We start from the raw sequence: 60948 nt of genomic DNA on the forward strand, positions 1-60948 counted from the left end.
CCACAGGCTTGTCTGCTGCTGTATTTGTTTGGGTTTGGTTATGGTCCTTCTATGCAGTCTGCTTCTGCTGCTCTGTTTTGTTCAGATTTTTTTTGCTGCTATGAATGTGGCGGGGGGAATGTGCGTGGGGCGGGGTAATGGGGGGGGGGGGACACAGGAATTCCCACACACTTGGCTCATCTTGCATTTGCTCTACTCCTTCGCTGAGTCTCCCCCTGCCACACATGGAAAAGGGGATGTTTTGTTTGTGAAACTCAGCGCTCTCAGGGCCGTGCACGCCATCCTTGTTTTTCAGGCATCTGGGACCCGGAGACGCTGCTTGGTGTGGCGGCTCGGTTAGCGGGAGGAGCACCGCTGAGTTCATTCATCTGCCTGTCAAGGGCCCCTTTTTGCTTTTATTTTTAGCCAAAATCCATCAGGTCTGACAAGTGGAGCAATTTGAGCCAAGTCGAGGGCAGCGCTCGAAGTCCCTTCCACAAAGTCAATCTTCTCCTCTCCTCTTGGGAAAAAGAGGCAGCCGTGCTTCAGGCCCAGGGTTTTGTTGAGTCATGTGAGATCATGTACACAGAAACACAGGAGAGGAGAGGTGGGGGCTGCGGGGTAAATGAGGCGGGTGGAGTTAAGGCCAGGGGGGCAGCAGGGGAGCTAAAGTCTGCTCAGAGGCCAGCAGACAACGAAACACGCTGGTGCTCGCCTTGTATAAGGTAACGTCTAGTGAGCATGTTAGGGTGGGACATGCACACTGCTTTATTTAAGTACACTGCAGGTCTTGTCAGTGGGGGCAGGGATGACGAGCCTGTCAGCTCGTCCCGGGACCACTGGCTTTTTAGTAGACAAACCCACCACAGGCAAATAAAAAAACACTGAGATGAGGCAGGTTTCAGTCCAAATTTGACCTTTTAATCTGCATGAGCAGGCTGGATTGTTTTTCCACTCCCTGAATGCTGTTTGAACTCGTTCTCCTTGTGCTGTCTTCATACGGCTGGACTAGCTCCTCTGACAGATGCATGTTGGAGGTAATTGCCCTGCAGGGAGGTCTGGATTTGGCATGTCAGTCTTGTATTTAGCATTGCAGTGATACAGTATGAGTTGCCTTAAGGTAGCTACGCGGCACAGAGGTGGGGGTCTGCAGAGTATAACGCAGCAAACCTTCATATTCGTGAAGCTGGAACCTGCAAATGTTTTGCATTTTTGCTTAATAAATGATAACTAGTGGATTATCAAAATAGTTATTGATTGAGTGTAAAAGCACTTTCTTACAGTTGACAGCGAAGAAAAAAGCTAATAAGTGGACGTCAAGACAAAAGAAATTGTTTTTATTTTTTTATTGACTAATCGATGAATCAACTAATTGTTCCAGCACTAAATACTATAGATAGTTGCCTTACCAACAAAATCAATTAAAAGGATGAAGGTTTTTTTTATTGGAATGAAAGATAATTCTCCAGTATACCTGTAGTATTCAAATAGTTTGAAGTGTTGGCGCAGTCTTCATGAGTAATTTATAATATTAGATTGTATGGTTAGGGATGGTTTTGTGGTGTCAGCGTCCTGACTTTTGCATGAGGTAAACATTTTAGATTTTTAGTTAAATGTTTCAACACATATTGAATTGCCATGAAATTTGGTACAGACATTCGTGAGTGAACTACTGACTTTTCATCAGTACTTTGGTTAATAACCAAATACCTGCAAATCTAGTGACTTGCTTACCTAATTCGTAAATGTTAGTATGCCAACATGCAAAACCTAAGATGAAAACTACCCACTAAACATCAGTTTGTTAGCGTTGTCATTGTGAGCATGTAAGCATGCAGACATTAGCATTTACAGTAACTCAAAGCACAACTGTGTCTAAGTACAGCGAGCTGCTAGGTGCTAGCGTGGCTGTAGACAGAGAGAGAAAGCTTGCCAAATAGCATCAATAATTGAATCTGAGCTAATTTTGGAGTTGGCCGGCATGGGATGCTACTATCAGGTTCATTGTTGACTTAATGGCTGGTAGCCAGTGGCTATGATGCCCAATGAGTTCTGCTTGGATGTAAAATCCACCCCAAGAAGAGTAAATTTCAATTTTGCATTAACTTTCTTTGTGTTAGCTCTACAGGAACAGGCAGTGGCTTTTTTTACACGGCAGATATTTTCTATTGTGGAATGAAGCTGTTTAGAGGACATTCAGTGGGTTAATCATTTTTATAGCCTATAAAAAGCAGCGACACTCACAGGACATAAATCAGCACAGTCTGTCTTTGCAGGGTGTTGTGAAGCGTGTTGGAAACTAGGCTGTACACTGCAGCGGCAATCCCTTCCACCCCACCTTGAGCGATGAAGGTCACACAAGAGGATAGTTAATGACCAAGCACACAGGGCAACTTTAATGAGCCCTGCACAAGTGTTATTTAGCTTCCATTATAGCCTGTCTTCTCACTCCCGTTAGAGCTGTCAAGAGGCTGTCCTCCGTCTGTGCATGTGTGACTTTTGTCTCTGGGAATATACGCTTCTATGCTGCTATGTATGTTAACGGGGGGATGGGAGGTGATGCTCCATATGAAGATTTATCCAAAGAAAAAACCCCCCATCAAAATCATAACTCTGATGTCATTATTCATGTCTCATTACTGTACAGTAGAGCTCTTGTGTGGACTATAGAAGTGCCCATTGTGTCAGCTGAGTTACCTGGTGATCTTTAAAGGGTTACGGTTAGGATTAGTGTTCAAAACAGACACACAAAAAAAGACATGTTCAATTAGCAACCAAGCTACCTAACTTGCTAACAGTTAGCAAGCTACTGTGACAGTTTTTATTGTGAACAGAACATAGCATTACAGCCCAGCATCGCCGACTCAACTACAGAAACTCCAAAGGCGCCCAGCGACACCACAGAGGTGTCCTCCTCTGACGCAATGCGATTGACAACCAAGCGAGAGCCAATCGTGCCCCTTTTTAACTTTCCACGGAAACAGGAAGGGGGTCGCTTCTAGCGCAGACACAGGACCACAATGCCGATCTTGGGTAAGACTGATTGGCTGTTTAGACTGTATTAAAACAGTTTCAACAACAAGCTCGTATTTTGCAAGGACAAGCTGATGAACTTTGTCACTTATTGGTGCTGTCCTTTAGACCCTCCCTGTCTGGTAAAGGTCCACTTTATTCGGACATAACGCAGACTCCCTGTTATACATTTGAAGTCTTGAGCCAAGCTCAGATAACCCTGACGACATTGCGATTAAGTCATCAGGGGTCAGACTTGACAAAGGTCCTCTAGAGCCAAAGAAGTCATTACACAACTGTTTTCACAAGCTGAGGAATGGCATTTTCATGACATTTCTTCCAGAGAAGAAACCTTTTGCTAATGATTGATGTCTCATTTTAGAGCCAAACTACTGAGTCTTGACTAGATGCATTTTCCTCTCAGTATTTGACGTTGTGCTGCATCTGTCCTTAGTTGCGGTCCATAAGTGAGCTGTCACCCGTAGCTGTCAGCACTGTTCCCAGAGCCTTCAACCAAGTAAGGCATGATGGGTGAATGGGTGCCAAAGCTATGCCTGTGGCCAGTATGGCTCCGAGCTCAGACCTTACCCATGTTTCCCTCTTTCAGTGTGACATCATGCACTTGTGAGGCAGCCATTAGCCTCCAGCTATGTAGCTTTTCTCAAAAGACTGGGATTCTTTTCCTTCCCTTTGTCCTCTTTCTGTTATACAACGTTGTGGATCGTTGAGTTTAACATTAATTATCTTGATTTAAAATTGAAAGGATTATTGATGAAAAGGCTTCACAAACAGCTCATAAGAGGCTATAGAGTATGTAGTGCCCTGTTTCAAATCAATAATGTAACATTTCCAATTATTTTATTTTAAATCGAAATGACTCTTCCAAAGGGATGTGGTTCTCCAGACTTGTGGATTCTGTTAAGGATGTTGTTTTCTTCCAAACTATTGATGCATGCAAATCCCTACTGTGTTGTCAAGACTGTAGGCTGAAAGGATGTCTCTGGAAAAAAAAAAAAAAGCTTTAGGAAGTTTGGGGCTGTAGCCATGGACCATGGGAACAGCAGAGATGGAAACGGAACACGGACAAAAGCGGATTTTCTTTTCTGTAAATCGGAATTTACTTACCTTCTGACACAGAACGGAAAAAGGAGACCGCTGAAAAATGTTCCGTAACACAGTGGAAGTTGGGGTCATTGTTCTGCCGGTTAATTTCTGTACCGCGGCCCTGGATTCGAGGACCCATCACCATGGAAACCATTATGTGGGGCAATTGGCATCAGAGCACTTTAGAAATCTCCTTGGAATATATTAGTAGCGGCAAAGGCCCCACTCTCCTCACCTTCAACCTCTCGCCATTGTCTCGGAGCTAGTTTACTTCAGGCGCTTGTTCTCAGGATTTCAGGCCTCGGCTCAGGAATGTTCCACCTATAGCCTGTCTCCACACAGGGATGTAAAGACAACCCAGCTGCTGCCGGCTGAGGTTTGAAATCTCAAATGAACAGGCTGAAACCTGCAAAACCTGCCACCAGTGATGCTCCGATGCCTCAGAATTCTCATCCTGTCTGTTTTTATACAGAAGAAATCTAATTAAAAAGATTAATTTCATTGACTCACACGGGCCGTCGCAGTGCAGAGCCTCAATTTCAACCTCCATCAGAGAAGTGAAGTGATTTGCGCTGCAGAGCTAAATAACAACATGCTGTTTTTTCCTGATGTGGCAAAAAAACCTAAATAAGATGAAGACTTCAGATGGAGCAGATGTGCTGAGACACAAATTTCACTGAGAAAGTGCTGCAGATTCAGAATGCTCATTGAATTGTCAAGCTGTGTGTGTGTGTATGTGGTCATTAATACAGCCCTACCTACTGAACAGACTGTGAGCCACTCGAGCCACGAATATGAATTTTCTTTCCTCTTTCACAGCAACTACCTCAATTACCTTTTCGCCCTTCACAGACATTTCCCCCTGGTATTTTGTCGGCAGTATAGGTTCTCAAAAGCTCAGCAATCTTGTAGACCTTGGATCGTTCAAAGTCAGTGAATGTAATACCACTTTTCCATTTTTAGATAAAAAAATAAAACAGTGGTGATTTCTATGTTACTGCCTGTTATGGTAAATTTAATTGAGTAGGAAAACAAGCTTCCTGAAGATCTGCTCGTCCATCTGGCTGAGGTGATTATAAAAAGTCTAGCCAGATGGTGCCACGGCCAGATTCTAGATTGCTTCACGAGTGTATTCATCTGCATGTACAACTGACAGCCATGTTTGGCTGTGAGAAGTATTTTTGTGTGTTACATGACTGAATGGGAATGTGAAAGTCAGTCTTTTCCAGCAGCGTGTGAGGTTTCTGATGGAACTGGCTTATTTACCGCGGCGAGCCGATTGACTGGGACCCTCAGGATGTTTTTGTTAGGGGATGGGGGGGTGGGTGGGGGGGGGGCATGTGGACCTTCCCCTCTTCATCTGCAGCAAACACGCTAAAAGTGAATGAGCCACGCAGCAGCCGCCGTGCACCCCCTCCCTTCCCTGCTGGCAGCGGGGTCTGGAAATGTTGACACACAGAGCAGAGAGCAGCCCCAGAAACCCCAGGAATCCCCCCGAGAAGACGCTGGGCGGGAGGGTGAGGTGGAGCCTTGGAATGCACTCAGAGGAGTCAGTCACTTATTTACTAGCTGAACTCAGTGAACCCTGCCTGAGTCAGCCACTTCCACCACAGCCAGTCTGTCCCACCTCTCCTCCTCTGTTTTGTTCTCTAACCTACCCTAATGCTCCTCGTTTGCTCGCCCCTCCCCTTCCATCTCCTTATTGACATACGCTCGGCTTCACGGCTTCTCATTGGTCAGCATCTTTCGCCCATGCCCCAAGGGACCTAATCCAACCCCCACCTGACCCCTGTCACCCTGTTGCTCACCCTCTAGCGGCAAACGTTGAGGTCATAAGCTCATGATGAGTGCAAAACAAATGTCAGTAGGAATGTCAGTCAGGCTGGGCAGTGTCTGGAGTGCAGGAAGTACCATATTAATTAATGATAAATATTCATTCATTTGTGGAGTGAATCTGACCTAACCCATCCTCCAAGCCCAGGTGAATGTGCCGGTTGACTATTTCAGCAGCACATCTCTATTCTAAACTGAGCTTTGAGCTAAATAGCTATTGTGAAACCAGACATACTACACAACGTATAATGAAAACATCTTCATCATACAGTGTATTCTTGCTCTCACCCCGGAAAGCCCGTGTGTGAATGATGAAATGTCACTTTCAGCCATTATTACATAAACGTGCTGTTAATGTTACATGTAAGGCTCATATTTTAATTATTAGAGAGATTTAAGAGTAACCTCATTCAACATCACATCGACATTTGTAATGACGTGATGGTAACCCTACAACATAACCTTACTCAGCACTATGTTTGCACAGTTCACTCCATTTGTTTTTTCAAATTTCCCCCCGGGGATCAATGAAGTATTTCTGATTCTGATTCTGATTCTGACTTTAACTGTGTCTCAAAGGGTTCCAGTTCTAACAGTAGGTCCTGTACTAGATACTCATTTATCTCAGAGTATGGATTTTAAACCTCAGTAACATGTTCCACTCGATGAAATAAATGCTCAATGAAAGCTTTCATTGAGTCACAGAAGCTGGTGGAGCAGCAGCTAGCTCGGCTATGACGTCAGAACTTCGGCTCTTTGTAAGCACACTGCTCACTTTTCCCTCAAAGTTGCCACAGTGTTTTTACTAGGTCGTGGATATTTTCCATAAAGAATCTTAACGAAATGCACACAGTGAATGAGCCAGAATACAGAATTCATCTTTCATTATTTTTTTTGTCCCTTGCAGTGCAGCCAAATAGAGTTTTTTCAAAAACCACATTAACCGAAGGACCATCAGTATCATTCAATAAATGTTGTATTTTCATTCATGCTAATTGCTTACATTATGAATATGCAGTAAAATGCTTTACTTGCAACCTATAATGTCTTGTTATTTTTAACTATGCTTGGGTGCTGTCAGTCTGTATAAAATAGCTAAAAGTCTTTATTCTACCTAAGTTGATCACATTTTTTATTTTGGCATGCATTAGTAGTAAATAGAGGACAGTGTCCGCTGTGGTCTTTAGTTAAGGCTTACAGACTTACAGCCATGTCTTATCACTTAAAATCCATCCACTCACTGCAAGCAGTTCCACCACTGCCTCTCACCTACTATTGGTGAATATTGTGGCTCTTTCCGTAATCGTTCTGTCATGTTTAAATAAGGCTATTACAGAACATTTATGTAACGGACACCTAGCGTGTTTAAAGGGCTGGATTCCACTGTTCCACATGGAGAAGCCAGCGATATATATATATACATATATACAGCTTCCATGTCTGAACATGTTAACGGAGACGGGATCTGGTGAGAGTCAGTCGTTCCTCAGCATGAGAGGAGGTGTCTCAGTCTTTCTCTTTGACTGCGGCTCTGATGAGAGAACAATAATCCATGACTCTGTGGGGAATCCAGCGCTGTCTTGTCAGTGATACACTCTGCAGGTCAATTACTCTCGCATATGAGAGGGAAATGTCAATGGGCTTCATCTGAATGCAGCACAGCAAACAATGTCGCTTTGCACGGAAAATGACAGCTAAACAAGTCATGTACTCCAGTATTGAAAGATTAAATCGACAATGTGAAAGATAAATAGAAATAAATAAAAATAGCATAGTTTTTTTAGGTGGGCTAGTGTGGATGTGTTCAGCATGGTGCCATTTCTGCTCACTTTATCACCTTCATCTGGCTGCTGGACTGATCCAGATCCTGACACACTACTTAGCTGCAATTATTCAAGTTTGGTTTTGGTTTAGTGCTGGGGTGTTTTTGCACCTCAGAGATTAACTGTACTGTGTGTCTCTTTCCTTGCAGTTTCTGTTTGTGCAGGTGAAACCATTTCTCTGTCTGTTTATTCATGGTGGCTTGTAGTAACTGCCCTATTCTTTTTCTGTATTGAAAAGTTACTACTGTTGCCTGTGGTCGTGTAAAAAGTATTGTAAGAGTATTGAAACCTTTGCCGAACTGTATGCACAGTAGTTACATCTTTACATCAGTTGGTAGTAGAAGGCAGAAAACAATTACTGGAAGTTGTTGTAATTGCAGTTGCGAGTAGGTGTGTGTGTGTGTGTGTGTGTGTGTGTGTGTCTCAGCCAGGTGAATCCAGATGTTTAACGCCACAGAGAAACTGGCTTTAGGCCTGGCAGGCTGTGACACTAAACCTGCCTTCGGTGCAGGCTAGGTAGCAGTCAGAACAAGCTGACAGATTCGGCCTCAGCGCCAGGGGCCGATGAGGAAAAATGTATGCAATGTAATTAACGGCTGTAGTGAAACTTTATGGCAGGGAAGTTCGGGCCTTTTTCAGCCCGGTTCAACTTCATTTGACACGTCCGTTACAGCGATTTAGGATTATGTGGATTCCGGCAAAACAAGTATATCAGGACAAGCAGCATCAGCCTCCTGAAGCTTTCTGAATAATTTTAATCTTTACATAATAATAATTTCAAACACCTGTCTCTCGAAAGTAAACACAGAAATTCGCCCCTGGATTAGCTTCTGTAGCTAACTGTACAGGGATCTACCAGTAGTACAATTTGCAGGCTAACAAAACTAGCTTATAATAGTTATGCACACCTCGAGTATTTGGAGCACAAAGCCTTTGAAAAATGAGGTGTAAAAGTAAGTAGGTTACACATTTTATTTCAGTGTGTCAAATGCATGTAATCAACATTTGACATCATCTGGTGCTCAGCTCATATTTATGTTGTATCTTCAAGTTATCGTCAATTAGGCTGCCACGAAAGCTAAACTTGAACCTTTGAGCTGTAGTTATTTGTGACTTTCGTAATGTAATGAAAGTTAAACCTATTTAGATTTGAAAGGGGATTTGAACCTGGATTCAGATTGGATCAATCGCTATCAACCTTAACCCTTGTCTTTATTATCTGTCTAGCTTCATAATTCTTAGTTCTGCTCTGAATCTGCAGAAAAGCCGGTTCCCACTTTTTCATTGTCATTATTGACAACTAAAAGCACTCCAAACGTTTGCCTTATGTTCCTTATGTACTGACAATCTGTCCTACTCTTTAACTAGCACGCTTCTGTTCTGACATAATGCTACTTCTGGTGGCTGCTCAATATCTTTCACAGTGCTTTCACCCTATTTCCTTTGAATGCTTATTTTAGGTTTTCAAAATCTTAATTTACAAAGTAACTGGTAACTATGACAATCAAATAAATGTAGTGGATTAGACGTATAAAGTTGCAAAAAGTGGAAATACTCTAAAGTAGTCCAAGTACCTCAGAATGAAATATAAGTACGGTACTTGAGTGTAATTAATTACATTTCACTGATAATATAACGCTAATTTTTATGGCTGCTCAGGATCTTTCACAGTACTTTCACCATATTGACTTTGAATGACACAGGAAGTCGGTCTGTGTTTTCGCCAGTGCGTAAGGAGCAGCTAGAAAAGAAAGAAGCTCTTCCAACACTCCCCCAAGACATTCTACAAAGCCTTCTTTCCAAATCAACCAGCGTATGAGTGCGCCTTTTTGTTTTTTTTGTACTTTTTGTTTTGACTCTCCACGTCCCAGCAGAAAGTAGGTCACAGGCTGACCGAGGTAAAGTATGAGGCAGCAGTTTGCCGGCTGGCCCCCATCAAGGCGGATCGCGTCTCCAGGAAGCTTGTTGCAAAGGAGACGTTAAACACACAAGTTCCTGTTTGACATCTGTTTCCAGCGAGCCTCGCAGACTGGCCTTTAGCCCGCCGCTCACACCCAGAGGCCTCGTTCACCTAGCTGCTCTGTCAGCCAGGTTTGTCGGTTTAACTGCTCTGTGACCCCTTTCCTCCCCTCCCTTCCTAGAAACCAAAGAAATTCGGATGACGTGCGTATCGTTGACTCTGTGCCCAGAATAACGAAATCTTGAGAGATAAAATCAGGAAAGACGGGTCCTTACGCAGGCAGCTACGCTTCCAGACTACAGACCCTCAGGGCTGTGAATAATTAACCAGGTGTATATTTAAGGAGACAAGGCAACACTGTGTGTGTGTGTGTATGGAGTACATCTGCCTGCATGTGAATGATCACATCCTGCCATTTTACACTTCAAAATCCTCAAATTGCAGCTGGAATAAAGGCAGGATCTGAGAGAGAAATTGCTCAAGGAATTCTCCAAGTGAGCCACAATCGTGACAGCTACACTGTTACACTTTGGGGTTTGTTGTTTCCCCCGGTCTGCTCAGAGATGGCTCTAATTTGTTTTTCCGTCATCAATAAACCGGTTGTAATCCTCCACCGGCCCTCCACGGGTTTCCCTCCACACACGTATGAAGGCAGACACACGAAAGGTGTATTTTTAGCTCTGGGAGATACTGTGACCCGCCAGACAGCAGAGGACAAATTATCCTCCTACTACACCTTGCTTCACGTGAAACCCTAGAAAGGCTGAGCCGGAGTTAGACAGTGACCTGGCCCCCCCCCCCGGTCGAGCACCGCTGATGTCAGAGGCGAGGCTGGAAAGCAACACGAGTGAGTGACAGCGTCCAGGCAGAGGGCCAGCAGGGCACAGAGGGAGCCAGGGCACAGTGTTCCTGTGTCACACAGTGAAATGTGTCACTGCTGTTCCCACCTGGACTGCTGGCGCTCCACAGTCATGTGGACACAGTACTACAGCTCTGAGATGTCTTCATCAGCAACCCAGAGCTTCATTTTACACAGCAAAAACATAATTCTCATAACAATTCACTTTCTATTATTAAGTCCAAAAATCAAATTTTAAAAAGATCTGTTCTGTTTCCAATACAAATCATCAATGTTCTCGATTCCAGCAGTGTTGGAAGGAGCATTTAGAGTATAAAGAGATCAACCTCTTTCACAGTCACTCATTTTATATTGCAATATCCACGTATATATATAGTAATATAGCACATCTTCTAGTTACTCAGTTGAGAAACAATCATAGATCCAATATACTCATTGCCTGACAGATTAACATATTTCATCACAATGGTGCAATTAAATTCAATTAAATTTTATTTATATAGCGCCAAATCACAACAAAAGTTATCTCATGACACTTTACATATAGAGCAGGTCTAGACCGTACTCTTTATAATATTATAATATTGCAACAATTCTTTAAATCAAATACTGCCATAAAACAGTCCTGCATATTAACTTGCCCTCAATGGCATAATACAAACAGACAGTAAAGGGACTATTACCTTCTTCTCACCCATCTCTATGTGTTAACATTTTTCACTTGTTTTGAGGGTGATGAAATCTGAGGATAGAATAATTCAGGATTATTACAAACTGGGTCTTATTTTTTGTAGTTTTGGCCATACTTACAATAATATTGTAGTCACTCATTTCTGGAAACAAGGCAATGAGGTTGAAATCATCTGGATAAACTGTTGGCTTGCTCACAAACTGCCCCATCGGACTTGGTTGTAACACTGTCACATAGATCTCAGCAATTACATCAGTGTTTTCAGTGTTTCGTGTTATTAAAACTGATAGAAACAATGGTCAAAACTAAGAAAACAAGACAAAAGTTGTAATAAACAAGAAATATACTTCATGACTAAATCATTAACATCATAACAACAGCATTAACATTGATCTGTGTTTCCACAAAGTCTTGTAATGTATCAATAGATGTTTTTACTAAATGCCACACAGTTACTCATCATGCATTAGATCAAAAGAGCGTTCTGCCCACTTCAATCCTCAGTGGAGGCAGATATGCTGCAGTCAGTGATGTGATACAGTCTGATTTTATGAATATGTTAAAACCCCTGTACATTTTCCTTTGTGGAAACAATGAGGGGTCGTGGGTGCAGCCTACATTTCCACTGATTTTTTTGGGGGTTGAAGCGTTACAGTGGGTGATTCACATTTTCCACTTACTGTAAAGCTCCTGGCAGCTGAGGCCTCTCTGTGGATGATTTTGTTAGCTGTTAGCATGATGTTACATTTATACATATACATATCTGTAACAACTCATCATCACATCTGACACAAATTGAGTCAATGCAGATGCTGTCATAAGAATTTAGATATGGAGCGGTTTTACTGCGCTTTCAGTAAATGAATCTCAGTGCAGAGTGAAAGCACCTTGCTTTATGAACACCAAACCGTCTCTTCTTAATGATCGCTTTGCTGCGAAACCAATTTAGCCGCAAGGGATGAAAAGCTTCTACTCATTCTGTGTGATTGTGCACTTCAGGACTTTAGAATCTCAGCAGTATTGATGTGGCTCTGATCGATAAACCATGAACGGAGGGTGCAGGGGATTCAGGAAGCTGAAAAGAAAAGAAGATTTGGCTCGGTTTCTCTCAGAGTACGTGGGAGGCAGTAGGATGAGATGGGAAAGGAAAGAAGAGAAAAAGAGCTCTGTTTGTTGTTGCTCCCCAGCACTCCAGGCTGAGATCAGACTAATCAATAGCAGGGATAATGTGGAGATGAGTAGTATGACATCAATATTAGGCGCAGAGGCCCAGCAACACCATTGTGCTGCTTTCCAGCCCGCCCTGCGCTGAGTAAACAGTGGCTCCCCAGGGAGAAAGTAACTCATTGATAGGTCCCTTCAGCCTCCCGCCTCTGTGCATTGTTGCCTCCCGTACACAGACACCTCATCGACAGGGGGGACTCTATGTGCTGGCCAACAGCAGACAGCGGTTTAATAGGACGGCATCTTAGCGGTCTCCGTCACGCCCAGCGTTTTTTATTGTATCATGAAATAAATCTCTGAGGTTCTGTTGGGACGATTCATGTGGATGATTGAGTGGTCTTCCTTGTGGAAGGTTAGGGTTTCACTAACGCCTGATGATTTTACAACAGCTTTCATTTTCCCACTGTGCAAGAGTTTGGTTACAAAATGAAATGTGCACGATTTAATGAAAAAAACATGAGACTCCTATTCTCATAAATTGAACCAACTCATTAACTAGAAAAAGGGAAATATTCTGTTCCTTTTCTACAATTCACAAGTAATTTATTACACATTTCCGCCTTAGATACTGTAAAATTGTTTGTGCTCAAGCAGTACGTAAGCAGAGGACATCAATTGAGTAGGTGGTCCATCGATGTGGCCTCAGATCAGTGGTGTACTGGGAAGAAAATTTAGCCCTGGACTTTTTCACAGGGTCGGATCTCAATTTGTCCTCAATGCATCTTGGGTCCATTCACACCTGGTATTAGAGCTGTCCACTTTAATGCCAGGTGTAAACAGGGCCTGTGTGAAGATGGGGGGCCAGCTGGTCAGCACAGGCTTTCAGACCGGAGGGTGACACGCCATCTGGGCCTGGTGCCTTCCTGATCGTCTGTCTCTGAAAGGGTTGGCACATATACTCTTCACAGATACTGAGTGCAGGTATGATGTGTGTGTCTGAGTCGGAGCGGGTGTAAGGTGTGAATGTCGGCTTATCAAACTTACAGTAAAACACGTTCAGGTTCAGAGTTGATGCTTCTCCACAGTGTCGGGAGATGGCTTCCTGTAGCTGGTGTTGTCCTGCAGGCCTCTCCCCGCTGATGCAGGGTTAAAACCTGTTTTTTAACTCTTCAGTGTAGCTTCTCTTTGTTACTTTGATCTCCTTTGTCAGTTTGTTTCTGGCCTTGTTGCACAGAATTCTGTCCCCACTTAGTCGGCACACACATGTCCTCACAAAAGCTGACATAAGATGTCACAGTGTCAGCGAGTTCATCTGGGTCTATAGCTGCAGCCTCAAAAACACTCCAATCAGTGCAGTCAAAGCAGGCCTGTAATTCCAGCTTTGCCTTGTTGGTCCAGTCTTGACCACAGGCTTAGATTTTAGTTTCTGCCTGTACGTTTTTCTCCTAAATGCGTTTATACTTTTGAGCCATGCTTACGTGGGTTCTAGGAATGGCAAAGACGGTGGTCCAATCAGTGTACGTCAGTGTGTTTAGTGGCCACTTTGGTGTTCGGACAAATATTGGATGGATTCAGAGGAAATGATGTAGAGACATCCATGGTCCCTGAAAGCAAGAATCCTACTGACTACCGACTTTTCCATTAGCACCCCCATGAGATTGACATTTTTTTTATTCTAAGTGGCATGTATTGACTAATATCTAATGGTGTGCCATGACATTTGGTTCAGATATTCGTGGTCTGCAGAGAATGAATCCTAACAACTTTGGTGCTCCCCAGCAGGTCAAGGTTTTCACCTATTCAGCGAAATATCTCAACATCTACATCATGGATTGGCACAAAATTTGCATTCCAATGATTTTTTTTGATCCTCTATTTGTCTCGCGCTGCCATGATGTTGAGTGATTTTGAGTGAAATATCTAAACAGCTGTTTGATGGGTTGTGATGAAACTTTGTACAGACACTGATGTTCCCTTCAAGACAAATTGAAACGACGTTGGTGATGCTCTGACTTTTCCTCTAGCACCATCATGAGGTCAAAATTTCAGTTCATCCAATACTTTGGTTCTTTACTATATACCTGCAAAACTAATGATATTCTCATGGAAATATTTCTGCCAAATACTGTGAATGGAGAAACCAGATGAGACATCCTGCAGCAGACCTCTCCAACATCTGGCTTTAAGGGAAGGGAGATAGAGTTTAAGCCATGCATTTGTTGTTTAGTTTAGATTACGTAAAGAATATCTGCTGTCATTACAAATAGCTGTCATAAAATTTAAATTCATGCAAAGTCCTTCCTCTAGTTTTTCATTTTCTTCTTTTTCCCTGCACTCACTGCGCACTCAGTGATGAGTAACTAGCCTGACCAAGTTGGCTCTGCTTCAAACAGTGGGACTCTTCCTGGAGCTGCCTTGCAGTTTGATGAATAGCGGCAATTCCCCTGTGGTTCATGCAGCCGCAGAATAGGTAGAAATGATAGGAATCCTCATCCTTCTCTCAACAAGGAATGAGACAGGAGGCATCAGTGAGTGAGGCCACTGCAAATCTTGTGCTGGTCATCTCTTTAGACAGTTCGGATTACACTGTGGCTCTGGGAGAGCCCTATTTTTCTGGAGTGGGGGGATGAGAGTGTACTGTACACATGCACGTGCATACATGAAAATATATACGCAAAACTATGCCAGCAATAAATTTAAATTCATACAGAGAATATTTAGCGTGGGACAACAAAGACACAGAAAAAGACACCTTTGTTAAACAGACCAGACTTAGGTTACATCCATAGACTGTATAAAAGAAGTGGGCGTGGCCACTATGACATCACCACAAGTCAGCTTGTAAATGTACTTACTGGAAAAAATGAACAGCCGACTCCTAGAGTGTAGTAGTAGTATAACTGAGCGCCTCTATCCTGATTGACAGGTCGCTGTGGTAGCAACTTGTCAAGCCTATTATTTATTTAAATATATAGGAAAATATACATTTATACAGACAAAATCTAGTGGCACAAAAATGTATGATATTTTAGAGCGCCCCCTAAATTTCTCAAATGAAGCTTTCTGGGGCCGGGCTCCCCGTAGCTCCCCCGTCTTTAGATGAACCGTTGCACCGATGCCCTCTGGGTGATGCTTCAAACTGCTTAACCTCAGGAAATCCAGCAGTTTAAGTATCCCCACTGCAATTAAAGCACATAATTCAGCTGATCTGCTGATGAAGCCTCTTGTGTGTCTGTAAGAACTTCAGTATTGCACTGATAAGCAAATTTACTGCATTGTATTGAGTTAGAGGACTTTCTCTTGAGTCCTGTCATCAGACACTCTTTGTTTGTTTGGAGTGTGTGTCATCTGCTAGTGGGCCAGTGTTTTGACAGTACACAGAATACCTGTCACTTTGAATTTACATCCAGCTCTGATGTTCGGTGCCAGTGCAGGAAGTAGTGTGCCCTTTATCTAGAGAAGGGGAATACAATAGACGTGTAGTCCTGCAGTTCAGTTGAAATTATTAGCGAGGGTGTAAATGACTCATAAATCCAGCCTGTTTTCGGACAGACTTGAGTCAAAGCTTGAATTAATAACTACCCAGGATCCTCCACTCTCCGCCTTCCATCCCCCCTCATGACCAGCCTCGCTCCTCTCAATGGAGTGGGGATACCCAATGTAATTGGCGGAGCTTTGATGTGACAATGCACGTCTCTTTCATCTGCAAAGCCAATTAATTTGTGGCACGGAGTAGAATTTCAAAGAGAGGGACGTATGTATTTTTCTGATTTCTCAGTGGAGAACGGTGTTGCATTACCACAGACAATGCATGTGATTTGTATTTGAAGTTTTGTTGCACAAATAAATTATGTTGTCATCAGAGGTGGTCACACAGGCGGGGAAACCAGTTCACCCTAAAGAAACCTCAGTTAGTTTTTCTCACTGCAGTGTTTGCCGTAAGATCAGTGTTTATCCATAGCAGTTTTTATTGGAGAGAGACATGTCGCCAGACAAGCCCAGTCTCATCATTGGAGTTATTTATTGTGTCAAGAGACAAACAGTCCCTGAGAGTCATTCATGCAGCACTGAGATGTACTATTAGGCTTGTGGAATATTTTCTGACTCATTCCTGGCTTCCTCCTTCATATTATGACTCAGAGGCACAGGGCGAAAAAAAGTTTCAGACTTCAGAGCATTCTTCTATGTGTGTGTGTGTGTGTGTGTGTGTGTGTGTGTGTGTGTGCAGGAGTCATAGACATAGAGCTAATGAGAGCGCGTTTTCATGAAATTATGTAATCAGATTACAAATGCAAAAGTAGTTTAAAGCTCCCCAAGATACCCTTTTTATAAGTAGGTGATCCCATTACTGTGGCTGTTCCAAGAAATCACTGTACATCTGGTTTAACTTACTTAAAAATTTGGAAGTTAAATTCATGAAATGCAGATTTGTTTATGGATTCATGTCATGCTTTTATGAAAGTGTTAATCCCGCTCTGATTCTGGTCCTGTCACCACCCAGGACCCATTTGGCATAGAAGCCTTTTGGGGTTTTACTGGAGGTCTTTAAATACATATCAGTGTAAAAAAAAAACTCAACCTAACTGACCTTATAGCGGCTTTTCACTGTTACCTGAAAATCCTGAAAGTCTCTGGAAATGGAAAAATCTGTCAGTATGGTGAGCTAATTTTTGTTTGTAGTTTGATTTGAAATTTAAAATACATTAAACAGGTCTGACAGGCCTCTTTAATGGCAGGTAGTCCTCCCAACACAGTATGGACATTTCACATCGGCGCATAAATGTGTGTGGCCCTGTGCTGCTCTACATCTGTGGGAATGGGGAAGTGAAATAGAGGCCAAATGGCCCCATCGCCTCCACCTTCGTCAGTGCAGTTTGTGTGTTTGTGTCTGTGGAAGAATGGGAGGGGATGCATGTCCTGCGGGGACCCCGGTGCTTTGTGAGCTGTTTACGAGTCTCCTCTTAGCCCTTTCCACCGCCACCAGCCCCCCCCCCCCCCCCCCACCACCACCACCACCACCTTGCCATAGAGAGTTTGTTGTGACAAGCGTGAGCAACTGTTAGAAACAAGATTAGGATAGTCACACAGGATGTGAAAGAGTTCAGAATAAGTCAGCTGGTTGCATAAACCATCAAATGATAGCTTGCTGGCCATATTTACATTACCCAGTGTGACTGTGACGAAGAGAAAAAAACAGCAGCAGTCAGTTTAGTCGGAGGGTCGATGAATGGAGCATGACTCACTTGGAGCTGTTGCCCTTTTACAAGTTCTGCTAGTTGCAGAGGTGAGGAAAGTTCACCAAATGAGACAAGTGAGGACCAGAGGCACTGCTGAGCCATGCTGTTAAACTGTGCTCATGCTGGAGCTTGTGTGCAGGGACTAAGATACCTGACAGACCGTCCTAGAACACACTTAAGGAATGAAGAGTAGTCACACTTTCAGTATCACTTCATAATCAATGCATAATAAATCAGAAGCACTAATGACGCACAGTTTTTAAGACATTTGCACGACAGCTACAGTCAAGTATTGCAATTAAATTAATAAAAGCTAATCCATATTGTAGGCATTATTGTGGTTGCTTTTAACTGCTTAGCTACAGCTTTTGCAAAGAAATACATCCAGGATATCCTGCAGAACATGCTAGATGTTGAAATATACAAGGGGGAAAATGGGACTGGAGCACACTGATTGATTTGTAGCCTGGTGAAATATATTAATCAAAATGCAGTTGAAACAAAGGTTTAACAAACAATTTATAATTTATAAGTTTTTAGCATTTTAGTTTGCACTCTGCAGAGTTAACAAAACTTCACTTTTACAATTTCATATGTTTCAGATTTCCTCTAACTGATGCATGTTATCTGGTTATAGTGCAAGAAATTGTACGTTTTCTTTTATTTATAATCATGCAATTTCTGAAAAGTAATGGCAGCTAAAACCTAATTTCTACAGAGCACTTAAACGCCCATCTTGTGGAGGTCAGACAAAACTTGTACACAGAGCTGTATTAAGACTTCTGGAAGTTCAAGTCAAGTCTCAAGTCAAAGACAAGTCAAAAAGCAAGTTTTTCTCGTCAGTCTTGAATGCAAGTCAAGTTGCAAGTCGTCATTTTCGCAGTCTCGAGTCCAAGTCCGCTCCTGCACCTCTGTATTAATGTTGTTTTTTATCCCAAAGCCTATGTCATAACCAGAGTAAGGCTAAAGTTTTGAGAGTGAATAAAACATTCACGTGTGTGTGACTAACTTCATCCCTCAGAGGGGGGCCAAACCAAACCTCCGCGCTTTCAGTGATCTGTGAGTTTGACTAAGACACTCAACTCAGCAAAAACAGAAAATATGGAAACGTGTAAAACAGTCCACCTTGTCCTGAATATAATTCAGTTCCACCTTTAACCAGTTTGCCAACATGCTGCCAGGAGTGAAATGTGGAAATATTTGGTTCACCATGCTGAGCAGTCTCAGCAGACCAAACCAAAACCCCCAAGACCAATACAAGACGGTCCATGTCAACTGCGGTCACGCATGATTGATGAATTTTCCCTGCTTGCCTTAGTAAGCAGCACAACTCATACTCTAGGTGTTAAACATAGAAAAAGATTCATATTCAGCATTCTGGTGGGGTGAAACCTTAACACTACTACAACAGCGTACAACTAGATGACATTCACAGTCTATAGTTATTGAGCTCATGTAGGCTGCGAGTCGATGGCTGGCTTTACATTAGGACATATTGAGCAGCGAGCTAGGCAGTGCACATGAAAGTGGGACATGAGTAGGACTTCACCGTGGACTGAGAGAGCAGCTGGTTAGGGTTGAACACCTTCCTCTGACATGTGGAACAGCACCCATTCATCAACTCCTGGAAAAATAAATCACCTGCTATCACATCATCGCAGAGTGCACGCTCTCATCTCATTGTAGTGTGGAGAGTTCACGATGGCTCTGCATCACTTAAAGATTCCATTTCTTTGTGCTTCCTCTTCCGCTGTACAGTACATGTTGGCTCATTTATCTGCTAGGACTTGGCCATTACCGTCAGAGTTGCACACCCACGGTTTCTCTTTACGGGAGAGTGCTTGTGTGAAACCATGCTGTCTTTCTTGTAAGATTAAACAGAATCTTTGTAAGCAAAAACTGCATTTCAGCCACAGCTGACGTCAAAGCATGATTCAATACATTTTTGACCTCAGTCTTGATTTGTAATCTCTGACTGTACTGGTCGATTTTGCACGGTCGCATTACTTCAACGTCACCACCACTAAGCTTAGCTTTTGAGAGAATATATATAGACATATAGATAGATAGACAGATAGATAGATAGATATAGAGTATAAACACAACAAGGCTGTAAAGGCGGACTAGTGAGTAGATGACGTGTTCGGCATGAAGACGTCCAATACACAATCAGGGTAATCAGGGGTTCTGTGTTTTGATTCCTCTCTTCCAACTCACCAAATCAGAAGGTGGAACCCTGTGTAGGAGCCGATGTGATTTGCCAGTTATGTGCCAGCTAACCGTGATTGGTTGTTTGATTTTTTTTAAAGACTAAATACAAAGGGGCGGGTTCTCACAGACACACATTTTTTAAAGGAGCCCTAAAAAAACTTGGAAACACAAACTTTTTCAGCACATTGATGGCTCACTATGTAATGAGGCATGTCCGAAAAACAATAGTAATATCATTATAGTATTTAGGCCAGGCATGATTTAGCACTTTATTCTTTACTCTTTGCTGGCACCTTGTGACTGCCTGTCTACAGGTGGAACTATGTAGGTCACAAGTCATAGGTAGATTTACAAGTGAGAATATGTACCTTTCATGTGTAAATATGTTGAAAACAACATGCATCATGTGTTTTTGTTGTGCCCACAGCAGTGCACCCAGCCAAGCAAGATGTAATGATGGATAATGATGGGAAAACAGGGCCCAGGTCCTGGTGTGACGCTTTAAACCTATTGAAGGGCACGGAGGGTGAGGCCCAGCCCAGCCTCTTTATGTTAATGTCAGCAGGATTCTAGACAGTTAGAAGACGTTTTGTTCCTGATAAAAGCCTGAGAGGGGAGTCCATGTGGTCTGTGTGTGGTCGTGTTTGTCCCCACCCACCTCAGCAGATTATCTGCACAGTTAATGCGTGTCCGAGCAGAATGTCCAGAGTCTGTTGCGAGACACGTCCAGCATTTGTAAAAGAAGCTAATCAGACGCTCTCCATGAAGAACCTGTTGATTTTAACACTTGATGCTGAAATCCCTCCTCCTAGTAGCTCTGACTCATCATACATAATCATCATGTTCCATAATAAGGCTGTTGTATATATATCACTTTTCATAACCATGACTACATGATGCAGAGGTTTTTTTTTTTCATAATGGAAATTCAAAAGGCAAAAATAATGACAGATCAGACATAAACCCAGTATACTCTTTAACATGAAGCTTTTTATGTTTATTTTTGTCCTCTGGCCAGTCTGGGCCATTATGAATCCATTGAAGGATTAGACGGCTAAAAATAGCCTCTTACGATAGGGGACTTAGTGCACAGTCTGAACCATAAACAAACAAATGGCAATTTCACCGCGGCCCTGTCTGCCAGTGTTTCAGGGAGTAATTTGTGGTGTGCAGAGAGGTTGAGCTTGGTCAGGAAACAGCGGCAGGATAAAGAAGGGCCATTTTGCCCTGTTTGGAGCTTAAGAGGGGCCTTCTCACAGGCCATGTCCACTGTGTGGCAGCTGCACAACCACAGACAAGCTAAAACGCTTAGGACGCTCGAGCAGAGCTGTGCATCAATCATGCCTTCCAAGAACTGTGTGCCACTAGAAAAGCCAATGTCCTCCCGCAGACCATCGTCTAACGTGTCATTTCAGCCAACGCTGTCTCTCATCCGCAAATAGCAGCAGCTTGCATCTGCGCTTTTTTTTCCCCAGAGGTTTCCACAAGGCTGATCTGAGAGGAAGGCCGGCCTCCCCTTCAGTCAGTGTAATGTTTGCTCTGCACTTGACTTTAGGCTGAGTGAGAGCAGCAGAGGAGGATGACCTTTGAGACACAGTGCAGGGCAGCAGGACTCTGGGTATTTCTGCTACCTGTTCAACTGAACAGATGGAAAAGAAAAAAGATTTTACAGGAGTGTCTTGAACAACATAGCAGCAGCATAGAGAACGTACAAAATTTCAAGTTTCAAGACATACGGACTTATAATAAAACAAATAAAATATAATAAAATAATCATGGATCATCAAAACTGATGGAATAAAACAAACTACGAGGAATGGTTTTAAAAGAATGCAATTTCCTGTCAGAGGGAGCAGCTAACAAGCTGATGCTATGTGAAGAAGACAGGAATGTCCCAGAGTCCAAGGTAACATCTTAAAATTGCGTTATTTTTCCAATCAACTGTTGAAAAACCCCCAAAGATATCCCCAAAACAAATAATAAAAAACAGCAAATCCTCACTTCTGAGAAGCTGGAACCACACAATATCTGATATGATTTGTTTGTTAAATGCCTTAAAAGACCAACTGACATTGATCTGTCGTTGAAAGTGATTTTTCTGTCACTCACAACTTCACATCAAATTCAACTCCAGATTGAGTTGAAGAGGGAATAAGTAGCATTGGCACCTCTGCTAACCACTGAAGACTACACCTACAGAAACTTCACTTTGAAATAACCTCTTTAAAGCTGTACAGGAAGGGGGGGGGGTAGAACTTGCTTGGCATATTATGAAGTTGTTTCAGTTAAAATGTTAGCAGAATAGTTGCAGCTTTAAAAGAACAAGAGACTCCTCTCTGACCCTGATTTTCACAGCGGCTGACAGGAAATTGGCTCCAAATCTGAACCACTTACACTCAACATAAATCATTTGCATATGAGTAACATTGATTCCCCTTTGATTGACTGGTGACTAAAACAGAGCATAAGAATTTCCCCTCCGTCATGTTTGCTCTGAAAGGGAAAGTTGCGTACAGGAAAGGACTTACAGCAGGTGAATATTAAATGGCTCCTGTTATATCACGATACTCTTCTTTTCATGTAGGTTTGTGCTTTCATCTTTATAAGGAGGTGGATAGATGAGATATGAACATCTAGTTTGACAGCATATTTATTGCTGCTCTCAGCCATAGTGACACTAACAAATGGCTTTTCTGCACTCACAAGCTGCAGAGTCATTGAAAAGGCCGGACTACTCATGGATAATGAATGACTGTGTTTTGGTTTTAAATCAGATATTTAATAAAAAGTATGTTTAGTGTTTGCCCTGAAAAAAATCTCTTGATTCGAGGCTCCCTATTAAAGTGTGAGGAAAAAATAGATCACATCAGAAGAGGATCAATACATGAAAACGAATAGTCCAGCTCTGACTTGCTGTGTGTTGCCTATAGATATGGTGCTTTCAACTGATTATTGGATTTGTCATTTCCAGCCATGATTGGAAAAATCAATCACACATCGCTCAAAAAAAATGTTGTCTACAGTATATACCATCAGCTGAGCTCAGGCTTTCAGTGGGAGTGACTCATCCAAAAACACCCACCTGCTTTTGTCCTCAGTTCTCCTTGAAGCTTGTTACAATTCAGTGTTTTAATCAAGAAGAAATCAATAGCCCAAGAGATAAATATTGATCTCTCAAGATCCAGGACTGGAACCTTTAGAGCCACACATAACAGCTGTGTGGAAGTATACAGCAGAGATAGAAGACTTTGTGTGAGGTGCTCATGTTGTCAGGGTGTAAACGTCTTTTTCCCGGTAACAATTTACAATACTGTACTCACGATTTTGAGTATTTAAAATAAGATGAGATAGAACTTTATTTATCCCAAGGGTAATTGTTGTGCAGCAGTTGCAGTGCAAAGTGGAAATTAGTGCAAATAGAAAATACCAATAAAGGAATAAGGAACAAGAACTGAAATGTCAGAAGTCAGAGTTTGACCAATGGCAGCCATGTGTGTTAAGATAGGATAGGCTAACCACATCCTGACTCCAGCTCTGTATTTGAACACACAGACATGATTCATATCAATCTTCTCATCTCACTCAGAAAGAAAGCAAATAAGCCTGTTTCCCGAAAATCCTGAAGCATTTGTTTAAAAAAGGGCAAAATATGTAGATTCACAGATACCTAGTACTGAGCGGCACATACTGTTTCATTAACAGTCTGTTCTCAGTAACTTTTCATCATAATACACACAAAACATATTTTAAAGATGACTGTGATACTGATTGTGTGCAGCAGTCAGGTTTTTTATGACGTTAGTCTCAAAACCCGACCACATAAAAACCAGGCGCGCTCACGTGAACAGTATTGAGATGATTTGTCAAGTTGACTCCTTTGAATCACTTTGAATCCTGGTTTAGAGACTTTTAAACGCTCACAGCTTGTCTGTGAGCAATCATAATGTGTAAACATTAATAGTCAGATTGCAACACTGTGTTTGACAGATTGCTCTAATGGTTGCATGACACAGTTGGCCCACCCATGTGTAAATAAATCCTAGTTACACAGGGAGGGCTTCATGATCGAGGGCTTTGCTTTGTTTTCCCTGCCAGCCTATGACAGAAAAAAATGTTAAAGTCGCATGTTGTGGAATTAAAACGACTTAAATATTACCAGAAGGACAACATCACGGACATCACTGCAGACTGACGCAGACTGACTCAGCGTTTTGAAGGAATTTCATGGAACATTTCTATTTGTAATACATTTAGAAATGTATTTATTACCCAATCTATCTAACAGTGTTCACTGGTGATACAGTTCCTCCTCCCTGCGAATATTTCCGCTATGACTTGCGATGCTTGGTCGTGCGAAGGGGTCCAATCAATGAGCACTGCTTTCTCTTCTCGGGATGAGTCATTAAGTGTGCTGCCCAAAAGCCACCAAACCGCACTGTGTCACATCTGCGCACACTTGAAACCGTAACCTTTCATTCTGTGCCCTTGCACTTTATTTGAGGCAGTCAGAGCTGATGTCGATGTGCATTGATAGCTCTGCCTGATCTGATGATACATGCGCTGCGCTGGTGCTTTACAGTCAATAATATATGTATATTATGAATTATGTTTGTCTGGAGAGTTTACAGTCTGCAGGGTTTTACATGACAGGCACATGGTTAAATGACACAATGCTGGATTTGTGACTGATTTTGTGATGTTATTTTGTGGTCATGTCAGACCAACAAGTTCATCTCACATCACTGACGTCAGCTGACTAATAATTGCTTTGTATGAAACCTGCAAACCGGTGCGTGGGGTTCAGATGGCTGGGTTTCACCAAATGCTGTGAAATGAGAACAGTGGTTACAGAAAGCACTGAGATTAGAGAGATTACAGAGAGACGAAGCAGTTTGTGTGCACTCGGGTCATTGATACTGCAATATATCACAATACAGTGCCAGTCAATACAGATCCCAAGAGTCCACACTCTACATATGGCTTCATCTCATTTGTCACTAAAACTCTTAAGTAATACTGTAATTAATTACTGGTTTCTCTTGAAAGTTCATTCTTGACCTTTTGAAATACGAGTTTGAGTTTGAAGAGCTGAATACTCAATTCTGCGGACATATTTCAGTCAGTGTACAACAAGTATTGATGTTCAATACCCAGCCCTTATTATTGTTATTATTGTTATTATGTAAATTAAGTTCTTCTAGTACTAAATGTCTTTGCCAAAGGTGTTTTGGAGGAAACCTGGATCACATTCACTGGCGATGGTTTTTCCAATCCAAAGACGTGTGACATTCCTATGCTATTCCTACTCATAGGAGGAAGGGATGAGTAGTCAGATATGTGCTATATGTGTCATATTTCACCTTTCTTCATTTCCCTAACCCACACTTGTGCCGCTAGACTAAACGAACCATTTCACATGATGATCACATGATGAATTGTGTCTACTTTGCGGTCACAAGATTCTTTTGTGTTTCAGCAACATGTTATTAGCTGCACGTCAGAACTCCTGTTATTTAAAGACACGATGCTGTAACATGTATGTGTAGGTGCACTTATCTCTGTAGTACAACAATTGGTCACACACTAGTCAGCTTCAGTGTGTGTGTGTGTGAGTGTGTACATATATTTTCACCCTCACATCACTTCCCAAATTAGCTCCCTCACACTGTGTGGCTGCTGCTGCCAGTGGGTCATCTAACCCGGTATGGCCACTCTCTGCCTGTGTAATGTGAGTGAGCCTCTAGCTCAGCTTCAAGTGTTGGGACATGTGAATGTGTCGCAGTCTCTCCTCCTCCCCTCACGCCCCTCACACTGGCATCGCCACAGTCGGAGTGAACTGACAGCGACGGCTGTTCAGCAGATCACAGACATGCACTGCCTGAATGACATGTAGGTTTTTTTATGTGACCTGTCTGATTACCTGTATTAGGCAAGACGGCAAGATAGTGACACTCTAGGAAGGATCAGTCACAGTGAGTCATAACATACAAAAACATAAGCACAGATTTATTTGGAGTTTTCATGCTTAGGAGGTGTTAAGTCCTCTGAAAACGTATTTTGAAATATCATCTTTATGTGTTTTTCTCAGTCTCCGTTCTGCCACAGCCTTACTGAAGCAGTAAGAGGATGGGCCGTCAGGTACAGGTCTTTACGTGTCCACAGGTCCATTTAGTGCAATATTTTGTCCATCTAAGCCCGGACAGAGCTTAAGTACAAAAACAATTAATTATCAAATGTAAATTTGAATAACGAATAACGAAAAATAAGATTATATGAATAACTTGAATAAAGGGGTTAGGGTTAGGGTTAGGGTAACCCTAACCCGGGGGTACGGGGGAAGTCGGGGGATGGACCGAGCACCTCCCGTCCCACTTCGTGGACGGGCTCAGTTCCCCTTCCCTAACCCTTTTCAAGCCACTTCATAACCCTAGCCTCATCCATTGAGTGCCTGTTCCACAGTCCTCATATTAGATTTCCAAATGATCAGGCTTTTTTAGTCAGAAGAGGAAGTGCTGGTGTCATTGTCAAACATCCAGTATGAATGACAGATGTATGCGCAGTCACCTTTTTTTCTACTTTGCAAAGGAAGAAAACAAGAACTGCAAAGTGTTGAACAAGGTTGTTTGTGAATGGTTGGAGGACAGTTTGGAGGGAACCACTCACATGGCCCTCCGGTCTTGTGTGTGGTCTTTGACAACAGCTAGAACTGCAGAACAAGACGCGACAACAGCACGCAAACAAACAAATGAGGAAGAATTTGACGTGAAAAAGGCGCCCTGAATTTTTTAGACATGTTGGACATCTCTTTGTGCTAGTCAACGGTGTATTACAATCAGTCACATCAGTCGATGTTGTCTTTCATCTTCCTCACAGCCTGGCTTGGCAGCCCTTTGATCTCAGCTGGATATTTTTACCGTTGCTCTGGTTTTGCACAGTTATGCATGTTGCCACAACAACAAGAGCGCTTGTATGTATTCTTAAAACTTGAGATGTCGCAAACGCTAGAGCAACATGTGAAAAACTGCTTTCCTTCTGCAATATACACAACAGACCTGTACCCTCCAGCCCACTCACACAAACACACATGATCACACGCGCACACACACCCACGTACACACATGCATGCATGCAGACGTGGCTTTTGAAGGTTTTGACGTGGGCGATGCCTCTGTGTCAACTTTCCTGTGGGGAGACTTTCCACTTGCCTTTTTTCCATGAGTGCTCTGAGCGTGAGTTTTTGTCAAAATGAACGGTTGAATTTTTTGTTTTGGATAAAGGCTTCCGCCTCAACAATGCCCCCAATTCTTCAGCCCATCCGCTTCTACTGGGTCTCATTAATAATACAGCACATAATCCAGTCTTGGGTATACTCATGCTAGCAGCCCCTTGGCCTGCCAATCACTAGCCCAATTTACTCCTTCTCTGGCTGCTGCTGGAAAACACTCCACATATCCTAATCCAGTCCCTTAAAGGCCACTTCTCCTCTTGGCAGTGACGGTTTTGGAGTGGTTCGCTCCATCGTGAGAAGGTTTTCTGTAATTGCAGATTGAGGCGTCTGCAAACACCAGACTTGTTTCTTGTTGATTCAGCCAATCGCACAGGAAGAGGTTAAGATTAACAGATTATTGTGTGTGCAGGTGTCCCTTGTCATTATCAGTGCGAATATCAAGCATGAGGTAGGAAAATTCTTTCTAGATTCTGTCAAAGACATTGTGTATTTGTCCTTTGTGGTGACTTTTGTGCAAGTTGTGCAGTATGTATGGCTGCTGTGGTATTTACATTTGAGAGTGAAGCTGTGTCAAATGAAAACCAAAGTGGGTCTGAGTCATGGTGAGTCACACCAAAAGGTTGGGCAGACGGTTCAAATCTGCAAAACAATTTCTAAAATATCAAAGATATTTGTTCTCAGACCTATCAAAGATGAGATTAAACAAATTAGTTCTAATATCATTTGAAGTCCCAAGACAGAGCTGAGCAGCTCTGCTTCAGACATTTGAAACAGTGAGCCCAGTCTATAGATAACCCCAGTGTTTCTATCACATGTGCAGCATGTTACCATATAAGACAGCAATATGACTCACCCCGCTCACTGACCTACTATGTGGGAAGTCATGATTCATGCAAGCTGCATTTAAGCAGGCAGGGCCCAAAAATACTCTGGCATGCCATCACACAAACACATACACACACTCACAAGTACCTCACTTGCTCAGTCATACTCACCACCCACAGACACTGATAGGCTCAGATGCTGTCGGTAACATACAGTGAGAGACACTAGAAATTTGTCAGAGCAAAGACTGGAATATAATAATGACTGGATCTGTGCTGATGCCTTTTTGAGGTAATGCCAATGTAAGCTAGCAGCTGATGCTTTCAAGGCTTGATTTTTCTTTTACGTCTGTGACTTTGAATAGTTGCAAAAGATGATTCTTGAGATATAAAAGTCAAAAGTCTGGTCCTATGCAACTTGTAGCTTCAGCGAAACTGATTTCATTGCATTTCAGGATGGTATTCTTTGTTTTTTGTCTTGATTGTGTTCCTCGAAATGAGCAGACTTTTCAAGAGTGATTAGTCAACAAGATACTATTAATAGCTTCTTGAATGTTGTGATAGATACAGCTGCAACACACCACAATGACGCCAAGTGTGGAAGACAAGTCTTAGAAACCTGTCCTCAAACATCTGCACTTTAGCTGTGTTTTTGTTTGATCGCAAGGATTGAAGCAGTCAAATGCTTTTTATTCAAGCTTCCACCTCGTAGTCTTGATATTTTCCTGATGTCGGACAATGTCTTGGGAATCAAGTCAGGACATTGTCCGGAGTTGCCCTTTCACACATGTCGTACACAACAGGAGATTATCAGTGTCAAACGCAACCGCAGGGTTTCGTTTACGGCACATCGTAGATGCCGGACGAAGCTACTGACTCTTTTGTAACGATGACATTCTCGTTGGCGTTTTTGTGAAACTGACCCTTTTTCTTCACCCTCAGATGTTTGTTGAGGTCACTGCCTGGACCTTTCCATCACTGGAATATGAAGTAGCTCTTGTGTTAATTAGTCCGATTGCAGATAGATGCAGGTTTGTGCAGTGCTCCAAGTGCATTCTGGGCTGATGCTTGGTCACTCTCACATGAAGGGACTCCAGAGAAGGCCCCTCCTCAGGTCAGACATTGAAATTAGATCCAGCACAACCTTTTTAGTCCAGTTCATCTTGTGCATGAATACCTCATCTGGGTTGAGCTTTCTTGCTCAGGAATTGATGCTGTGTTGTCTTTGCTCAGTCCCCGGATCGAAGCACGGGGAGACAGTATTGATTTCTATCTGCAGCAAAAAGTACTTGATTCATTTGTAGATAGACTTGAGCATAATGACTCGACAGCAGCATGAGATGGCTCTGTATTCTCCGGGTTTAGCGTTGACCTTTCTTGATCATCTATAGTAAAAACGTTACCTGTCACATCTTGCATATGACGTGTGTGAGAGAGTTGGTCTTTTGCTTTCATGCAATAGATTTCTTTAGGATGTGTATTTCATTAGAGGACTTATGTTTTGGTTTTAATTGCACATGAAAAAGGATTCAAACATCTGTGTCAGCGTGATCAAACATGGCAAAGAAACACTCTCATTATGCTTCCACATTCCTAAGAACCAAATCAGCAAAGCCTGGTGAGCATCAGCAGTGTGTCTTAGACATGGCTGCATATATTATCTCATGATCAATATCAGCAACCCAGTGACCTTCTGAAAGGCTGTTTACCTTATCAGCGTGGAGACTGAGGAGCCTCCGCCATGGATGTTAATTCACTTTCTGTGGTCGAGTGGAAAGCCCCAAAAAAAACTGCTCGACTTCAATCTTCTCTTACAATCTAAAATGGAGGAATTTACTTCAGGGATGATGTTATGCTGCTTGTTGTGATGACACCAGAAAGAAAAAACTTGAGAAAATCTTGCCCCACTGGCAGATCAGTTCTCTTTTTTGTGTTTCAAGCCACTTCAGATTTTGAATTCATTACTCAGTTACATCCTGAGTAACAGTTTGCTTGATGCAACGCAGACAGGTCAATTTCCCTTCCTCTTACTAAGAATGGCCTTTTCTTTAGAAATCATTTATTTGTGATTTCAGTGTTGGCTGAATGCTGGCAGTGAGATAGAAGTGTTTCTGCTGAGTTGAGACTGTTCTCTAGGTGTATGAGTAATATGAAAACATTTTTTCAGGAACTAACAAACACAGCCTTGTTTTTAGTCTTGATGACAGTGGACATTTAATGGTTTTGCAATGGTGTCATAAGCCACAGAGGTCAGAGAGTTGTGTCAACCCGTAGACAACCATGTAATCCAACTTAGGTTACAACATAACAATAATAAACATAAATTGTCAAGTGAAAACCTTGGATCAGAATTGAAGTGACATAGTTTTTACATGACCAATTCTGGATCACTTAATTCATTAGAAGTATATTAACCATCTTTTAACATTTAGACAAGAGTCTTAAACAATAAGTGTAAAGTAAAGGAATGAAAGAAACAGAGAGGGGGTGTAATAGCAGAATAGCCGGGAGACATTTGAAAAACATTAGGAGCTCCATCCTCATTAATGTTTTCCACAACCAAGATAGAGCAATCCCTCTTTAATCAATCCCTGTGCCTGATATCCGTATTGATGCTCATAATGAGCCATTGTTATGTTTCTGATGATCTCTGCAGTTTGTCCTGGAGAGAAGCACCATCCTGGGAATGATTAGCTCCTCCCATTGATAAATATGCACCTATGGTGCATTAAATGCATGATGTCGTAAATTTCTAGATATGCACATGTTTCAAGATTCTGGTGCTATCTTAAATATGAATTGAAATTATGTTTCAACCTTGTAAATTGAAAATCTCATGGATTTCAATTCAATTCATCGATTTTGTCAAGTCAAGTCAAAGTGTTACCTTAGCCTGGAAACAACACATTTATAACAGAAAGCTTGCATTACAAACTGGAGACATGGACATTTACCAGACAAGGAGGGTCTAAAGAAAATATGCTGCTTGTTGCATTATGGGAAATGTAGGATCCAATGTTTTTGGAGATTGACCTATAAACTAAAACCAACATACCGGTATATATAGATGTTTTTTCTACAATATCCACAGCTAATTTGATCATTTATTGGAAATGCAGGCATTAGCTTTTGAGATTACTTTATCATGGATGTAAGTGTTGGTCAAGGAGGAATTTTGTCTTGACTAGATAAAAAGGGAGTCACCAAAGGTATTCGAAATCATCCTCTGGAGACAAAGCTCCCAATAACAAATTGCATAGCAATATGGCAATATCTTGCTTTGGACCAAAGTATTAAAAACTGTCAGACGACTGATGGATTGATATACTATCACACTGTGCAACACTGCCACAAAAACTAATCTGAGGGTATGAAGAAGCAGATTTCAATTGAGGAAATGAAACCCCTCCAAAAATATAATCCGCACATTGCATTCAAAGACAGTACATTATAATATGAATTTTGTGGCTGGAAAGGCTTCTGTTTGCATTTCTTCTGCTTGCAAACACTGTAATAAAGCAGACCTGTATGGGCTTCCGCTTACCTACCCATCATCATCATCACCATCCATGGTTGACATTTGCCGCCTTGTACAGCTCCAAGGACATTTGTTGCTGTAGCCTAATTTCATCATTTCAATTAAAACCATGTTTATCCTCGGTGTAATTACAGTCATCTGGCAGGAGCCCTAACCCTGATTGTGCACAGTGACACAGTGTTCATGTTAGTCTCCCTCTGACGATACTGGCTCAGTGGATAATGTTATTAGACTGTAGCAGCAGCCGTTGAGACTAACCTTGTTCATCACAAGGAGCCACAGTATTTTGTCACAATCATGCCGTGTAGATGTTCCATAGTACAAAATCACCCCAATAATTCAAGAGATTTTAATATTGTATTGTTGTATCATCAGTAAGCTGATTTAACGTCAGTCTGCTCCTTAAAAACAGCAGTGCTGCTGGCCACTTGATTTTTACATTTGGAAGCCTGTGCCTCTCGTGCCTGCTTCTTTTTTCCTCAAATTTCCTTCCGTCCTTTACTTTTTTACATTTTCTTGTCCATCCTTCTTGTTGGCCATCTCACTGCTGCGCGCTACTTTTGCAGAATGCAGAGACTGCCGGGCATTAAGCCAGTCTTTAATGTCTCACCTTTCCAAGATCTAAGTAATGACTTTGGTGAGTACAATGTTATCATGACGGACAAAAAATGATGGCCAAAACTACAAAAATAAAACCCAAATCAAGTAAGTGGACCTTGAGTGAAGATTGTTTTGTCACCAGCTTGGGTCTTATTATTGTAAGTACATTATGTTTGAGTAAGTGGACTTTGACTGAAGAGTTCAGTCAACTGCAGTTCGCAAGGTCAAGAAGTAATGGTCAAGCTCAAAGACCCAAGTTGTAATAAACTATCATCATCTTTTAATGTTTTCCTACACATGTCCATCTTCTTAAAGCATCTAATATTCAAGGCTTTTCTTGAAACATCCTGAAACTGCTTTGAAACTGTTCACTGAGTCTGTCCTGAAACGATCATCTGACCAGAACAATGTGATTCGTCATAGGGTCCATGTCTGCTGCAGCATGAATGCAGTCAAACAATATTTGAGTCTGATTCTGGTTTTCTGCATGCTGCAGGCCCATAATAGTTTTCATTGTTGAGGCGAAATAAACAATGATAAAATAATGTGCATTGCTTTTTTTGGCCCTCAGAGTGCAGAAGAGTATCTGAGAGGAATTACTTTAATTTTACTTTACTTAAAAAAACAAACTCTGATATGAGCAATCATGGCTCTGCCCTTGGCGGCTTTGTCTGCCCTCTCTCTTTTATATATTTCATTGCGTCACGAGCCAGCCCTGCCTCAGTCTTCCACACACCCTGCACATTATTCTGCTGCTCTGAGACCCAGAGAAAGAGAGTGCACACAACACATTATGACACACTGTCACACATTACCGCCCCACCCTCTCACCCCTCCTACTTAAAAGTCCCCAAACTAAGACCACGTCATATGATACAGTCAGGCCAAAGCTGACTCAAACATCCTGCTGCTTGTACTGTTCAACTCTCTGATTACGTAAATGTGATTTTTTTTTTTTCCTCTGTAAATGCCAGTGTTTTCTTGGGTTAGGCCAGTCGTAGTTTTGCTCTTCTAATGAACTGATGCATAAAAATAAAGATTGACTAATTCTAAAGGTAAACTTATTTGACTGTGTTTCCATGGTAATAATCAGTGACACCTGTGAACTGCTTCAAAAAAAGAGGAAAACGTGGCTCACATGTAGAAAGAAATGATGAATCAATCAGTCAAAATAACATTTAATTAACAATTCAAATTCAGATAATGGAAGTAATTTATCAAGCAAAAAACGTCAAACATTAGCTTCGGAAAAAAAACAAGCAGTTTGAAGATCATCTGGTAAATAGTGATGAGCATGACGATTGTTGGATTAGATTAGCTGGAAAATGCACAAAGCTGAAAACGGGGCTTTTTTTTATTTTATTGTGCAACAAAGTGATAACAATACAACATTACAAAACATGGTGTTGGAAGACAGGACAGAAGAAGTAAGGGTCACAAAATAATCAGACATAATCAAAACAGAACAAAACAAAAGAGAGAACAGACAAACAATCAGCCAGAAAGAAGGAAAAGAATGGTCCATCCTTTCCCCTGTGTAGGTTGCTCTATGAATCTATTGTATTGTATGAGTTGGATGTTGTGTTGGTGGATATAGAGAAGATGTTTTTGCAGATTTGAGTCCAGAAGTTGGCCCCCGGAGATGATCTGTAGGTGATTTTACCATTTTTTTGAAGGGATGGATATTATTATAAGTATGGCTTTCTCCCCAATGAGGACCAAATGAGGGAATGAGACCAGAACATTATTATGGAAGATGTGTTTGAGGTGATACCTTTACTAATCCATGATGAAAAATGAAGTGGGCAGGATTGTTCCAGATGGCAGTGTGTTTGGTAGATGAGATTGCAGCCTTAGTTATCTGGTGAAATTTCAACCAGGCTGTCAGAGTTGTAGCTATGGTAGGGTTTTTGAAACAAGGGATTTGAACCAGGAGGTTGGGGGCTTGATGGGGATCATTGAGAATAGGTCTATGAGGGATATTGGTAGATTCAGATTAATTCAGTACATTTTGCTGATAACACTTACGTATTACCTGTAGCTCCTTTCTTACGCAGCTTCAGTATAGTACGACAGTGTGTGGGCTGCTTTGCACACACGCTTTAAGCAGTACACCATAGCTCCACAAGCATAATTGTTGTAATGGGTGGTGCAGTGCTAAAGGGTCTCAAGCCACATTAGTCTTCATAACGGCCTCCCTCAGATCAGCAGGCTCGCTCCAGGAGAAGCCAGTGGTAATCCCTGAAGTCAGCTTTTCCCGCCGCTGGAGCGCACTCATCACCATCACGCTGTGCTTTTGATCTACACAGGAATGTTAGCAACTCACCCAGAAGGTTGGCAGCATCAGTATTAGTGTGGCTGAAAGAGCTGCCGTCAACTGACCCTGCAAGTCAAAAAAAAAAAGAGAGAGAGATCTTTTGCATCCGTCAACACTTCTCATCAGAATTCTGCCACAACCTGCTATTTTGTGGTGTGTGTGTGAGCTGTATTTGTGTGTGTGAGCCTTGTGTTTGTGTCATCACTGCATTTTCCTCCCACTGCAACAAACCATCTGAAGTCCAAATGAAGCGAATGTGCATTCCAGGGTAGAAATAGCGTGTTTGGATTGCTCTGAACCTCGCAACCGCATCTGGAAACATTATTCTTGGAAGACAGGTCATTATACGAGGAAGCCAACTGAAAAATGTTTGGTGGAAATAAGCAAACTATACAACAGTTGGACCAGCTTGAACCACAGGAAAGTCTGGACTGTCGGAGTTGTTCCACAACAGCCCCCACACCAGACTGCCTGTTGTAGCAGTAGATTGTTCCAGTCAAATCATCACTACAACTCTGTCACAGGTAAACAACTGAATCTACAAATGGCATAATGTGAAAAGACTTTAACGCAATTATGACTCACTATAGCCCTGCAAAGCCAGCCCACAATTTTCACTTCCCTCACTGTGGTCTATGCTCAGTGCGCATTTGCTTGTGTCAGACGTCATATGTAGTAGGGTGCACAGTAGATAGTTGTCAATAGATGATTGACAAGGGCTCTCCTATGCTGAGACATCCGTATGATCCCTATTTGCAGCTGACTGGACAAAAGCACATCTCACTGGGCTGTGAGTCTTTTGATTCTGCTTTTCAAAGATGGTGATTATTTGTGTCAGCTGTCTCCCAAAATCAGTTTCTTCATAAACCTGAGGTCAAAAATAGGTCATGCAGTCATTTGCACATTTCATCTGTAATACCTGGCCTATATATGGATGGCTGTGACATTTGAGTTTTAAAAGGTGCCACTAAAGCACTTTAAACTAAAGTTGGCTTATTGGTGTGGCTTCCAGCTGAGTTGATTTCAGTGGGTGTTGTCCAGATGTTTTGCGAGACTTGCACTGCAAAAAACTTTGAATCAGTTGTGTGAGGCGAAGCTCAGTAAAATTCCTGCACAACTCAGGTAGAATGAATCTGTAAGGGATCACCAATTAGATTATGAATAAACTCTAAAAGTCTACCATAAAAGTCCTAATATTTTGTACAATTAAATGAAACAAGAATTGAATGTGTGCAACCTATAGTGCATTCAAGAAATACTTTAAATGTGCTTGTTTTTACAGCTCAGTTGGATTCGTAATTAATAATTATTGCCGTACAATTCAGTAGATTAGACTTGGGATTCGGATATTAAAGTCTGTTTAGGGTTAGGGTTATTTTGGGGAAGTGGTAAGGGATGCTATATCTTTCCAACATTGTTCAGTTTTGCATTTAGTCCAATAATCTGTGGAATTTCTGTGGAATTAAGATATTAAAGCTAGTATGTACGTGACATACATACATTGAGGAAGTGGTCAGGGATGACATATTCTTCCAACATAAGAGTAGCACTGTAAACTGTTCTTCTCGTGATCGCTCGCTGCATTTTTATTCCACATTTAAACCTTTCATCATCCGTTTCATGGATTAAAAACCTGTCATGTAAATTCTCCAGTTAGCAGTTACATTCTTATGTCTGAGAATATATCTGAGATTCACCTTCTGTACAATGACTTTTCTATCCTGATACAATTGTTCCTTCGGGACAAAAGAGCAGCAGTTATGCAGTGATAGTGCCAAACACTTGATGCAGGTTTTTTCAAAGGCTGTGCTGGTGTCTACAGCATGAGTGCTTACTGTGGCACATGGAAACAAAGAGAATACCGTATCCAATGATTTCATTCAGCACTCCGATATGTTTTTGTGGGAACTGTCAACTGGATTGATTGCCTTCAAAAGGAAAACCATGTAACATGGACATTGTTGAGATCTCCCCTTCACTTCGCATTTCCACCCCGCCCCTTTCCATTTACACGGTGAGGGGCTATTTTCACGAGATGGGAGCAAGTTCTATTTGAAGATGGCTCTCAGTCTCCATTTTCACACTTGCACTAGTAGTGACACTCGCACCATTCCACACTTACGCCATCTTTTCTGAGTGTGGGGATACCAGATCCACTGGCTCCTGAGAATCACTGGATGATGGGAAAGGCATCCCACAGACTCAGAAAAAGATGGCAAGTGATGGCATTCATCACTTTCATTCATCTCCTAATAAAGGCTGTTTGAGCAAGTTATGTGTGTGTATGTGTGTGTGTGTGTGTGTGTCTGATAGATAGCTGTATGTCTGTCATGACAGGGTGAGCGGGATGGAACGTTTGGCAGGAAAATCAGGACAACGTGCTGTTATGTTCCCGGAGCTGAGTGTGGAGTTACGCTGACTTACCTTGACTCCAGCCAGGCAACAAAGCAGCAGCCAAAGCAGATCATCACACTCATCAAACTCTTTATTTGATATTATTTATTTGAATACACCAGACAATTTAAATGCCGTGGGTAGATGTTCAGGGATGACAGCTGTTCTTACAAGTGTTCCTGTAAATCCAAAGATAGATTGGGAAACTGTCCTGATGCCTCTTAGGGTTCGGGGGCCTGAGGCAGTTGCCCATTTTGCCTCCAGGTCTGTGTGGCAATTAGTTTGTTTGGTTATTTGAGTAAATGCAAAATGAACACAATGAAAATGAATAAAAACTGAAACGGTAAGGTGGCTCTGTCTTATAGAGGGGCCCTTATATAGATTTTAATACCTTTAAAGGAATAGTTCAAAACTTTGGGCTATATGCTAAATCGTCATTTGGTAAATGGACTTGGACTTTTCAACCTTAACGGTTCTCAAAGTGCTTTACAGATGAGGTCTCATTCACCCATTCGCGCACACATTTACACGCCGATGCCGACCGAGCTGCCATGCAAGGTGCTGGCCTCCTGTTGGGTTCTTATTCTGTGAAGAAGCTGCTCCTGTACTTATTTTCTCACTCGTCTTCAGCTGATGTTCTTTTGCTGAGAGTGGCCAAGCTGCTCAGCATACCTTTACAGTGAGTCCTCCTTAGATTACAAACACATGTGGACCTCTAGAGCAAAAAGTACAGCACACTTTACTCTGGACTCTCTCTCGTGTACCTTTAATTAAAATGTAATTGGCTTTTAAATCAAAGCCGGTCTTTTGTTTTTATTTGTTGATGTAACTACCTGGGTTTTTTTTGGGCATGTGATTTGAATGTGCAGTGGGAGTGGGGAAGTGTGGAAGTGGCAATGTGTGGAGTACTCTCAAAGTCAGTCTTTGTGATTTATGTGTGGATGTGTTTCATGGGTCCACACTGAGCAGGGGCATGCACAATTTCTGCTTGCTTTTAAATGTTAAAGGGGAGTTAGCACATGAAGCAGAGAGCAGCAATCAGTCAGGCTTATATGTGTTGAATCATGAGGCTGGCTGCAGCAGACCCGCCAGGGCTGATGTCAGCCCTGCGGTATGTGCTAGCTGGGCTCGGCTGTAAGCTGACCCCCCTCTGTTGTGCTTCTATTTACAGGGCGTGAGCGGAATGTCCGTGGATGAGAAGCCTGAAGCTCCCATGTATGTGTATGAGTCGACGGTTCATTGTACCAATATCCTCCTCTGCCTTAACGACCAGCGGAAGCAGGATATCCTGTGCGATGTGACTGTCCTGGTTGAGGGCAAGGAGTTCCGCGGGCACCGGGCCGTGCTGGCCGCCTGCAGCGAGTATTTTCTCCAGGCGCTGGTGGGCCAGGCCGACAATGGCTTGGTCGTTAGCCTTCCGGAAGAGGTACGTCCATCAAATGCGTTGTTTCCCTGACAGTTTTCTCTTGCAGGGGTGGAAATGCTATTGACTTTCAGACAATGCAGCACTAAAACTCGGTACAAAAGCAATACTAACCAGACTCCCTGCACCTTCCCCCTGCATCCATAGCCACACACAGTGATGAACTGTGACCACTGGACTACAGCCCTCCACCTCAAGCAAAAAACATAGCTCAGAATTCAAATTATGGCCACAAACAAAGCCCTAGAAATTACAGTACAGTGTACTGTGTCCACTGTAATACCACTAATGAATTATTTAGAGAACATTATTACAAAATTAGAAGTAATATTTTTTATTTTATTTAGGCCCTCTCTGAGGGCAATTTCCAAAAATCTAACCCTAACCTTATTTTGTGTTATTTTTGTTTCCTTGTCTATTTGCAGTCATGTGAGAGGATGGCAGTAAAACAGTGTTTAAATTTGATCTATCATTCACTGGAGAATTAAGCCTCAGTGAAAGGTGTGAAAAAGTGCAGTACCGAGCACAAAGGGCTGTGATTGCCAATTAGCACCTGTCAGCCGCCGTTGTCGGCAGCAGGTAGAATTTTGGCAAGATTAACGCCACCTCGGGCTCAGCGATCATCGGGTTCAGCAACACTCCTCACTGTTGCTCACCTCAGCTCTCACACTGTCACTTTCAACTGATCCCCGTCAGAGCTCCTCCACTGAACACATGATGAAAGTACCCCTCTGACATATTGATGTCACACACACACACACACATGTGCATACATACATACATGTGCTGCTGAAAACTGGGGCACATCCTGCATGTGCTGTGGAGCTGTGGCTCCTCACTGAGGCCAGCATGCATTAATGAAGTAACGCCTGTCAAGCGACGTTGTCTCCGTGCTCATTGAAAAAGAAGTCACCGTCAGATTGTCATCTTTTGTAAAATGAGCATCAGGGGCTTTTTTTCCCCCCTCCTTAACAAAGAGTGACTGCGGGGAACAGCTCCTGGATGCTCAAAGCAGCATCCCTTTTATTCACTCACTGCACGCATGAATAATGCATGAGTTTCTGTGTGTTTCAGGTGTGATATGGAGTGTGGAAAGTAACATCTTTCAATGACTCTTTAATGTGCCAGAGAGGGAGTTTCACCAAGCCTTCTTCCCTTTGTCCATCCCTGATCAATTTGAACAATTCATATAGTTTTATTTTATCTAAATGGCAAAACAACATATAATGAATATATTGGCTTTATTCTGTCACAGTGGAAACTAGAGGTAACTACATCATATTCAACAACTCCCTGCCAATACAATCATATACTGTGTAAAGCTGCACAACCAATCCATTATTTTCATGATCACTAATCTAATTGAAGTGTCAGTGTCAATGGTAGAAAATGAATGAGGTGATGTCTTGACGTAAAACGATTAAAACATTTTTATATCTGGTGTTAAATGCTTCATTCTGGTGCATTTTGAGAGCACAGTTAATAGGCTAGAACTTTGAAGAACTTTGTGATCTTGTAAAACACATTGTGCTCTAGTAAACACCAAAAAAAACGACACCCACCTGTTAGACCGATACTGGACAATTGGCTCCCAAAAACAGCATTTTCTTCAGCTATATTCAGCTATAGGATGAGCCGGAGTGAGGCGGAGGCAGCTGCTTAGAAGTGGTGAATTTACAGCTCACAGCATTTTAATGCAATATAGTCTCTGGCTTTTGACTTTTCATTTCTGATCCGTCGTTAGAGTAGTTAGCACGCATTAGCTCGGAGGGCTAACATGGCTTGTTTACTACATAACTGAAGGTCACTGTCACCCTGAACGTCCCGTCGATAAAACGTTGCAATAAAGGAACGAATCGTCGAATGTTCGTATTGAACAGCAAAAGGAAATACTCAAGTACAAGACCAACAACAAATTGGCTTAGAAACAGAATTTACTTTACTAATAGTTCTTTTTGTGACCGTATTCATCTATTTAAGGTGGAATTTTGAATGTCTAGACAAGTCAGCCGCATCACGGAGTAATGTCATTTCATTGATGTGGCCAGTCAAGCTTTTTAAGGTCCCCTGTCACCCTTTGCTTTACGGTTAGTGACTGAAGCATGCTGACGCATCCCTGCCTCGTGTCTGAGCTCCGTCGTGATGTGGGGAGGGGGTGGGCTGGGTCTGCTCAACCCTCACTGGTCTGTGTCTGTGTGCAAGGTTAGCAACACTTCAGTGACACTCGTGTGTCTGCCTCCAGTCGTGTAGTGTACTCATCCAGCAGCCATCGAAGGCGGCCACCTATGTGAAACAAAGGGCAAATTGGAAGAACCTCGACTGGCGTTCGGGAAAATAGGGGGGAGGTTGGTGCAGATGAAATGTGAAAACAAGACCACCTCCCCCACCATCTTCATCACTCCTCTCTCATGGCCCCGCTGCCCCTGGAGTCGCCATTGGCATGGATGAGTGACATCATCTATATCTAATGTGATTGTGGGCTTGCAGAGGGGCAGCCAGTTTCATCAAGGGGCTTTGTTGGCCGTCACATCATGGGAACAAAACAATCCCGCTTTATCTCAGCGATGCTGTCCTCCGGGCCAGCCGGCAGGGGGAAGGAACAGACAAGCACAACATCCATGTTGGACGATAGAGGCTTCACACACACACACAGTGTTTCTCTACATCGTATTTCTTGTGAGTGTAAGAACAAAGGGGGATTCATAAGAATCAGCGTGCAACAAACACAAGCCAGGGAGAGGAATTCTAAAGAGAGCACTTCACTGGAGAGTAGCAGTCTTCACTGTGACAAACAGAAAAGACCTCCATATAGTGGAACTGAGTGCAAAGATGTGACTCAATCCTCAATACCATGATCACAGCATAGTGCTGTCAGCTAGTTATCAGCGCAGCATGTTGCTTTTGTTCTCCTGTCCGAGGCTGATGTTGAGAATTGGATAATCCTCACTACTGTACATTGGACTGTTATTCCTAAATTGCAGCAGAAACGTAATTTATCGTTATTACATCAGTGAATCATTTTGGAGAACTGGAGAGAAGGTGGCGGATCATCAGTGCTACCATTTGTGCCCTCTCTGATTTCTATTCTGGAAAAAGGGAGCAGGCAGCACTGTGATTCAGCAGGGCGCTGGTTCACAGACCTCAAACCACCTCCTGTTTGTCAGTTCTTTCCTTAGTCATGAGCCACGGAACGCTGCACATTTTTCATCCCGAAAGAAAACACTCACAAAAAGACTCAAGACTCCACACATCATGTGAACCTCCGTTCAGCCAGGAGGAGCCCCCAATCATCATCATATATTTTCAAAAACAAATGCATTGGCAACCTAGCCAGTAGTTGTTGAGGCAGACACGTTGGTTTGGGCCAAACACAATTGACAATGGGAGACTGGCCTCATCAGCAAAATGACAGAACTCTTTGCCCTTTCAAGTGCAAGTGACATATGTTTACATTTACCTGACTAGGACATTGTTACAGCAGTCCAAAAACCTCGGGGTGGATGCTTGAGTCAGCACTGTGTCAGACACCGTTGACAACAACTTGATGGTGCCCTTACCTTAACCCAGTAGGTCTAGCTATCCACATTTAACCACACCTTAACCATAGACACAGCCAAAAGACCTGTTTTTGGTGTTTAGGTATGAGAACTTGTTGAACTTCATGCTTCATAACTAAAAAGTCTTGAGTTTGAGAAAGACCAGAGACAGGAAAATGTAATGCTCTTGTGGTGGTTTAGAAGGGTTGGTGAGTAACGTCCGTCCACCACCTCAGGTCAAACAGTTGATCGGGGCTCAACCTGCACAATTCTGGCTAATCTGAGGGGGCCTCACTTAGTCTGGCCCCACACCAAGTGCGTGGCCAGGACACGATCACACAAATACAGCCGATTAGACAGATGGTGGGAGCCAGGAGCCATGCAGGGACATAGCCCCGCCTTCCATATAGATGGGGGTTGGGTGGTGGAAGATGAAGAGGAAGTGGCGTAAAGAGGAGTGATACACTCCGGTGGGAGTACTGGCACTAATACCCAACCCCCTTGGTCTGGCAGGGGGTCTCTCTTTCTCTGTCAACACACAGACACATCTCATATCATAAGCTGACAGAGGAAATGCAGGGTCTTTGTCTGAGTGTGAGAGGCTGGTTAGAGGAGCATCTTGAGCAGCCAGCCTGCCGGGCGTCGGCCTGTGGTGTGATCCGAATGTTTATGCTCTTAGTATTTAACCTCCAATCCCGGCACAGTTAAGCAGCGAACATCCCCCTTAATGAAAGCAATACACAGACTTTCATCCGTCTGCGCTGACAAGCCTTCCATACTACGAGCATGGTAAACAAAAGAGGTGTAATGCTTTTTTAGTTCTGGCACATATAAAGTTCGACAAATTCAACGATTTGATGTTTGTACGTTCAGAAACAACCAGCCCAAACACAATCTTCTTGTTTCGTAAACAGTGTAGAGGCGGGGTCATGTCCTGCCCAGTGTCTGGCCTGTACAGTAAGCTGCACTGGGAGAGCATTAGGACGCGCAGTATCTGATTTAATCCACTGTCAGGGGGAGGTTTACTTACCCACTGCTCAGCACCAGGAGTGTCTGAGCGTCTGCTGTCACTGAGGATGACACTTTCCTTATATTCTCTCAACATCAATGTGGAAACATATTTACTGTGCTTACCACCTCTTTGTGTTGTTAACACTGATTCTAGTGTGCATTAAATCTTACTATGTACAGATCCAGTGCCTTTACTGTCCTATTTGACTTAGATACTAGAGCCTGACTGATACAGCGGTAGGCCAGTATTGACTTATCAAATATATACTGTATATCGTCGTGTGAAGGTTGACACATATGGAAATATATAATTACAGTGTTTTTTATAGGTTGCGTGTAATGTTACATTGTTGCTTGGTATTACAGTGCAGAGTACAGATGTGTTAGCATGCAGCAGTAATGAAACTTTTGGCAGCAACAAAAGCAGACGGTAGGAAAACAAATAAAATAAAATCTTAAATACGATGGTATGGAATGTGCAAAATCTCAGGTATGGTAGAAAGTCACTCTAATGTGATGCAAATAGCTCGTCATATCAGACTTGACCTGACATTGAGCCAGGTAATGATCATCCATTTCTCACTATAATGTATTTACAATGCAAGCTGTGGGACAGTTCGTAAGTTACCGTGTGTCTGCTTAAGCTGTCTTTATAAAAGGCTTTCCTTTGTCCCTGCACATTTCCTGTCATCTCCTCCACCATAACAGCTTAACCCATAATGGCGTCATGACAGTGTACAGCACAGCGCCTGTTTCATTCCCATCAGTGGCGTGACTCAGGCTCCTTATTGTTTGTCTGCGAACACAAGGTTAATTTCAGGTTACTCAGCAGATCTGATATTAAAGCGGTGGCTGCCCCCTCCAATGGAGATGGAGTGTGTTCTCTTGCGTGGGGAAGCACTCCATTGTCATGCCCTGCCATGTCCTCATTAGCATGCATGACATGCAGGAATTCACTGAAGCACATTTGCATAAATTAGCCCTCTCTTCTACGGAGGTGAAAGGCCGATGTAAGAGAGAAGCACTGGGTGAGGTAAGAGAGAGAGGGATTTAGGGAGGAGAGGGGAGGGTGGTGTGGTATTGCTCAGCCTGTTTATGAAAGGATATTTGGCAGCCTTCCAAGAAATGTCATGCGAATTGTCTGGGTCCGTGATTGGCCACTGCCTGTAATTTCCTGTCCTGTAATGGTATAGCCTGGCCACTCCAAACGCAGAGCAGGGCTGTGTTAGCCTAAAATGGCCCCAGTCTGTCAAGTTGATGAGTTTTTCTCATTGTTTTAACTCATACACTAAGTGCTGCTAACAGCTGAAATGCTTCAAATGTCATGGAAGCCAGCTAATGAACAGGAAACACTCTGTGTATCCTCCCTATCCTCATCATCTTCTTCCTTTAACAGTTTGTTTCCAGCATTGTGATCGTCTCCCTTCCTCTCTGATTTTCCTCTCTGCTCCGTCCATCCTCCCTCAGTATTTACCCCCTCCCTCCCTCCATCCTGTGTCGCTCCCTTAACGCTTTCCTTCATTAGGCTGTTGTGCTGGTTGTAACAGTGGAGTAATCACATATGGTGCAGGCAGCAGCTGCTGATGCTAGCTGAAAATAGATCCCTGGTACGCTCAGCACTTTTCCTCTAGCAGCTTTGCTGTTTATCAGCAGCCCTGGATGCAGCCGACCCGCCACCCAGCCTCATTTAAGCTACCACTGCCTCACCATGACAGTCGGCATGGCTAGATCTACAGCACCTAACTGTGTGCGTGTGTGTGTGTGTGTGTGTGTGCGTGGTCATGAAAAGAGACAGTAATTTAAGTTTACATTTGCTCAGGTTTGCTAGAAGGTTTGTGTTTTGTTGTTTTTGTGTGTGCTGTATATGTGAATAGAATCTTAATGTATGTGTCAATCCTCCACACACGAGTCATACAATAAGAAGTGCATTAGATCCACAGCAATATACATAAAAAGACAATGAATGTTGAGGAACATTACGCAGGAGCTGTCTGTTGAAACCCTTTGCTGTAAAATACTTTTACTTCAAAAACACAAAATGAAACATGCTAAGAGGGTTAACACAATAAACTCCATAGTGTGACTCTTTGCCTTAATTTGCACCACCTAGAGCAAATTTACAACTGTTTGCACCCACTTGCATCATTCCATTGACTTTGTATGATGCACTTTACTTAATAAAATACTATAATTTGAAAAGTGTATAAATCCAGCTTGGAGACTACAAGACGAGGACATTTACCAGGAGGGTCAAATGAAAAGATGCTATTGGTTGCATTACAGGAAATATAGGATCCAGTATTTTGGGAGATTGGTTTAGGGACTAAAAGTCAGGATATCTCAGCCTCTGCTGCACAGATTTTGGCTATTTGTTTTCTAATCTATGTCTCTGAAGTCCCCCAGTTTTATGGACGTGTAATAGTAAATCTCTGGGGTACCCCTTTAATGCAGAAAGAAAAATATCAAATCAGCCTAAAGGTTCAGACAATTCCATTCAGACAGTCCATCAGGCAATGTATAGTGACAAAGAGAGTGAGATTCAGATTCAATGGATTCATTATTGCAGCAAGTACAGAAATGTGTGTGTGTGTGTGTGTGTGTGTGTGTGTGTGTGTGTGTGTGTGTATGTCCATGGATGTGCTGTGCTCATCAGTAGAGCAGATAGTCCAGTCAAAGCCTCTACCCTCCCCCCAATCCGTCACACTCAGACACACACACTCCCACCCACCCACTTACTCTAGCACAAACACACACACACACACACACACACACATTCATAAAGACACACACGCCACCCCCCCCCCTCACAGATATGGAGTCAGCAGCTTCCACTTAACAATGACTGATATGCTCGGTGCTGTTGCACTGTCTGTTAGCCAGAGCTCACTGCAAGATGCTTTAGACCAGAGGCATGCTGGGAGGCTGCCGCCTGTGGATAATACAAGAAGGGTGGAGGTTCAACCCGGCTTGAGTGCACCCTGCAGATCAAAAAAAATACACTGTTTATAGTTTCATTACACCTTATAAACTGTATGCAAACAGATGTGTATTTAGCATATCACGCTGTTAACATCTGTTACGACTGGTGCAGGTATGATGATTTGCATCATAAACATTTGGCTGTAATAAGATGTGAAAGTGAAATTAACATGAGAATTAAGATTTAAGCACAAAATCAGACATACCAACAGCAAATAATTATGCAAGTGTATATTTACTTTGCTTTTTATAGCATGGTTGATCAAATATTGTCACCACTGCATTGGCAATGTAGGTAACAGGGCGACAAGTACTCACTTATAAACCCATCGGAAAATATTTCAAGCTTTCGCAGGACAGCTGAAAGAAATATTGAAAGATGTGATAGCTGTTAGTGCCTCACTTCACAGTGCTGCAATTACAGTATGAAATAAGAAACACATTTATTTATAGCTTTTCGAGAGTGATGTGACCTCCGTGAAAACAGGATGATATATCTCAAGGGGTTCATCCTGTGGCTTTCAGTCACCAGATCTCAACACAGATGAACACCTATGGGAGGTTTTGGAGCAACGGGTTTAGACAGCACTCTCCACCACCATCATCAAAACACCAAATGAGGGAATATTTTGCAAGAATTCTGTTCATCCCTCCAGAGACTTGCAGAATGTATCTATAGACATTACAAATCAACAATTGAACAATGTTAAAATAGCTTTTAAATTACCCCTAAAATGCATTTGTATTCAATTTAGTACAGTTGATGTGCCAATTCAAATTGTCACAGACACATCCTCCCTTGTGCTGTCAAGTTCTGAGCCTGTAGCATGTATTATCTCTAATTTCACACAGAATGTTTGTGAACAAGGAAGAAGTCAATAAAGAATCAATCTACTAGGTTTAAACCTAAAAAAACAGCCACCCAATGCACATGCTTATTATTCCTGAAAATCCACAAAACCAGATGATTTAATACATTCTTAGACTCACTCAGATGACCTCAAGCTATTTTTCACTGACATATGTGTGTTTCCTCATACTGCTTAGTAGTTATTTTTCTAAGCGGAAAAATCCACATAGCAAATTCTGTGGTTCTTGAAGCATGATTACTTAGGAGGGAAAATCCTACGAGTGAGGTGTCTGGCAGAGACCACTGGACCTCTGGAAGCTGCTGTAGTGCTCACATAATGCCGTTCCACCTAGGGTAATTCATCTTATCGTTTTCCACAACAAAGGCAGCAAAACAATCAGTAAACAGTGGGCTCATTAAAACCACATTGTGCTGCTCGCTCCCTACATCTGCGAGCCTCTGTTAAGTCTTGTAAGAAAGACTTTACATCACTCAGCCTCTGAAAAGGTGCTTTGTAGAGCAAACAATACCAGCCCAGATTCAAAGTGAAGCCATTGTTATTGCGTTTGAGAGCGCACCTTTTCTCTGTGTGTGATTTGATTGCATTCCCTGAGCACCTAACAGTAATGTGTTTGTCACCAGACAATGCATTAGGATATAACTGCAGGGATCGGGTGCTAGAGCCTGAGTAAAGTAATGAACGCAACCTAGTGTGAATCTCCTGCTGATCTCCAAACAGCAGACAAGCCTTGTATTAAAGCCGGCTCCTCTGGCTCCTTTCTCTCGTCTGTGTGCTCAGTGACAACAGCAGCAGAGGGCAGCCTGGACTTCTGCAGGCTCAGGAGTTTACCTAATTATCTGGCATTAAGTCTAAATGGAAGGCTTCCTTCTATCATCCTGCGCCACATGGCCACGACGGGGATAAGCCGTACTCTTACAAACCATTAGGCTTTACAGGCAGTTGACCTGAGGATGCAGGGCACCGACACTGAAAGTGAGGAGCTCTTACAGCACAGAGCATTGCTAGACATGTTTATGTCAGTGTTGTGAAGGCAAAAAGGGTAGCAAAGCAGTTTTTTCACTGAAGGTCCCAGGTATAATAAGGGCTGGGTATCAAATCTCAATATTTGGTTCATAGCACCAAAAGTTTACTGTCAAGTGCCAAAATCTGGCATCAGATGTGTAGTCAGATTCGTAATCTTTTTAATGGTTCAGTGATCAAATAATTCCTGTTTTAAATCACAGTTTTGGAGATTTAGACCATTTTATTTAGGCTTCTTGTTTTTAAATGATATTTAACTAATAAGAACTTTGACTTCCTTTGTTTAAAAAGTGTTTCTCATGTAAGGTCTCAAAAAAGTCTTAGCTTGGTATCAGTATCAAAGCTCCTGGAACTGAGTTTTAATTCCCTGAACAAGTCACAAAGATCTTTGATGATTCCTTTTTAAAAATGACCATCATTTGGCCTCCAGCAACACGCTTGTGTAGGCAAAACCAACAATATGACCACAGAGCAGACAGTGGTGGACTGCTGGAATGTCCCACAGATTGTTATTATGAACATGAGGTTGGACACGCAACCTGCCAACATCCCCAGAGTACCAGTTCTTATTTACGGCTGTGTAGAATTTTCAGTGCTGACCCGATAAAAAGATTAACCGGTACTTAACAGTGTTTGTTTGTGGTCGTTGGAGCTGTCGGGTTGTCTCACCACACTCCAAGTGCTCTGAACAATGGCTGTACTGATGGTAATGCTGGCAATTTCCCTGTTTTTTTGCAGGTCACTGCCAGGGGATTCGCCCCATTGTTGCAGTTTGCCTACACTGCTAAGCTGTTACTCAGCAGAGAAAACATCCAGGAGGTCATCCGCTGTGCCGAATTCCTGCGTATGCACAACCTCGAGGACTCGTGCTTTCGCTTCCTGGAAGCTCAGCTGCGCAGCGAGGAGGACGGCGTGCTGCTCTGCCACAAGGTGGCAGCGGAGGCGAACAACTCAGAGGATGAGATCATGCAGTCAGAGGTGGAAAGGCCCACCTCCCCCAGGGCGCGGCGGTGTGCTGACACCCTCTCCTCCTTTCGACACCCTGATGATGATAGGCTAGCAATAGCTATGCCCAGTAACTTCATGGATGGCCGGCTGGACTTTGATCGGCATGGAGCGTCAGACCTGCCACGATGCCCCAAGTACAGGAAATACCAGTGGGCTTGCAACAAGCACAATAATGACACCTCCTCACACACCAGTACCTCAGGTTTTCCAAGCACATTAAAGGAGAGCAGCGTTAGCGCGGCAGTGCCGGGTCAGGGCAGGCTGCCTCTGGCACAGATCAAAGTTGAACCACAGGCAGAAGAAGAGGCCATCTCATTGTGCCTGTCAGGGGATGAGCAGGACATCAGGAATAAGGACAGTGTGATAGCCATGGAGATGGATAACCCCATATCTGTGGAAAGAACCAAGAGAACGAAGTCCCCATCCTGCCTCCGAGCCTTCTTCAAGAAAGGGGTGGACCTCCCCAGTCTGCCCAACACATCACAGCAGCTATTCGCCAACAGACTTGTCTGCCCCCAGGACAAAGGAAACTCTCAGGGAGATCACAAAAAAGACTTCAGCCCTTTCACTGGGGAGCTGGGTCTGTCTGTTACATCCCCAAAGGACGTGGACGATTTCCCTGCAGGGTTGTCCCTCAAGTCCGCTTCCTGCGATGGGGTCTGCAAACAGGAAGTTGAGATAGACCGCCGTAGTGTCATATTTTCCTCAGGGGCCTGCAACCGTCTGGGAACCCCAGCGCATTCCTACCCTGGTGGGAACTCTTTGGAGATGGAGCTCACTGAGCACATGCCAAAGGGCGTGTGGGCTGGAGCCAGCCAGTCCCTGCCCACCTCCCAGACCTATTCTCCCAGCACCACCTCCTCTGAGCCCCCAATGCTGTGCCGCCCACGGCCCAACACCAGCTGCCCAGTGCCAATCAAAGTATGCCCACGCTCGCCGCCTTGTGAGACACGCACCAGGACTTCCAGCTCCTGCTCCTCGTACTCCTATGCGGAGGACGGCAGCGGAGGCTCTCCCTGCAGCCTGCCCCAGTTTGAATTCTCCTCCTCGCCATGCTCCAACGTGGCACGCTGCCTCAATGTGGACCAGCAGGAGCAAAGTGTGGGAGGGGATGCCCTTTTTAACCAGGTGCGGCCCAAGATCAAATGTGAGCAGTCCTACGGCATCAACTCCAGTGACGAATCAGGCTCCTTCTCAGAGGGAGACAGCGAGTCCTGCCATGTACAGGAGCAAGGGCCAGAGGTGAGTGTAAAACATTGTCTTTAACATGTAACACACAATGTAGCCATCTCACTCAATTTCAGCATACCATGGCTAATTATATCACAGTGGCCTGCTCTCCAGGTCTGCATTAGCAGTCATTAAATCATCATGTAATTGAAGCAGGAGTGTTCAGTACAAGATTTACAACACCACCAAAGGGCACAGATGTGCTTTGATATTATTAATCTGCTTTATGCACTGCTGGAGATCTGTGTAATGAGTCTGTGTATGTGAGCCCAAATGCACAAGGACAGTCTAAATGTAGGAGGCTACGATGTTTTTAAGACTGTGACTGGTCGATCATCTTGTGTGAGAGAAGCACGGCAGGCGATTGAAGGGTAGAACTGCCCTCTGAAGTGATTCCCTCAGGCTCAGTCTGTCTCCCTGCCAGCGCCAACTAGCCTAACTAGCTCATTTTATCCCAGTAGAAACACTGATATCTATAATCCACCTCTATACATTTACATATGCTTATTCTCAGAGAAGCCTAGCCGACATCTGACATTTCTGATCTATCGACAATTAGCTGTGATGCCCAGCCGCAGTGAAGGTATACAGTGTGTCACCAAGGGATTACAACCAATACATTACATCTGTGATGTGCTATGGCCGTAAAGTTTTAATGGAGCGGCAGTTGCAGGGAGTTGAATGTGAGTGGGTAAGAGGTTCAGCTCGGTCTCATAACGAGACTGTAGCGCAGCTCGACAGTGCTGACAAGGATGAATAGCCAATCCTCTAATCATCCTCCCATAATCCACATGGGCAGACGTACTCCAAGCTGCAGACTAGACGATTGTTGTTGTTTACCAGGTAAAGATCAGTGAGGGACCCTGTAATTCACAGACGGAGCACAACGCAGGTGTAATAACATCGGAATGAGCAAATTTCCCACCTGAAAGACGATAAAATCAATTCACAAAATATAGCTTTGCTTCCTTGTAGCGCTGCTGTTTAATCACTTTAATGACTAAAATTTCCATCTGAATCTCAGGCCTTCTGTTGCTGTCAGGTGAAAACGTAGCTCCAAAATAGCTCTTAAATGCTGTTAGGAGCTTGGAAAAGGAGTTCTTTTATCCCTGGGTTGGGATTTGAAATGCTTACAATAACTTGTACAGCACACACATTCACACACTGGTGGCAACCGAGCTGCCATGCAAGGTGCTGGCCTCCATTGGGAGCATGTGAATGGGGGGGAGCCAGGGATTGAACCCACTCTACCCTGCTCTACCTCCCGTGCAGCAGTGCTATCCACTGCACCACCATGCCGGTCACATGTCTTTCTCTGGACTGTGACATCGCAGGTGGCTGCTGCAGAGCTTGAACTTGTGACCTTTTGGCTCCAGAAGGCTCCATGATATCACCAGGCTATCTTGACTCTTGTGATATTACTTTCAGTGACGCTTGCTTGAGGTGTAGGCAGCAACGGCGGAGCGGTGGGGGGAGGCTTCTTTGACTTCAGCCCCGAATGTTTTCTCAAAAGCCCAGAATCTCTTCGGTTTTTAAAATAACTGCACTTTGACTAGATCGGCAAATCAGTGGAGCAAAAGTTCTATTATTATGGATTGCTGGTTAGCTAGCTAATATCAGCTGTGGATAGCTCGCTAGTAGAGATGGGCAGAAGTTCCCGAAGCTCCGAAGCTTGTTTCACTCCTGAAACAAGAAAGGCACTGTTTCAATACATTATGCCTGAGCAAATCAAGTAAGTCAAATGAAGAATAATCATGTGACTGATGACGTCCGAAGCTTCAAACATCGCTGGATTCAAATGTGCGTAGTATTAACAAAAATAGGTTTCAGGATTAGTAATGCCTTTTACGCCAAATTCTGACCCTACCTATGTTATGTAACTTGAAAATAGTAACATCACACAGTTTTTGCGAGTGAAAATGAGTCATCCTCAACATCTGTGGTGTTATGTTTTAGAATGATGAAGATAGTTGGAGAGCAGTTAGATACAAAATAGGATGTAGGCTCTACGTTTTTTTCCTGGGCAACTATCATGTTTTTCCCAAATGAAATACAGATCTTTAGGTATTCTATTATCTCAAATAGCTTGAAAAATAGTGTATATAGCTGCCATAAATCGGAGGAGCATGCCCCCGGACCCCCCCCTAGGTTTGGGCTAATCCCCGAATGTTTACAACTTCTGGCTCGACCCTGGTAGGCAGAATTATTCTGGATGAGCTTGGAGGAGGGGGCTGTTCTAAGTGCACCGAGGGAGTAGAAAGGGAGAGAGGGAGAAAGTGGTGCGTTGCCATGGTGATCAGATTTACAGAGAAAGTCGGTGTGTTGCAAGGGCTGGAGCTACATGACAGGATTGTGCTTTTCCGTTGGAAAGAATTCAGTTCCACTGCACAACTAGAGCTGCAAGATAAAGAGGCTCAGCAGTAATGTGTAATTATTACCTTCGTAGCATGGCACACAACACCCATCGCCATCAGATTTATGGGCCTTTGAAGAGCCTGCTGAACGTTCTGCTGTAAATTATGTGGGATTGATTTACAGCGCTGAGCTACAGCCCAAAATGACTAGTAGACATTTCAGTTCCCCATGTCATTTCTCTGTGGGGGTATGTATGTATGTGTCAGCCATTGTGAGCGCTCCATTACTCCACACAGTATCCTCTGTCAAATCTCTTATACAGGGTTATCTGCCAGCTTTCCACTCACTATCACAGGCTGTTGATAAGAGTCTCTATGAATGAATGTTTCCCTGAAACATTTCCTGCTCTACAGTTTATTGCACTGGCATTATGGTGGAGGTCACAGAGAGGTACTTACACCCCCCCCCCCCCCCCCTGGTCTTTATGTGGTGAAGAAATGCTACCTCATGCTTCCTGGACCACTCTTTTTCCTACCAGCCCTCTCTGTAATTCGGCCATACAAACAAACACAGGGAGGAGGCTGGCCTCACTGTGTTTGCAGAGCAAATGGCAGAGGGGGAAAGCAGCTTTGATAAAAATAGCTGGAGCCTAGGCCCGCGGACTGGACACAGTGAATCCCAATGAGGAAGGAAGTTGTTAAAGTGCAGGCCTGTCCTTCCAAAGCCTAGTCATTCAAGGTAGCCAGAGTCGCTTGAGGTCTCTGGGCAGCTCCTGCTCTGTGGTTATGGGCTGTTACGTTCATATGAGCCATATCTGTGTAGAGCACAATTAACAGCTTCACACGGCAGACAGCACATGGAAGATAAATATATTCTTCACTTACAAATGTAAAGTTGGACCTAAGTTGGACCCAAGTTGGACCCAAGTTGGACCGAAGTGTCCCAAGAGGATTTTGATGTATTTTCTCACTGTGGTTTCAGTCTCAGAGTAAATTGGTCCTACTTATTATGTCAGCAGTAATGTATACTGCTACAGTGGAAGTCTGACTTACCTCCTACGCAACAGCATTGATGGAATTAACTCTAATTATATTGCAAGAAAATCATGTGTTGTGTGACGGAGCTCTAGCTCTTCCTACAGGGGTGAAATTTTAAATAAGAAATTAGAAATAAGATAAAAATGATGGCTTTAGTCTGGACTTAGTACAAGTTCTGTCAGTTGGAGTTTATGTATGCTAACGTAAGCTAATGACTTTATGACTCTTTATTACTTGCTAATGTCTTAGCATTTATCACTATCCCAGAATTGCCACACAATATAAAAAATTGAATTCATAATCAATTAAAGGAAACTTAGATGTCACTGGGTAACTACTGGGATATTACTGAGCCAGTTCACTAACTTTATGACTCTCCTGTACTTGTGGTAGTATCACACTATGTTTTAGCGTTCACCATTGTCCCATACTTGCCAAATAAATATAATAATATAAAAGCTGAATCCAATAGCAACAAAACACTCCAGTGTGGTGGCTAATGTTAGCTAATCTTATTTTATCATAGTTTACAACACCTCAGTGTCGTAAAGGCGTACTTTAATGGCCTTGATTTGAGCTCTTTTGCTATGGCTTCCCAGCAGAAGCACATGACAGGTCTCAAGTCAGTGAGGAGATTAGAGCATGCAATCACAAATGTCACAGTTTCTGTTGTGTAGGCTGCCACAATCCCACCTGGATTGGACGGCGCTGAAGGAGAATTTGAGTGCTGAGACCTTGCCAGTGCAACCACCTTGCATCTCAGCTGAGGATGTGTCATGATTCTCTACACGGCACCATTTGTGCCTCAGTCTGTCTCCTTGTCTCTCTGCGTCTGTCTCTGTGAGCTCCAGCTCCTGGTTGTAGTGTAGGCTTTGAGCTTATTGCAGTGTATCGTCTGGCCACAGCAGTGCAAATATTGATCAGAGCGAGTGGGAGGAATGAGGAAGTAGTCCTAACACATCAGCACATTGTTTGTTTTTGTTTGTTTTTTTTATCAGACGAAACATGAAATACAATGAACGTGTGACAGGAAGTACACAGACCTTAATATCAGTTCGCTACCCTTGCACAATACCGGAGAACCTTTGCTCTACTCCAGATATGATGTGGCTGTGATCTGAGTCCCATTTCCCATTCATAATGTAGGCCATGGAGCTGTTTACTTGTTTTCAGTCATATGCAATAGTGATAATACATGTCAGATCTTAGTAACTGGTGCCTTTTAAAGTGATGTTACCCTTTCACTATGGGTAATTTATTAAAGCTCTATATTTATCTAGCTCGATGCATGTTCCAAAATTGTAGTAACAAGGTAATGAGATCCAGTGCCTCTTCATTACCACCCAAATCGCTCCTGGATTGGAGCAGGACAAAGGAGCAAACAGAGGAGATATTTTAACACTCTGATTTCATCAAAGAAGAATATAGTGTGTGTAGTGTGAGATCAGGAGAGAGTGGAGATCCCCAGGATGCTGCTACAGCTGAGTTACAGCAAACTGCGCAGTACATGGGCCCTAAGGGCCAGCTGGGGCGCAGAAACGACTCTATTCCCCTGCAGGGCCTTGCATCCTGTGCTAGTGCTGGGTCCAGCTACCTAACAGTGGTAATCTGCGAGATTCTCGTCATGTTTATTTTGGCTCCATCGTTGCAGCTCGGAGGCCAGTGCTGTGGTGTTTTTGCAGTCAAATTCCCAGAAATAACTTGGCAATCAAACAGTGTGTCCAGTACTGCAACTTGTGTTGGTTGGTGTTGGTTTTTGGATTTTCTGTTGATTAAGTTTGACACATTTTCTTAGTTATAACTACCCATTTCTTCTCATGTTTACTAAAAACAAACTGCAGTTGCTGCTGCCAGTAAAGTAAAAAGCATCAGCGGAGATAGCCATGGAAAAATCCACATGACACTAAATGCTTCTTACATAAATAAAGCTTTTTATGAACCTAGTACATACAGGTTGGTATTATTCATGATTACATCATTCAGCAAGTTTGTTTATCAGATTATTACTTAACCCTGGGAAAGAACAGTTACTACTGAACTATCCAGCATTATCGTCATTAAGATCTGACTCTACATGCATGTGTGGTGCTGCTTTACAATCCCGTCTACAATGTGAAATGTAACAGGGTTAATTACTGAGATAGCATGAAGCAAAGCAAACTGCCAGAGAAAATAACTGTGCTGATAGCCACAGAGCCTTTGTGTGAAATTTCTGCCAAAAGAGAAAGTGATTTTGTGGGAATGAAGTGAATGTTAAAGCCTCACAGCAGGTCAAGAGACTGCAGGTGAGTGCAGAGCACAGTGACCCCCCCCCAGTCCGGGTCCTCCACCAACATCCATCAGGATTGGATTAGATCATTTTTACGAGCATGCAACAATATTTTACCAAAATGATGTGTCATTTTAATGCAACATTTTTGAGAAATAGGTTTATTTGCTTTCTTTCCGTGAGTGAGGTCAGAAGAGCAATATCAATCTCACGTCTATGTGTTAAATACAACGACGCGCAGTGTCGGGCCTGAGGCCCAGCACAGCGCTGGTCCTGGTAACAGATGAGCCCTACTTTTCACTCTGTACCCCATTTGTAGCATAATGACCCAGAGAAAGGGAAGAATGAGGAGAATTGAGAAACAAATGTAAATCCAGAACAGTTGGCTGTGAATTTATGACCGCTGTTGGAGAGCACTCTGTCATCCCAGCCTTACTGCTGAACTGGTTCTCGCGGTGGAGCGGCTAAATTTAGCTGCCCCCCTGCGTACCAGTGACTGGTGCATGGGGGGGGGAAAGAAATCATCACACAAGGTCGCAGCGTCTCCTTCCTCCTTGTTTTTGAAGCCTGGTTTGATCCTGCGGTGGAAAAGCTCACACCTCTGTAGCTGCTGTGCATTATGGTACGCAAGCAATCTAATAACAAACAGAGTCATCTTCTCTTCTGCTTTAGATGAAGCTGGCAGCTCGCACTGATGTTTTATATCTTTCCCCACGCCTCTCTTTGAGGCTGGAGTTGTCATGCCCTGGCAAAGTAGCTAGAGCTGAGTATGGCCTTGAAAGCTCGGGCCATTATTTATTCATGTGTCTGCATGCAGATGTCGAGCTGAGATGAGAAGTAGGGCTCCTGGCAGCTCAGAGGGCTGCGCGTCTAATGAGGAAACTCAAGCCATTCTCTCTCTCAGGGATAGATTGACATCTAGATTTGGATTCTGTCATGAGTAGGCACCTTGCTTTATCCCCCTGAGTGCGGCGTTTACACCAGGTGACGCGTCAGCCACCGCTGTGCACAGTCTGGTGGAGACACAGAGCCGAGCCGCCTCTGCTGCAGCCTCTGCCTGCAGTCATCTGAGCGGTTAAGGGTCCCGGGGAGCATCTGGTCCTGCTCGAGCAGCGCGAGTGTGGAGTCGCATCACTGCTCCTCTTTCTCCTGTCTTCCTCCTTTGTTTGACTTTGTTCTTCCTGCAATTTTTGCAGAGGCAGCCACAGGGAGGGAGAGCGAAAGCGAGAGGAGAAAGAGAGCTGCAGCTCCTCTCATCTCTGCCAAGCTCTCCGGCTGTCTTCCCCTGGCTCTTTGTTACGCCTCCACTGCTTCACTTGCTGCCTAAAGCTACAGCTCCCTGGTGTACACAGATACGCTGGGGTGGATCTGCCTATGATGTGCTTATCATAAGGTTTGCCATCACCTGAGGGAGAGAGGCTGACTTATTGTTGCTCTCCAAACTGAGAAGCAGAGAATAAACACATCCAACCTTGATATGTTGTCATATCAGTGAAGAAATAACACGCGGCTTTCTGATTTTGGTCCGCACCGCCAAATCACTTCTGCATTTATTCCACTAATTCTTTTGTTCTATGGCCCCCAAGAAGACTGCTGCTACTTGCCAGTGCAGATATTCGCGCCCCACAAATCACCTGACACTGATTTGGATCAGGTTGACAATTCACTGCCCCCCTCAATCTGTCATACTGGCACCTTTCCAGGTGCTAAGGGACAGATGGAGAGGGACTCTTTTCTTGCATCACCTTTTCCCCTCTGTTTGAGAATGTGCTACATGTTAAAAATGAGGCAAGTCCTGCTCTGTGAGGCATGTTGAGCAGTGCTCTTTTGCCATCTTGTGGTCAAATGTGGTAACTGTAGCAGGCACAAAGATACATTGACTGCACCTCGTAAATTCTCTTCATGTGAATCGCTGCGGCTCCAAAGTGTGGAAGTCCAGTGTGCTACCACAATAGATATAGACTTCTAAAGTGCTACTGAATTTTTTTGACTTATATGCACTTTACTAATACTGTTATACATTTACATCACAGAGACCGTCTTTGGGAGTCACTTGTGAGTGAAATGTGAGCTGTATCGATTGAAGCTAAGAGGGACAAGAGGAGACTCTTTAGACACTCGAGACGCCGTACAAAAGAAAGATGAACTTAGTATTTTATACATTAACTGTATGGGAAACTTCCGTCCACCGTAATGCTCGATAATAAATAAATGACAATGTCTTCTCCTTCCTTTTCCAGGTGAAGCTGCCTTTCCCTGTAGATCAAATCACAAATCTTCCACGGAACGACTTCCAAATGTTGGTGAAAATGCACAAACTGACCTCGGAGCAGCTCGAGTTTATCCATGACGTGAGGCGGCGGAGTAAGAACCGCATTGCGGCGCAGCGCTGCCGCAAGAGGAAGCTCGACTGCATCATGAACTTGGAGTGCGAGATCAGAAAATTGGTGAGTCAACTCCTTCCACCGACACCAACTGTCATCAACCGTCATCTGTCCATGAGACTCCACTCTCTTCATGAGAAACCTTGTCACCAGGAGTAACACATTCTTCAACCACCACCTGAACAGGATGTGATACTCTCAGATGGGCGGGCATTGTTTAGATCAGCCCCATTCCATCAGCATTTTCACACCGTCAGAGTGCCTTCTGGCAAGGGTGTGGGTTTGATTTGGAAAGTGGTAGAGACGTAAATTTGGCAAAAAACAATTTGGTATTTTTCGTTGCATTTCCTGGAATTCTACACAATATATTATAACTATATTTGTCTAGCTTGGGTCTTTCACATGGGATAAATTGTTTGTTACCAATTACATCAGAAGGATGAGCGTAATGAGATAACATACGGCACACAGGTCCCCTTTTAAAGTGAGTCATATTCTGTGTGCAGGTGTGTGAGAAGGAGAAGCTGCTGACAGAGAGGAACCAGCTGAAGGCATGTATGGGTGAGCTGTGGGAGAACTTCTCCTGCCTGTCGCAGGAGGTGTGCAGGGACGTCCAGCTGAGCCCCGAGCAGGTCCAGTCTTTACACCACTACTGCCCCGTGCTACGGCCCGCCAACTCCACTGCCGGCAACAACGCCGCCCACGAGCCCAAGCCCGCCCCGAGCCCCAACACCACCACCAGCATCGACCTCACCACCCACTCGGGCTCGGCCACTCCGGAGCCCAGCTTCCACGGGTCTTCCGGCCCCTCAGAAAGCGAGCCCGACTCGGCCGTCAGAAACGGGGCAGACGGAGATATGGATGGCCGAGACGCCAGTTTGTACACAAAGTCGGGGCTTTCCGTGGAGAAATCCAACCAGACGGTAACGGTTGATTTTTGCCAGGAAATGACTGACAAATGTACAACTGACGAGCAGCCAAGGAAGGACAGTACTAAGTAGAGGTGGTCCTCTGTGTTGTAGTTTTTGATGTTTTTTTTTTTTTTATTATTTAATTTTACTTTTGTGACAAACCCTCTCTCTGGGTTGTTGAGACGGTCAGCCTCCGCCAGTGTTCACTGAAAAACAAGCTTTGTTTGTATTTATGTCTTTTGTGCTGTTTTGTTTTTGTTCTTTTTGAACGGTTGACACTAAAGTTGTCTTAACAGCAGCAATACTGTTCTCCAGGTATTCTCCTCTTACCATGACAGAGTGGGAACTTCTCACCAAACCCTTACAATGGTGCTATACTCGCCCCGGCAGCATCCTCTACAGTGGAGACTCTGTTCTTCATGTGTCACACATCACAACTCAAAGTTGAACCTCATCGGACCTAAACAGCAGCTCTCTTTGTCTCTCTGTGTACCAACAGTAACTCTGTTCCTGCCTTTCTCTTTTCCTCTTTTCCCACTCTGTCTCTATCAATCTTCTCTACCTCTCTCTCTCTCTCTCTCTCTCTCTCTCTCTCTCTGTCTGTGGTTCTTCTCTCGCTATATATCTCAGTGGCCCTTTTCGTCACAGCAATTCAAACTCAGGAAAAAAAAAAATCCTTTGAATGTTCAACCTAATTCATGATAAACACGAATACAGCTTCTGTATGCGAGGAAGTTACGATGCAGTTAGACTGTAAAATGTTCATATGCAAAAATGTCTTCAAGCGTCTCACATTTGTATTTCTGTACAGGAGAAGTTTGTACAGGCTGTAACCGAGAAAACATTCCTCCTTTGCCTTCCTCAGCACTGAATTGAAAGGAAAAAAAGGTTTTTTGCAGGCGGTTAAATGGCTATTTTTATTTCCCACTCATCAGCAATACCATTGTATTTGGATGTTGTAACAGTGACTTTCAAGTGCTTGTTTGGCAGAAATGTATATAGTATGGAGCATGATGACTGTAACAGTGATTTTGTACAGGTAGAGGCTTAGATGTTTCTTTTCACCGGGGTTATATCAAGCACCTTTTCGCTAAGGGAAAATCTTTGCTTTGCTGTTTCCTGTCCTGCCTAACGAATACTCCCCATTACGGCGGGTGTTCTTATACTCAGGAAATCAGCTCGATAAACATGTAGACACACACACACACACAGTACATACAGACACATGCGTCAACGCACACACACACGTCAAATTTGGAGCCCCATGCATGTGTAAAAGTTAGCTCAGTGGCTCAGGCCAGCTCCGCTCCACCTTTGACACCTCTTTAAATGTGAAAAAAACAGAGTTCTGCCTTGTGTTTTTTTTGGAGGAAATCTTATTTCTTATCAGTATTTAAAGATGCTATTTGTGTACACTCTCGCAGACACGCTTTTGGGTTTCTCTAGTGTTGCCGTTTGATGTTCGAAAAGAGCAAAAATCGTAGCCAACATCTAAGTCACATATACTTAAATTTTCTCAAATTGATTCTGAATAAAATAAAAACTTATTGACAAAAAGGAAAAAATTTACTTAATTCAGGCACTTTGTTTTCGGCCCCGCTCAAAGCCATTTAGCACTTCAATGAGGGTCTTCGTGTTTGTTTCGGACCCCTTCAAATCCTGAGACTGAAGCACTTAAATTGGCACTTCAGGAGGAAGCATCTCGTTGATATGATTATATGATACAATTGAAAATATCTCTATGAAGAAGACGTATCTGAAACCTAAACACAAAAGAAAGCTAATGTTTTAGTATAAGATTGTTCACACCTTATATTTGTATTTCTTTAGGAATTGAATAAGCTAATTCAGAATTCATTTGACGTGAAAACAGTGTATGTGTTGTCCAAATGATTAAGTAACAATCATATAAGATAGTAACATGTTTGCCCTAATTGTGCATTTGTTTGAACATCTTACTCTGTGATGTGCATGCATGCTCCCTATAGCTATAAGCCTAGTTAGTTTGTCTAGCTTCTGTTTGCCTCATGAATTCTCTCTGGAGCAGTCTGTTTTTTAAAATGATACTTTTTAAAATGTCTATGTATAAACAAGCTGAATTATCACAACCCCCACTAGAGGCGGACTTTATGTACGAGC

The 60948-nt window shown here is 43.2% G+C and overlaps 1 protein-coding gene across 1 annotated transcript; it reads left to right on the forward strand.

Annotated features, from left to right (window-relative positions):
- Nucleotides 1-37951: 37951 nt before the first annotated feature.
- Nucleotides 37952-58899, forward strand: bach2b (BTB and CNC homology 1, basic leucine zipper transcription factor 2b). The gene is made up of 4 exons (XM_070926063.1): nt 37952-38200; nt 48354-49865; nt 57755-57961; nt 58405-58899. Exons 1-4 carry the CDS (start codon nt 37958-37960, stop codon nt 58897-58899), a joined length of 2457 nt encoding a protein of 818 aa, XP_070782164.1. The 5' UTR covers nt 37952-37957.
- The last annotated feature ends 2049 nt before the right edge of the window (nt 58900-60948 follow it).

This window comes from Enoplosus armatus, chromosome 19 (genome assembly GCF_043641665.1).
Source record: "Enoplosus armatus isolate fEnoArm2 chromosome 19, fEnoArm2.hap1, whole genome shotgun sequence".
Lineage (NCBI taxonomy): Eukaryota > Metazoa > Chordata > Actinopteri > Centrarchiformes > Enoplosidae > Enoplosus > Enoplosus armatus.

Bases quoted from the DNA above. Each gene is read 5' to 3' on its own strand.
- bach2b (XM_070926063.1), top strand. From the start codon at position 37,958: ATGTCCGTGGATGAGAAGCCTGAAGCTCCCATGTATGTGTATGAGTCG. The intron at 38,201-48,353 runs GTACGTCCATCA...GTTTTTTTGCAG, and splicing joins TCGTTAGCCTTCCGGAAGAG to GTCACTGCCAGGGGATTCGC. The intron at 49,866-57,754 runs GTGAGTGTAAAA...TTCCTTTTCCAG, and splicing joins TACAGGAGCAAGGGCCAGAG to GTGAAGCTGCCTTTCCCTGT.